Raw genomic sequence first — 72,089 nt, 5'->3', positions numbered from 1 at the left:
TCGGTTTAGACTTGGGTTTCCCTAAATCACATACTTTACTTTATTGCATTGATATTTGCATTGAGTTGATTGATATACTTGTTCTCTTGATTTTAGACAGCAGGTATTAGACGAGTAGTCTTATGACAGAAGTGCCGTTAGTGGTGGGATCACCACGGGCACATTGCACGATGTCATAAGATTGTGTATTGGCGGATGTGCCAAAGACTGTCACTGGATGTTTGGCTATCGATGTGGATAGGATGGTGGCTTTTTCTATTACTGTTAATCAGTATTGTATCGATGTGAATAGATTAGTAGCTCTTCTATTACTGTTAATCGATGTCATATCGATGTGGATAGAATTAGAGTTGCTTCTATTACTGTTAATCGGTACTATATTGATGTGGATAGAATAATAGCTTCCTCTATTACTGGTAATCGATACCGTATCGATGTGAATAGAACTGGAGTCTTTTCTATTACTGTTGATCGATACCATATCGGCGTGGATAGAACTGGAGTCTTTTCTATTACTGCTAGTCGATATACGCATGCCAACTTCTGGAATCGGGATCCCTAGACTAGGATTGAGTCTAGTCTGAATGATGTAGCTACGAGTATTGTCGACAGTTTGATATTGATTATGTTTCAGACTTTGTTACATATATCTGTTACCTGATTACATGCTTTATATTGTTTATATGATTGCATGTTTCGTTGATTTATACTGGGAGTATATTCTCACCGGTTTATCCGGCTGTTGTCTTGTCTGTATGTGTACTTGACAACAGGTGGGACAGGATCAGGGTCAGGAGATGAAGAGAGAGATCGTGATTAGAGTGGTGGCACCGGACTTGGACTAGAGATAGGGTTGAACACTTGATAGTAGTTGTCAAACCCTAGTTTGAATAAATGTTTATGATACAGGACTTGTATTTTATATACTGATATGTATATATGTCTTGATTTCACTACGTTCCGCAATTTAAAAAGAAAAATTTTTACACCCTGTTTTATAATTGATTAATAAGTCCCAATGATGATTAAGAACTTGATTAGCGTCCGGGTCCCCACAATCACTGACGACGATGCTAGTATTTGCTTTCATGATCTTCATTGGGCTATCTATGATGACAAACATCATGTCATCACATTGTGCAGCTAAATGAGCTTGTATTATGATCTTCTAATCATCAAAATCCTCTTTGGAAAATATTGATATTTTGCTAAATGAGGCCATTTGTTTGAATAATCTTCATATAACATAATTAACCCGCTTTGATATCACTTATTAGAATCAGATATTGATTTAGAGGTAATGATTAAATAATATCAACAAATTTTACAAATATACTCAGTAGTTCAGCAGTGGAAGCTGCGTAGAGTAAACTAACTGAAACGGTTTGAGCGCGAAATGGCTTAAAATAAAAATCAGTTGGGCTATCAAATGGAAAGTAAAAATAGGCTGACTGAAATGTAAATGACGCAATTTTTTTGGATATTTGTAGACTTCAATACTCTTACGTCACCCCTTCTTCCTTGCGGAAGGATTGCACTAAAATACTTTGGTAACTACAGTAGTTTGAAATCACTTAATTTAGTAAGATTTACCACTGTTTAACTTAAACTCTTAGTATACTTCACTATTTGAACAAATGCGTAGTAAGGCTTCTTACTCTCAATTATATGTATTTCACAAAAAATTCTAAGCATGACTTGATTCTTTAGGATCAGATTTTAAACTATTAGTGTGTTCTTGCTTCGATCAATTTGGCTTTTCAAAAAGAATGTTGAACTCACAAAGTTTTGATCACCTAGAAGGACTTTTCTAGATAGATTAAGAGTGGCTTTTAAAATTTTCCTAACTAATCTAATACATATGATTTTCTTGCTACAATAAGCGTTTTGAATCTTGTATCCTTTTCCAAATACAAAATTCATCGTTTCTGTTTCATCGTCATTTCTGACAGATCATATATTTCTGGGTAGTGTGCATGGTCTTTGACATGCTATTGAGAATCAGCGACTGTTAGTAAATAAAATTTTATCTGATAATTCAGCTGGGTCTGATTTTTAATCACTGAGTAAATTGATAAACTTCAGAGAATATTTGTAGATTTGGGCTGATTGATCGACTGAGATAAACTGTTATCATTTGTTCTCCATCAGTTGTCCTTTAATCGATTTGACTCTTAGAAACCTTTTTGTCTTTGAATAATGCAATATCAATTTGGCTAAGCAGTCGACCTGACTCTGATTAACTTAGAAAACATTTGCTCATGAATACTCAGTTTTCTTTTTTAATTTAGTTTAGTTAGGCTATGTAATTACTGATTAGTTCAACAGTCTTGTTAAATCAACAAAATGTAAATGTTCTAACATATGTACTCTACATAAAAATTAAGACTTGGTTGCTCAGAAATTTTTCTTTTTATTTTTAATAATATTAAAAAATTAAAGCCACATGTAGTAAATTTTCCTAAATTTCTAGGGATACTTTTGTTGTTATCATATTATTACTAATTGATACATGGATAGCTTATTAATTTCCATAATATGTAATACTTTTATTAGCAATAAGTAGTTACATTTAGGAAAAATAATATTTATTTTTTGCTGTTTTTAATATAAAATCTATTTCAATCGAAGACATAAAAATAATATATAACTTCTAATCAATGTTCAATTTTGGAATATGCGTGATCATGGTTTTTTTAATCTTGTATATTCAACATGCACATAAGATCATAATATATTTAAAAAATTATATGTATATGTGTGTGTATAGGTATGTATACTAAATTATTTAAATTTATAAGTTAATCATATATAATAGTGTTGTTAGAAGTATTGTTTTTAAAATCCGATCGGACTTTAAAATTGTTTTTATGCACAAAAAAGGTGACGATAAAAGTCATCGCTTATTTCATTAGCGTACAATTGTCGTTAACTAATAGCGAGAGATTTTCAACAACCTTCACAAATTTAACGACGATTTGGACAAACATCGCGATTTTTAGCGACGAAATTAATGATCATCGCAATTAGCGATAGTTTATTAGGCAAACCGTTGCTAAATATAGCAACGGTTTTGTGAAAAACCATCGGTAATGTTAGCGACAGAAATAAAAACAGTCGTTGAATTATTTATTTTAATTTTTTTAAATAAAATAATAATATTTAAAAAAATTAATTAATAAATTAAAATATATATTTAGAATTTTAATTATTATTATGTGCTCATTTTAAAAAAATTTATTAATGCATTCGAATATTTCTCAAACATAATAAATTAAGTTAAAATTTCTTCAAAAAATAAGATTAAACTAAAATAAATCAAAAAAAATCCGACTGATATTATACATATATAAATATTTCAAATCCGACTTATATAGACTAAAGTGTGTGATAAATATTATCGACAAAATATAATAAAATCCTACGGTGTCTCGTTCTCGTCTCGTCGTGGTCGTCACCATCACCATCTCGTGTCCATCATTATCATCATCGCAACCCAAGTCATGTGATGACCAATGTACTGTTGTAAGTAACCACGTTCATGTAAGGATCTACGCATGTGTGATGGTCTAGCGACGAAGCAACAGCTATGTAATCCTCCTGCCTGTGGGAGGAGCTGCATGGGTGGAATGCACTACTGTATGGCAGCAAAAGTGGCTGCATAAGTGTTCCTTGAGACATGCCATCAACCATAAGACGTACTTTCTCTTCCAAAGAGGACATCCGAAACCTCAACAACTCGTTCTCCTTCTTCAAATCCTAAAACTCCATCTCGAGTACATCAGGACATGCCTTTGCTGCAGCTAAATCCTTCCTCATTTTTTTGGTCTCCTTAGTCGTAGCTATCTTTGAACTCCCAGTGCTACTAGAACCACTACGTCGACATGGAGTCATCTCCTTAGGATAAATCGTGGAAGCCATTGATCCACAACAACACATCTGCCTTTTTTGGGTCCACTTATCACCAACTTGAACATGCATGGTGTTGACCTCATATGTACTAGGAGCTTACGGAATTGTCCCATCCTCTTAGGACGTAAATGACTCATCCATATATGTCTCCATTGCTTCTTGTAAGGAAGAATATAATTTTTTACTTGTTTGAACTATTAATATTTTTAAATTTATTTCATAAAATTACTTCAATAAATTTTTAACATAAAACTTACATTCACATGTTGTCATTGTTCATCAACAAACGTTCCATGCATCTCCTTGCCTATGTGTGTATACGTAGAGCTCCCATGATGTAGGGTCTTTCCCATGGCTTTGACGCTGCATTCAAAATTGAATAATAAGTATGATTATAAGAAATATGTACGATAGAAAATGTCGAATTAAAATAAACAAGTTATATACAAGAGTAGCTTCATGTTCATCATATGAATTCGATCGTGCAATTTGCTTGGTCGATCGTGTCAGTTCCTGGACGTACCAGCAGACTCGCTGTTTCTGTTGTCCTTGTTCTTTGAAGCCCTTCCCTACCTACCTTGACTTTGCCAAACAGCATTTCTACTAGCACATTGTTCCTCGCTTATTATTTGAGGATACAACCCAGAATCTCTCTAGCTACGAGTGTATGGTGTAGCAGTAAAGGTTACCACATTGCCTAAACCACATATTTCTGATCAACTCGTCATCTTCTTCGGTCCACTGATACTTTTTTGCAACTTTCGAAGTAAAATTTATAATTCATTTAAATTAAAATTAACAAAACTTAACATATAAAAAATCAATTAAAAAAACAAATTAGTAAAGTTTCAGTATTATAGTACTTAAGACGAATAAGTTTCTTCGTAGCATAAAAATCATCAGGAACGTTGTTATCAGCAAGACATAACTCTGACATTAATTGACACGTGTCATTGAAATTCTTTTCAGACATATTATGCTCATATTTCATATTTAATAACATCGCCAAAACTAACAACAAATAGTGACCGTGTGGATTTCCACCAAGATCTCCTTCTCGGCTGATTTGATAATCTCATACAATAATTTTACGTAGTTTTTAGGACTTCCTGACAACATGGTTTGATGGTGGGTGTTCTTAAGCTAATGTGTTATTTTCATTTTCAAAATTTTCTTCTAAATTAAAATTTTCTTGAAATTTATTATTGAGCACAACAGAATCATCAGTCTCAATCATGTGTAGTTCCCTAACTATGTTCGAAAGACGGAGCAACAAATTAATATGTTTATATGACGAACGAACGTACTCCTCCCCGTGATAATACCATCAATAATAATCAGGTACAAATCCATATCATCCTAAGTGTGTTTAAAATGTATCGCCACCTAAATAAGTTTTGTTCTAAATTTTTTTGCGGTTGCACGGAAAATGTACTTTGCCATTTAATAAGCACTCTAGACAACTTAAGGCAAATGCAACAAATGACTCTACACTAGTATAATACTCATGGGTTAAGAACTCATTCTCGAATCTACGATACATTCAACATCTATCGTCGTTATCCATTTTAACCTACAATATATTGACAATTGAATTGGTGATTTTGACTTAAATTTTATGGTTATTTTTCTTAAAAATATTTATAAAGTACACTAATTACCTGCAAAATAAATTTCTTTAATAATAATACACGTAAGATCGATATTAATTTATAATAAATATTGTAGTAATTAAATATTTTAAGAGATATAAATATATTTACATGACTTAAAAAAATAAAAAACTAAGAATAATGTTGCATTAATAATTAAAATTATAAGTTAAATTAAATATTACATATTAATAATAATTTAAATAATAAATACATTAAATATAATAATATTTTAAATGATATTTGAATAAATATAATATTCAAGTTCATGGATAATGTATTTGAAATTATACGCATAGTTATATATATCTTGCTATACATATAGCAAATGTAAAATTATATATTTATTATCAAATTAACATACATAAAAAAATACATTATAACACATGTATTTATCTATAGATACTAGCTAGTTAGATCTAATATACAATTAAATACTATATAAATTAAATAATCTAAAATAAAGTATTTTCATATGCATGTTAACAAGAATATATATATATATATATATATATATATATATATATATATATATATATATATATATATATATATATATATATATGAAATGAAAGTTTTATACTACATATACACATCTAACATAAGTATAAAAAAATTATACTATAGATATACATCTAGCACATACATCTATCTATATATTTTTAAAATGAAAGTTTTATACTACATATACACATCTAACATAAGTATAAAAAAATTATACTATAGATATACATCTAGCACATACATCTATCTATATATTTTTATAACCTATACATATATATATATATATATATATATATATATATATATATATATATATATATATATATATATGAAAAAACATGTTTGAAGCGTGGATTTATAAATTTGAAGCCGAGAATGAAATATGTAAAATTAAACAAAAACACAAGTTATATTAATTAAAAAACATGAAATTTGGAGAAAGAAGGCAAGAACTCGCCTATACCAGATAGAAAGGGCGATAATCGCTGAGAAAATGAAGGAAAAGAGAGATATATATACATAACCGATTAGCGAGGGATTTTTCAAAATCAACGTTATTTTGAATCTTATTTTCAAACAAAATGCATCGCAATTAGCGACCAAATTATTTGAACAACCGTCGCTATGTAATTAATGGGACGATTTTAATATTTCGACGCTAATATAGCGACAAAATATTATTGAAACTATTTCTAATTTTAGCGACACATTTATTGAATCGTCTCTAATTTTACTATGATTTTAAAACCGTGGTAATTTTCCAACAATTTTACGAAAACCGCTGGCAAATTCAATTTGGTGATGATTTTCGCCACGATGTTATGAAAATCATCGCTAAAACACGTTTTTTTTTGTAGTGATGGTCGAACCAATCAAAACAGTTCAAGAATCGGTCGAACTAGCAAAAATTGGTGAACCAGTTAAAAATCGATTCAACCGGTTCAGCAATTTTTTAATTTTTTTAGAATTTGATCATTTTCTTATATTTCTTTTTAAAAATATTATTTCTTATATTTAAAATTTTAATTTTAGTTATGTATATGATTATTTAGATTTTAAATTTTTTAAAATATTATTTTAATAGCATTAAAGCTTATTTTGATTATTTTTTTAAATAATATAGATGTAATTAAGTTTTTTTGAATGTATATTATTTATATTTTAAACTTTGATAAATATATTATTTTATTATTTATAATCATATTTATGATATTTATAATTTAAAAAATATATTTTATTATATTATATTTTTATTTTACATTAAATCCAACCGTTCAGTCGAACGATCTGATTGGTTAAATAAATCATTTTTATAAAATAGATTAGTTCGATTATCGATCCAATCATGAAAATATTGGTTAAAAGTATTGTAAAACGTTTGAGATGAAACTCAACATCAAGAGTAGGTCTTTTGTGAGAAGGTCTCACGAATCTTTATATGTGACGGGTCAACATCACCGATATTCACAATAAAAAGTAAAACTCTTAGCATAAAAAGTAATATTTTTTCATGGATGACCCAAATAAGAGATATGTCTCACAAAATACGACTCGTGAGACTGTCTCACATAAATTTTTGTCCAACAATCAATTACACAATTCTCGAAATAATAATTGTAATTAAGAAATCTTTGTTTTTGTTGTACATTCCCTTCGCTTATTAGGTACACCTGCCAATTATTTACCGTATATTAAATAAATATATCAGGTTTTAACATGAGATTTTTTAATATTATTATAAGATTATGATTATAAGTTCAAGGGGAAATCTTAAAAACTTTAATACCAAATCAATGAGAGGTTTATATAATAGTAATTATAATTAATAATAATCACCTACTAAATTTAATCTATATATGGAAATTTATTATAATTGTAATGCCCGAGATTTTAATTACCGTAATCTAATATTAATCTGAAATGATTTATTGGTTAATCAAGGTAATTATAGACGGAAAATAGTAGACCGGAAAGGACGAGAAATGACGCGAAACACATGTGCGAGGGTGTGCATTCGCGCACATGCACGACATGTATCGGCGCACATGCGCGAGGAAGACAGGACCATGCGCGCACATGCGCAACTTAAATGCGCGCACATGCGCGGAACGTCCAGTAGCTAAAGATGATGTCCAGAGGGGTTGGCGCATATGCGCCGAGTATGGCGCGCATATGCGCGAAGTGGTGATATGCCGAGACAGTAGGTCTCGCGCATAGGAGCGAGGAGATGACGCGCATATGCGCGCGCTGACAAATATTCGGATAACACTCTCGGCGCATATGCGCGACGCTTGGGCGCGCATATGCGCAAGTCATGCAGAACGGAATAATGCCACTTGCCTTGTTGCATGCACGATGTGTATATATATATATATATATATATATATATATATATATATATATATATATATATATATATATAAACGAAAATGCTTCAGAAAGGGAGGAAAGCTTCGGGGGAAAGGCTCCGTTCATGATTTTCTTAATTGTTTTCTGAGCGAACCGCCCGTCTAATTTTGAATCCGACTTCGGTATCGTGTTTCTAGCAACGACAGCTACAACTGGACGTAATTTTTGCTACGTTCTGACATGTTTTGAAATTATGATATGGTCAGAATTGAATATACTTCATATATGGTGTTTCTGATAAAGTAGGCATCGTATATCTAAAGTCAGATTGAAGAACGGACTGTGTATGTAATTGTTATGATTTTCGGAATCGATTTGACTGAGAGTTCATATCAGATTTGTATTGTTATTGAGATTATGAGTTGAACTGATACCGATTATGAGTTCTGGTATTATATCTGTGATGTTCAGATTGACGGGGTTATTCAGATTGTATTGTTATGCCGTCAAAATATTCGTGAATTGATATTGATCAGACTCAGTAGTGATTATGATTATATCTTGATATCGTCGATATGGATTTGATTGTGTCTTGATTCGATATTGATCAGATTAGGTTTGATTTGAGTATTGATCAGAACAGACTGTGAATTGAGCGATATATTGACACGGTCTATTCGATATTGTGGTTTCAGATTGATATGGACCGACTTGAATTCGGGACTTCTTCTTCGTCAGATCGTGAAGACAAAGGTATAAATTAATGTTGAGTTGGGATTGCACAACTCGAGTGAGGTTTGACTCGAGTCTCCCAAAATCACATACTTTATGTTATTGCATTGTTATTTGCAATTGCATGAGATTGATATATTTGATTGATTGATTGATTGATTATGAATGAATAATCTTGTGATAGTAGTGCCGGATAGTGATGGAATCCTCATTGGCACATTGCACATTGTCACAAGATAGGATAGTGGCGTTAGGACCACAGTCTATGAGGGATAGGTCAGGATACTGGATGTTTGGTTATATTGACTTGGATAGAAATGGAACATTTTCTATTACTGTTTGTCGATATAGGAATACTAACATCTAAATATTATATGTTTGGTTATATCGACGTGGATAGAACCGGAGCCTTTCTATTACTGTTTGTCGATATAGGAATACCACCATCTTAACACTAGATATTTGGTTATATCGATTTGGATAGAACTGAAGCCTTTTCTATTACTGTTTGTCGATATAGGAATACCAACATCCAAACACTGGATGTTTGGTTATATCGACTTGGATGGACTGGATTCTTTTCTATTACTGTTTGTCGATATAGGAATACCAATATCTGGAAATCGGGATCCCTAGGCTAGGATTGAGTCTAGTCTAAAATGTAGAGTCACGAGTCTAAGTGACAGTTGATATTGATTTGCTTTGATTTATGTTCCTGAATATGGTACATGTCGATTGATGTTCCTGATGATGGTACATGTTTAGAATAGGATTTATTCTTGATATGAATTTCTATTCTGATTTGGAAATATGTTATGAATGTCTGTTACATGCTTTATATTGTTTATATAATTGCATGTTTCGTTGATTTATACTGAGAATATAATTCTCACCGGAGTTATCCGGCTGTTGTCTTGTTTGTATGTGTGCATGGCAACAGGTGGGATAGGATTAGGGTCAAGAAGAGAACGAGGCTGGACTAGATAGCGTGGAGATCCGGGCTTCGATGCAACTTAGGATTCAGCACTGATATGTAGTTGAACATAGTTGAATTTTTGGAAATAACATAGGATTTGTATGTTTATGTTTAATATTTATTTGAAGTAAATTACATTACGTTTCCGCTTTGCATTTAAAAAAAAAATTAGACCATGTTTATACTAATTGATTAATTAGTCATAATTATGATTTAAGACATGATTAGCGTCCGGGTCCACACAATAATTAATGTGTATATAAATACCACACACAAGATCTCTCTTACATTTCATCGATCGACAATATACAAATATATTTCTTTTAAATAATTAATTTAAAAATTTTCTTAACGTCTTTTTTATAAAATAAAAGAAAGGTACAAGCATGTCAATAATTAATAAGCTACAGTGCATCATCAATCTTTCACATTTCCTCACCCATAATCGTCGAACAAAAAAATTTAAGAAAGTCACGCCTATTTAATTGACGTGACTTTCTTGTTTTAAAAATAAAATTTACCAAGTTACGCCTAATTATATGGCGTGACTTTCTTTTTTTAAAAAAAAATATATTATGCAAGTCACGCCATCTCTGGCGTGACTTGCTTTTAAAAAATATATATACTATGGCGTGACTTGCATTTAAAAAAAATTGCCAAGTCACTCCCACTCCCATTCAAGAGGCGTGAAATATTACTTTAAGATATTATTATTCTTACTTTATTTTATTCAATTGTTATATATTTTACCGTGAACAATTAAAAGGTCCCAATTATTTACCATATATTAAATAAATATTTCAGGTTTTAACATTAGATTTTTTAAGATTATTATAAGATTATGATTATAAGTAAAAGGGGAAATTTAAAAACTTTAATACCAAATCAATATGAGAGGTTTATATAATAGTAATTATAATTAATAATAATCACCTACTAAATTTAATCTATATATGGAAATTTATTATAATTAATGTGTATATAAATACCACACACAAGATCTCTCTTACATTTCATCGATCGACGAGATACAAATATATTTCTTTTAAATAATTAAATTAAAATTTTTGCTTAACGTCTTTTTTATAAAATAAAAGAAACGTAAAAGCATGTCAATAATTAATAAGCTGTCGTGCATCGTCAATCTTTCACATTTCCTCACCCACAATCGTCGAACAAAAAAATTTAAGAAAGTCACGCCTATTTAATTGGCGTGAATTTCTTGCTTTAAAAATAAAATTTACCAAGTCACGCCTAATTATATGACATGACTTTCTTTTAAAAAAATATATATATTATGGCGTGATTTGCTTTTAAAAAAAATATATTATGCAAGTCATGCCATCTCATTTGGCGTGACTCGCATTTAAAAAAAAATTTCCAAGTCACGCCTCTTCAAGAGGCGTGAAACATTATTTTTTAAGATATTATTATTTAATTGTTATATATTTTACCGTAAACAGTCAAAAGGTCTCAATTATTTAGCGTATATTAAGTAAATATTTCAGGTTTTAACATGAGATTTTTTAATATTATTATAAGATTATGATTATAAGTAAAAGGGGAAATTTTTAAAACTTCAATACCAAATCAATGAGAGGTTAATATAATAGTAATTATAATTAATAATCATCACCTAAATTTAGTCTATGTATGGAAATATATTTTTATTAATGTGTATATAAATACCACACACAAGGCATCAAATTATCAAATCAACATTACTGAATAAATTTACTTAATAATTATTTAATATTTATGGATTTAATTATTATTTTGACCATTATTATTTGCCTTCTTCCGATGAGTTCAAATGGAAGTTTTGATCAAAATTATGCTTATTTATGGGGCAATGATCATTTCTCGGTTAACCCTCAAGGAACTGAGGTGCAACTTAAGATGGATAAATCCTCAGGTTAACTAATATAATTTTTTTGTTAATATCTCATCATTTCATTAACTATTTTTGATTTTTTTTTTTTTTTTGTGCGTGTTTTACAGGTGCTGGATTTATATCCAAATCGAGTTTCGGATCTGGGTTGTTCCATATACGGATGAAGATCCCCGAAAAGAAAACCGGAGGAATTGTTACTAGCTTTTATGTAAAATATACCAAAATCTTTTCTCTCTTAAAAAATAATAAATATAACATTTTTTTAATTTTTTTACAAAAATTATATATATATATATATATATATATATATATTATAATTATATTAAAAAATAAAACGGATGATTAATTGTCCCCACTCCCCCAAAAAAAAAAAACAATTTTATGTTTTTTTAAAAGTATTGTTCTTATCAAACATTTAAAAACTGGTTAATATTTATGTTACTTGTATTATCTTATGAATATGTAGTTAACAGCAGTAGTGCCCGACGGCCGGGATCCTGGGAATCATTTCGAGGTCGATTACGAGTTCTTGGGCACGAACGGCACGGTGCAGACAAATGTTTACGACAACGATCGGGGGCACAGGGAACAAAGTTTTAAACTCTGGTTTAATCCCTCGCAGGATTTTCACAGCTACGACATCCTATGGAACACGCACCAAATCGTGTAAGGCTTGATTATTAATTTGGAGTCAAAATTACTACAAATTGCATGGATACCTTATAATAAAACCCATGATTTATATATATATATATATATATATAGATTCATTATAGACAAAATTCCCATAAGAGTGTTCAAGAATAACATGGCAAAAGGAGTGGCGTATCCAACCATGTCAATGCATGCAGAGGCAACCATATGGAATGCGGACTGGGCAGGAGTCGTCGACTGGAGCCAAGCCCCCTTCTTCGCTCACTACCAAGATTTCAACATCTACGCGTGTTCCGCTCCGGCTCAGTCCTCGGACATCGCCCATTGCGCATCTCCACAATATTTTTGGAACAAGCCAGCATACTGGGAACTAAATGCTCAACAGAAACAACTAATGGAACGCTACCGGAAATCTTATATGGTGTACGACTATTGTTCCAAACCAAGTACTAGGAAACCCGAATGCTCGCTCAATTAATCGAGTTCTATGTTTAGGGGGACAAAATTGTGATGATAAATTATTATTACGTAAAAACAAAGAGGTTTACAGTGTTAGCAGTTGCATTTATTCATTAATCATTAATAATACATTTGTTTAATTATTGAGATATTTTTGGAGAGAGTTTATTAAATTAATTAAACTTTGGATGAAATATATATATATAGCAAGAGATTAATTTGTTTTTTTAATTAGCGGTCTTCCAATAGACATGCATGTCAAAACAGGCTAGCGCGGAGCATGAAATTACCAACCCAACATGCTCATTTTAGGTGGCGGGGTGGGCTGGCACATTGAATCTAACTAATTTTGTGTGAATTTAACGTACGTGTTAGAAAGTTATCAACTCAATACACCTATTTTACGGGACGAGCTTAGATCTTTTTTACTTACCCATTGACTAGATTAACTGAACTATTGATCACAGTCGATCGAGTTCTAAATCAGCCTCGGGTTCATGTGATTAAAAGTACCATTTATGAAGTTAAAGAAATATTAAACATCCATTGAAAACTCTAGAATTGAATTTAGATCGCTTCAAACTTCCAATTTTAATTGATGAGCAGGTCTATTGTGAGACGGTCTCACGAATCTTTATCTGTGAGACGGGTCAACCCTACCGATATTCACAATAAAAAGTAATACTCTCTCAGCATAAAAGGTAATATTTTTTCATAGATGACCCAAATAAGATATTTGTATCACAAAATACGACCCGTGGGACCGTCCCACACAAGTTTTTGGCTTAATTGATAGTGTACAAAAACTTTCCATTAATATTATACAATAACAAGAGGTAGTTAGATTTATAATCCTAGTCAAACAATTTTTTTGATTAATAAAATTTAAATATTATATAGAGTATATAGGTCATATTTTACACATATAGACAATGTTTAAATATCGAGTAGTTCGTATAAATACATGGTAGTATTTGTTTAGTTTGTTTCCCTTATTTTTTCGAATAAAAAAAAGTATTTTGCATAATATATACTAAGATATATCTCCTTTAGCAAGTCGGAATTATTTAATAAAACGAAGTATATTTTTATAACCCTGATAATAAATAAAATTAATAAATCGAAATAGCTCTTGTGAACAAAATATAAATCCATTATATAATAAATTCCATTATAAAAATTTGATGAATTTGTCTTTTTTGTCTTTTAAATATTAATATATTTGATCAATATGTTGCAAATTACTGTAATTTAATATCTTCCATGATTTCTCAAGCAAATACATCTCTCATATGCTTTTTAGCGGATAAATAATAGTAAAAGTAGATTAAACTCTGCCTAGGGACATGAATTTTAACATTTCGAAATCCAAATTAAGCAGGAAAAAAAACTATAATCAGAAAAAAATAATAATAGTAATTATAAACTCAAAATATTGAATGGAAGAGCATTTAAAAAAAAAAAAATCATATTGACTTTACCACAAGGCTTTTTCTATAATTTTTTTTTTATAGATTTTATATATCTCTTTTGAAATAAAGGGAAATTAAAAAATTTAATATAAAACTGAATGGCAGATTTAAACAATACTAATTAATTAGCTATTAATTCAAGTCTCTTATTCACACTTAATTTTGTATAAATACCATATAAAATCTAGACAATATAACAAAATAGTTTTACATTATTATTCCTTAATAATATTTCTTTTTATGAATGGATTTCATAATTATTTTAACCATTATTCTTGGTGTTCTTCCAATGAAATCAAATGGAGCAAATAATAGTTTTAATCACTATTATACTTATTTATGGGGTAATGATCATTTCTGGGTTAATCCTCAGGGAACTGAAGTGCAACTTAAGCTTGATAAATCCTCAGGTTAGTTAACATATTTTTCACTGTTATTTCTTCGTTCCGATTAATCTTTTTTTAGAAAAAATTCTCCGAGTTTGTATTATATATATATTTTTCGAACAATAATATATATAGAGAGGGAAACAAATATTTTCCACATTGTAACATAATAACATGAAAATTATTCACAACTAATCAATTGTGTCCTTACGTATATGTATTTTTCATTGTATGTATATATATAGGTGCCGGATTTAGGTCGAAATCGGATTTTGGATCCGGTTCATTCCATATAAAGTTGAAGACACCAAATAAGAAAACAAGGGGGATTATTACATCCTTCTATGTAAGCTATTACATTCACGTGTTATCGTTTTTTTAATAATTAATATATATTACTATTAGAATGTATAATTAATATTGACATATGATCACATGTATATTGAGTTTATGTATATTTTGGTTGATTGGTGCAATATGTTTGGCAGTTGACTTCGGTTCCAGATGATGGTAAACTGCTGGGAACCATTTCGAGCTCGATTTCGAGTTCTGGGGTGTAGATGGCATGGTACAAACGAATGTTTTTGATAACGATGGAGGGAACCGAGAGCAACGCTTCCGTCTTTGGTTTGATCCATCCAAAGATTTTCACTCTTACCAAATTCTTTGGAACTCACACCAAATAGTGTAAGGGTTTTTCCCTCACTTTTTATGTTGTACAAGCTCAATTAAATCCAAGAATTTTGATATGCAACTTAGTCAACTTTAGAAGAAGAAAACAATTTATTTTATTTTTCAAAGATAAAACATTTATATTTATCAAAGAAATATTTATTTTGAATGTGATTTTAGATTCATGGTGGATAACATTCCCATTAGAGTGTTCAAGAACAATGCAGCAAAAAGAGTGGCATTTCCAAACAAGTCAATGCACGTAGAAGCGAGCATATGGAATGCGTCGTTCGCCGGACCAGTTACATGGAGCCAAGGCCCCTTCATAGCATACTATCGAGATTTCAGTTTGGATGCATGCTCGGCACCAGCTGGAAGCGAGAACATTTCGCATTGTTCGTCGCAGCAGTATTTTTGGAACAAGCCTAAGTATTGGGTGTTAAGTGCGTCACAAAGACAACAAATGGATAGATACAGAAAGTCTTATATGTATTATGACTATTGTTCTAGCAAGACTACTAGGAAACCAGAATGCTCACTTAATTAATGAGTATTTGAACTAGTCTAGGGAGGAAAATAACATGCGATAGAAGTCAACTTTTATTGCAATAAAACTTTTGAACTAATACAAATGTTTCATAATTTAGTTTTACATTAATACAGTTTTTTTTTTTTCATATTTTGTCTAAATGCATATTCCTTAAAAGTCTCATTCCTCAACCGCAAACATATTGACACGTGTCCTTATGTTTCACTGACGGCTGTACATTTTGAATATTAACCGCATCTTTCTTCTCATTTCATCTTTTACGATCTCAGACTATTGCATACTAGCTACTGCTTTCTCTCGCATTCATCTCTACTACAAAATCTACTTCAAACTCATTTTATTTGCAGAAATGACTGGAGCTTATGCACTAAATGCTTACCAAATTAACTTTGCATCAGTTCTGACAATCAAATATGACAATCTTGTTAAGATGTTCAAGTCCATTGAAAAATCTGGTCTTAGGAGGTTTTTAGAGGTTCCAACAATCACATACAAGAATACCCTCCTGGACTTCTATGCGAAAGAGCAACCATTGAGGATGGGAAAATCATTTACTCCCAGGGAGATGCATCCATCTCCATCGATGCTGCACTGCTGGGATCGACTTTCTTTCTTCCATTCTCAGGTACTTCTGATTTCTCAATTATTTCTAAGGAGGATATGTCCACTGCCCTTACTTCCTTCTCAACTTCTGGAGAGGAACTCTCTCCCTCTTGCTTCAAGAAGCTTCTAAAGATGGAATATCAAGTGCTTGCCGATATCGTGGCAAAGGCACTTTTTGTCAAAACTGGTACGTTTGATAAGCTGACCAAAGAAAAGGTTCAAGTGATGGTAGCTATCACTTCTGATATTAAAGTAGACTGGAGTCGATTTTTGTTCAGAATCATGAAGGATATGATTGTAAGGAAGGGTACTGGTTTTGTTGTTCAGATCAGCATGATGTTAAAGGATGCTGATTTTCCACTTACTTCTGAACATGATGCTTCTTATGTCACAATGGCGAATGCTGATAATGTACTTGCTCTAAGGCAACTGTGACTGAATTTGTTGCCCTGAAAAAGGATATCGGCGACACTCAGACTGAGGCTCAAGGACCTCAAAAGAAAATCAAGAGGAAAAGAGTGGTTGTTTCTACTGATTCAGATAAAACAGTATCTGAGGAATCTGCTGCTCCAACCAAAGCCTCACTCCCAGCCACCCCAAGCAAGAAAAAAGCCCGCACAACTCTCCGCCTCAAGAAAACAGCAGTTGTTGCTGATTTAAACAATGTCCTTCTGAGACAAGTGTTTCCAGAAGCTATAGCATCCAAACCAGAATCTCTCCCCGTCTCAAAACCAGCAGCCATCTCTACTGCAACCACCTCAACTTCTGTTCCGACTTTCAGACCCACGTCTGGAGTCGTTATTAGAGAATCTACTGCAAGGTCTTCTGCCTTTAGACCCGTGCTGCCTGCCTTTTTTTCTGATAAAGGCAATGGAAAACTTGTTACAGAACCGCAAACTCGTGGCGCCAAGTCATCTGTTATCACTGCTATTGATCTTCACATGGAAGAGATTGAAAAATACGCCAGTGAAGACATGACTTTCTTTGATGATTAGCTGAAAGTCAGAATTTTCCGTCCAATCACTCATTTGAAAATGTCACGCCCCGAGCCCGGGCCCGCGCATGCGTGACTGCACAATGGGCCCCTATAGCAACTACTTCGTATTCGTTCTCGCTTTACGAAAATGATTAACCCAAGTTGCTATAGAAGTCCATTGTAAGCCATTATAAACTCATTTTAAATCTTTGATTTTTTCGATGTGGGACAAGGGTATCACAGAAAACACCAGGTGCTTATGCAAAAATGGTGAAGAGTGAAAAGAAGGTCTTTGATTCTGCTAATACCATTAATGTGATTGAGGCAATGAATAGAAGAAGTTACATTCTCGAGCAGCTGAAGTGCCAGAAGCTGGAATATGTTTTAAAGACTCTTAAGTCTAATTTCGACTCTATGATTCCTACTGCTGCTCAGGATCAGAATTTCATTCAACTTTAGACTAATCGACTGAGATTGATGAATGAGAAACTTCTTGCTCAAGAACATGCCTTTGGAGAGCCTATGCAGTACCAAGTAGGCTTCATCCCAGACTTTCTTCAGAATAAGCCAGTTGAAGAAAGGACCACAGCTCCATCAGAAGCTAAGGTCTCCAGTACACCTGCATCCCTAACGATGCCTACTCAGTCATCATCTCTGATTTATGTTTATGAATTGGCTTCAGTTGATGAAGTCGTTCAATCTATGCTACTTCTACTACACCAGAAATAGCTCAGGCTGCTGATGTGGTCCAACCAGAAGCTCAACCAGCAGACCAACCAATGGCAGAATCAGATGTTGCTCCATCTCAATCACTGCCAAATCTAGAGATATTTCCTTCTGAACATCAAGCGGAAATGGAAGCTATTTTGAATATTCCATCTGAATCCACAACTGGAAACCACTGAAGCTACCCAACCAGAAGAGAGTGCAACTCCAAAACAAACTACTGCTGTTGGAAGAACTTCTGCAGAACAGACTACTGCTCTATCTATCGCTCCACCAGAAGATGCCCCTTCTACTGCTTTGATTATCCATCCTTCAAGATCACCTACTCATATTGCTCAAATTGAAGAGACCAGACAATGTATGATCGAAATATCTCCATCCCCAGAAGAAGCACCGTTTAATCTTAAATTTGAGATTGATATACTGAGACGAAATGTTGACAGGCTTTCAGAGATAGTAAAACAGTTGTCCTTTGAGCATGCTGGTGAAGTCAGTGCCACCACATTCTTCCGTGATCGCATATCGAAAGAAGTCACTCGCACGGCAGAATCATTGGCCAAACTGCATGCAGAAACTAGCATTTTCAGTCAAAATGTTTTCTCAAGTCAGGCTAACATCTTGCTTGGTCAAGCTGACAACATTAAAACTGTCTCTGATCATGATTAAGCTATTCACTCAGTCTCCACCAAGTAGAAGCTATGGACTCGAAACTTGAAACTATTGATGCCAAGATTGAGTCACAATCTCAATCTCTTCATGATCTAAATGAACGAGTTTCTAATCAAGCACCATTTCTGGAGATATTAAATAATGGCATTCTTACTCTTACTGGCCGAGTGGATGACTTACTCACTCGAGTTCAAGCCAATGATGCCAAAAAAGGGGAAGGAGAAGGCAGAACTGGAGGACATCATGCAGAATCTTCCTACAGGAATCAAGATCCTCAGGATGAGGAAACGATGTTCAGAGACATCGGGACTGATGATTAAACTCTTTTGAACTCGGATTTACTATTTATTCACTTATCGATTATTCTGTTATAATTGATATCTGTTTCAATTATTGTTCTTCTTCGCTACTAACATCCAGGTTTTGGCATCACCACAAAAGGAGAAATTGTTAGCTCTCATCACCACAATTAAATTATAATTGATATCTGTTTCAATTATTGTTCTTCTTCGCTACTAACATCCAGGTTTTGGCATCACCACAAAGGGAGAAATTGTTAGACTTAATTTAATTGTGGTGATGAGAGCTAAAACCAGTAGGTCGCGATAGCTATAATCAGAAGACAATATAAAATCAGAAGCTCTGGTATTGCATTAACAAAAGCAGTACTATTGAGTACTTAAACAGCTTAGAAAACCAGAAGCAAAACATAGCTTTAAAAGCAGAACTTAGCTTAAGCAGAAGTAACTTAACGTCTTTTACTTGATCGTTACAGTCTTAAATGTTACTGTTACTTTACCTAGTACTAGCATTAATTGCATCATTAATGTTATACAAGGACATTTAATGCTCCTTACTAGTTTGGTATGTAACAAGACTGATTACTCTGAAGTTTTCTGCAGGGCCTTTTTTAGGTATTAAAGCTGATTTTACGCAGGAGCCTCCGAAGCTGTTTTTGATTATAGACGTTGGAATCAAAGTTTTGTATATATATAGAGGTCAATCTTTTATAGAAAACAACGTTATTATCATTATCCACGCAACGATTATTCCCACGTGAGTTTTGAGTTATCATCAACTACTTATCTTCAAGTTCAACATACAGAAAAGCAGCATACGCTTTATTATCTATATCAGATCTTCTGAGATCATATTGTGCTGCTGTTTCATAAATCTCTTCAAGCTAAATACTTTACTATATCTTATTAAGAAGAGTTTATAATCAGTGAAATAGTCTTTTCCAGAACTTTGTTGTATTCGTTTTACTGAGTTGTGTAACTAAGAGTTTCAGTAGGCTAAGAGTAAGCCCTATTGAAGTGGGTGTGTACAAATGTTGTACTGTAACATCCAAAGTCTTTTATTGATACCTTCTGGAAACAAAAGAATGAGAGACATAGAAGATTTTATCTTAGAACTTCCAGAAACAACCACTTTTTTATTGCCTACTGTTTTATTGTTTATCACCGTACTCCATCGGATCGTTACCGCACTTATTATTGTAATCTGCTGGATTTACATTCGAAGAAGATTAGCTATAATCTCTAAATTGCAAAATCGTCCAACAAAAGAAATAGTTTATTCACCCTGACAGGTATATTACTAAATTTGGTGTTATAATCTCTAACTGTGACAAATTGCACAGATTAGCTATAATCTCTAACTGCAACAAATTGCACAGAATTTGGCGTTAATTTCAGAATTATAAATAACTAAATCATAATTATTATATAAAAATTACATACGAATTGTTAGTCGAGTCGGTGGGTCGAATTGCAAAAATAATTGCCTCTGAACCAGATGACTGACCAAAGAATAGAAAATAAATTGTAATAAGATATTTAGAGTTGGGAATCAAAGAATTCAATTTGGATATCTAATTAAATTAATGTAGTAATATATGTATATATGATGTTTTTGGTTATGATATTAATTTTAAATATTTTGTTGAATGATATTAGTGGGACAGAAAGAAGAAAATTATTAATACAGAGTTTATGTTATTTTGTTGAATAATGATATGATAATTTATTTCTGATATTTTGTTATTTTTTCTGTAATATTTAATTTATTAATTTTCATATTTTTTATTATTCTCAACAATTTAGTGAATATCTATGACTTACTCGAAATAATTTTAATCTGAGAAAATACAATTATAAATGATAATATGATATGTATATTCAATCATCCAACAAATATGAAGATGATGATGAATATAGAGATAAAAATGAATATGATAAATAAAAATAATAACAAAAAATATAAAATATTACTCAAAACCTACAATGTTAGTATACCATAACGATCAGTTTACACAGGTCGGAGAAAAGAAATCTAGGCCCCACCAGTTTGGGCCTGATTAAGGTAGACTACCAGCCCATTGTTAATTGAGGCCCATAAATTATTAGTTAAATCCCTTCATATAATGATTAATTGCATTATTTTTCATGACTTAACTTTTAATTGTATATCACATATTCCATATTTTTTTTAAAAAAGAAGATGCTAAAATATTTCTTCACCACATGCATACTAATAAAAAAAATTATACAAGGTCAAATTTAAAAAAGTTCGACGTTTTGTCAATTTTCTAAATAATTTTGTCCAATAACTTTGAAATTAAATTAATATTTTAGTTTGATGGTCATGATTAAAAAAAATATTATAATAATCATTGCACTATACTAATATCAAAATTTGATCAGTAAGATTGATTTTTTTTTTTTTATTAAAAAAAATTCAGTTGAAGAAGGAATTATACGTTTTAAAAAATAATCATTATTAATCGTCACGATCAATTTAATGACAATTTGAACAATCCAAAAGGTCGATAATTTTTAATGGGCTCAAATCAATTAAATGAGTTTATTTTCTAAACTCGGATGTTACAAACAAATTTAATCATATGCTAATTGAGTTAAGTATATAAAATATGAAATGAAATGGGAAATGTAGTGGTTAAAATGAACAAACAATGCTGTTTTAATATACTCGAATCAAAAAGAGAACGAGCAAAAACAATGTGAATATCTCGGATCTTCGGAATTGACTAAAATTTCTATTGTCTACACTTCCTAAGTAATCAAACTAAAAACATATTTAGGAAACAATAATGTATGCATCCGTTATCTTTTCTCCCAGATGACAAGATCTTCTAGGGGACAACGGAAACCTGTAGAACACAGGGAGACGAAGGGAAAATTATCAACAAGAGATGCCATCGCAATATACGCTTAGCTCGGCTACGATCTTGAAGGTCAAGAAAGATAATGGGCAAAAACCAGGATTAAATCTCAACCCGCAGTCGTGCTAAGGCAGTAAACGAGGGTCTTTCAGTTGAGTAACCAATTGTTTTTGAACTCAAGAAAATATTTTCAGGCGCAACAAAATATATATTTGAATAATTTGGACTTGTGAGGAAAATTCACGATGCTATGCGCGCGATTTTTCTTTTGTAGCTTTCACTATGACGTCCAAAACTAGAGCTTGCATTTTCAACCAACTAGCTCAATCAAATACAAACAGGTGATAACTGCGTGTTGAAATAACATTTACCTCAGCTGCTTCCTTTTTGCTTGAGAGTGATCTTGTCACCCAAGCTTAGAGCTATTCCTTGGGTTTTGCTCCTTATTCTAATATATCCGCTCAGCTTACCATCTCCTTGCTTTTCAATGCTCACATTCACCAGAGCATCCTCTCCAAAGACACTCTTCGCATACAAGTTAGCGGCCAGGAATCCACATCCACCTTCCAAAGCAGACCTAGAAGCATAAAATCCAACCAGATTACTTGTCAAAGCCACATAGATCCAACAAAGAATCGTTTAAAGAGAGAGAGATGTACACATTAAAAATTTTAATTGTGAAAATGCAAGTCAGTATTATGACACCCTTTTTTCATTTCAAAAAGAACGGAAAAGAATCCTTTCAACTCAGGAATAGAAAAATCACAACCTCATTCTCCCCACACAAAATAAACCCCTACCCACCCCAAAAGAAAAAAATACAAAAGCAGAATAAATCAAAACTGGAAAACATAAGTGACTTACGGAGCTGTCAGACATTTCATGTTGGTAGAGTTGATGATATGGTCTAGGAATTCTTTCTCGTCTTGAATTGAAGTGTTGACAGCAACCTGTGATGGTGTGTTACATATAGGGATAAAAGTTAACCAAGTGATAGCAATTGAAATGGTAGGGAATAACCAGGATCCGAAATATGCCAATAAAATTATATTCGAATAGACACTAAAGATCATGGAATGAACAGGTCTAATTGTCCTCAACTACATTTCATACCCAATATCACCTTGAAAAAGTTAAAAGATTGCTTGTGCAAACACCAGGTGAAACAAATTATTAGCTTAAAATTTTCAAAAAATTCAAGGAATCAACATATTTAATAAAGTAATTAAAAAGAGGATCGCATACTTCTATTAATAAAACAATTACTAGTTAGATTGATTTAACACAGGAAATAGCAAGGGCAGAAACTAGGGTATGAAAAGTGACTGCCTAGCTTGCTACCACCTACCAATATGACAAAACATGCTACTTGGGCCATAGTCCTGTTTCATCAGATAATTGTTTTCTGATTACCTTACCTAGCAATTTCTAACGAGTATCACACGCCATTTTTTATAACCTAAAATTACAAGATACTGCCTGCGAGATTCTCCAAACATGTCGTGAAAGCATTTTTAGCTTATTTTAAAAAGGTTTCTTATTTTTAGCTTATTTTAAAAAGGTTTATTATATGGTGCAAGTAACAACTATCCAAACACCTAGCATCAACAAGAATTATTAAAGAGCTTGGACAACTGCAAGATTGCGCTTTGTGCCCCTGCGATCATCATAGATTGCTTAAAATTACCTGAAAATTAAAATTAAGGCAAATTCCATTCATATGGAAATTAAGGATCTAGATTACTTAATAACGATAAAGCTGATTGCATTCTACCTTGTTTTCCCACTCAAATTCTGCCCACATGGTTCGAAAAGCAGCTTCACTGCAAACTGCTGGAGATATGTAGTCCATAATGTCAATGTGGATGTCATTGAGGACAATTACGTTTCGCTCAAGCACATTTGAAGTCTCATAAACTATGTTCCCAAAAATTACTCCAGTCTCAGTAGAAGAAACCTTAATGTTAGCTTTTATTTGTTTGCTAGATTCAGGAGCAAGTGTATAATTCTGAGGACGTTCAACCAGTTTAAGATCACCCATTGTTGCTAGCTCCAAACAAAGGTTCTGGAGGGTTTCCTTAGTTCTATTGATAATTGTAACATCCAAGACGATGTCATATTGATGAACAGTCACATATGCTTCAGCATATACAGGGTCACTAAATCCAGTAAGTTGAAGAATGCGATTCAGCTTGTTGGCATCATTTCCATCCTTCACGAATTCGCCAGTAGCACGCTTGAGGTCATCTTGGACCTCATCTTCCAGCTCCAGTAGGCTCATGCCCTGCAACACATATTAAAAGAATGTACTAGATAAACACCAGCCAAGAGAAGAGACAGAATGCAACACCTTTTTTGCTATACAATGCCATTACATTGAAGAAAAAATACTCCACAAAAGGATTTGTAAATAAACATTCAAATTATAAAGCTCGCAGGATTCAATGCCGTTCATCATGGACGATGTCAATGTTAAAAAATCCAAAGCTTCATAACTTCTTCCAATAAATTAAGAGTTCGATGTGGAAACAGACAATTGGCCTGTTCTGACAGGATTCTTACAAACAAAACTAATCAAGTAAAACTCATTCTCAAAGAGATCAAACAACAAAACAAACTATTAACAAACATAAGGAAATACAGTACCCAATGTTCAAAGTAAGAATCAATAAAACGTGACGTCGGTATTTATATGTTACCTTACGGCTTTTCAAGTAGTAGAAGTCAATAAGATCATCAGGTTGTGAACTAGAAATTTGAGCCTTTGCTTTAATTTCCTCGGTCTCACGCAGTTGTTTGTCGGAGAGCATTTTTACGAAGCTCTCACGGCATGATTTCAACCAAATCTCCTTCATCTCGTCACCAGTATCACAAAGCAATTTTATACAAACACAGATTCTGTCATATGAATCATTATCCATTGGGTGAGGAAGAACTGAATATTGCCCGAGCTGAAGTATTGAGACCATTATTAATAAGGCAGTGCTTGATGTTTTATTTACTTCGCTTTTTGACGATTGAACCTCTTCTAACCTCAAAACGAGCTTTGTTAATGTGCAACAAACAACTGCCCCAAGGAAAAAGTCACCTGTTAGAAGAAGAGATCTAAGGTTTTCAGCAGATGGCGACCCCTGCACCACAGTGGGTGGAGAGAACACAGTCTCAGAGGCGGCACTTTGAGTGGCATAAGTTCCATCAGCAAGAATAGCTGGCCTTTTGGATGAGGCAATAATCGAGTTAACCTGTGGAGACTTCTTGGAAGAATCACCTGCAGCTTCACTTTCTTCAGGAACCGAGAAAAAAGGAAGGTCTCCAAGGCATTGTTTTATTGATGTAATGCCACTCTCAACTTCAGATAGAGACAGACAATACTCTCCAATAATCCAAAGGGCACAAGAGAAGACTCTTGCAGCTCGTATCTGATAAAAGGTGTCGAGCAATCTCGTCACAATTGACACCCTTAACCTTGAATTGGTCTCAATTATTTCCCTCACAAACACAATAACATCCATGGCAGAGGCAACATTGCTATCTCCCAAGAAATCCATCAACAGGTGAACAACTGTGCTTGCCACTTCAGGAAACTTTATTGCACAAGAATGTATAGCTTGAATGAGCATTTGGCGGTACTCAACACCCTTTTCAAGTTCCCCTCCCTGAGTCTTCATGACTTCCTTTTTCAAAGTAAGGACGACCTCGTTCACATTTCTGGGTGTAATCAACTCAAGGACAATATCAAGCGTCTTTCTTTGAATATCAAGGTTTGGACTTGATAGTGCCCTGAGGATATCCATTATCATTTCAACCATAATGTCCATGTGGGAGGACTTCAACTCGTTCAATCGATCGAGCACAATCAGCTTTACATTGTTGTCACTCTGAGACATAAGAAGCTGACAGTATGTATTAGCTGCAGCCCTAATGGCTGATGGAGCTGATGATAAAGATACAAGAGTGCCAGCACATTCATACATAACCGCAGCTGAAGGCGCATTCAACAGCGATATTATGATTTTTATATACTTCCCTTTCTCTGCCTTATTTGTTCTGCAAACTTTCTTAATCAACTCCAAGACAACCATCTGAAGCAGCTCCCCCCACTCGGATACTCTATCAGCATTTGTCAAAAGATATTTAATTGCTTGATCCTGTGCACAATTGTAAAGCATTAAGAATGCATTCCGCTTAGCTGAAGGGTCTTGATCTGATGATAGAACCTTCTCTATCATCTCAGGTGCATCAACCAAAAGATGCTCACATTGAGGAAGTTTGTAAATTGACATGATTGCAAGGATTGCATTCCGCCTGACATAAGGGTGTCGATGCTCCAAATTGGAAAGAATGGAGGGAATCAAAGGCTCAAAAATCTCAACCTCGTTCAACCTACAGAGGAACCTCAATGTCACACCACGAATGTACTCATTCGGGTGCTGAAGATTATTCCTCAAATTCTGACAAATCAATATCATCTCCGGTAAAACTTGGCCCTTCGCATCAGTTTTCTCAATAATTTCCAAATAAAACAGTAAGAGTTTCTGAACAGTGTGGTCATCCGAAGGCAGAACATATCGAACAATTGTTATAAACAGCTGAGGCAGGGATTCACCATTAAGTAACAACATTATAGCTTTTTTCATCGCATCAATTTTCGCAGACACATCACTATTTTCCAGAGCTTCCTTGATCTCATTGGCAAGGGCAGATGCCCCCTTCTCAAAGTGGGCTAGCAAGGAGCACGATTTTTCCATTTCTTCGTGCCCTATTTCACCAGAAAATAAGTTCACAAACGACGATCACGTTGCACAAAATTCAACACGTGAAAATCAAAAATAAAAAAAAAATCAAAATATAATCACGAACCAATGCACCACGTAACAAATGTTTCCAACAGTCAATCATCACAGACAAAAGTAAATCAATATAAAAACAAATTAAATCACAACGCACAGTTAGATCCAAGATAAAATATGCAGATAGTAAAATTCCTACGACTTATCGTTACCACGACTTTCGATATATATTTCCAGTGATCATTAAAAAAAATCAAAGCAAATTAGTACAGCAAAAAAAAATTCCGATCCGAACACAATTCCGAGAATAATTAATGTCACCTGAAATAAGAGAATAATTGAATCGAACACCTCCGGGAAGTAATCGGAGGGAGAGATTCTGACGGTGAGACCAGATCTGTGGAAGTGTAGTTGTCTTTGTTAGTGATGATGTAGCGTAATTGCAAACGAGCGAGCAAGAACCGGAGTCGGCAAAAATTATAATTTTTGTTAAATAATTTGGTCATTTAATTTGTCGAAATATGAAATATTACACATCGTTTTGTTTTATTTTATTTTTTATTTTTTATGAAATAAATTTTAATTTAAATAATTTGAATTCAATTCTCATGTAGATTTAAATCAATATCCAATAAATTACATTCGATGAAATTAGTTGTTTCGAAAAAAACAAAACAAAAAAACTTTCAAACAATTGATACAAAACTAAAATTACAATCTATTTCGTATAAAACAATTATATCATTCAAAAATATTTTTTAAAAAATTATTTTAATTTTATAAATTTATTTCGATTGGTGACTTTTATTTATAATTATATCGCCATTATTAGTTTTAAGATTCACACGATGAATATATTAAAACTTAATAAAATATAATTTTTTTAAAAAAGAAACTCTTAAAACAATATAAGGCGACCCTGGCCCATTGAAAAGTTAAATGAAAGCCTGCCCCCTTCTTTTGAGAGTTAAAATTTCTTAAAACATAAGAGAATCGGGTCGTAAAACCCGATCCAACAAAAAGTAAATAAAAGGATAGGGTCTCAAAATACCATCCTTTCTTATAACTAGATATTTTGTATACGCGGTGCATATGTACAGTTTTTTTATAATTATCTAAAAATTAAAGTGAAATTTGATAAATTATCGAAGAACTAAAGTGCTATTTAAATGGTTATAATTTAAAAAAAACAAAATTTTTTTTCGAAATTTTAAAAAAAATAAAAACAAAAATGTAAAATTTGATATTAAATAAGAGCAAAATTGGTAAAACAAAAAACAAACCAAAATTTTATCTCTATTAGGAAAATTCTTAATAATAACTAGCTACTCTGCACACGCGGTGCGTGTGTGTACAATTTTTTTTTATAATTATTTATAGACTAAAATGAAATTTGACAAATTATCGAGGTACTAAAGTGCTATTTGAATAATTGTAATAAAAAAAATAAAAACAAAAATGTTTTTTGATTAAAAAAAAAACAAAAATGTAATTTTGATATCAAATAGGGGCAAAATAGGAAAACTAAAAAACAGACCAAAGACACCAAAAACAGTTATTGTAATATGCTTAAACTTAATAAATAGTAAAAGATAATTGATGTGTACCGTTTTTTTTTTATAATTATCTATTGACTAAAATGAAATTTGATAAATAATAATAATTGATGTGTACAATTTTTTTTTTATAATTATCTATGGATTAAAATAAAATTTAATAAATTATCGAAAGACTAAAATATTATTTTAATTGTTGTAATTTAAAAAAAAAACAAAATTTTTTTTTGAAATTTAAAAAAAAATAAAAACAAAAATATAAATTTGATATTCAATGAGAGTAAAATTAATATAACAAAAAAACAAACTATTAATTTCTTAGAATTTTTTATAAAAAAAAAATTCTTAAATTTAAATTTCCTCAGTTTGCTTGTATATGAATTGTTACATCATTTGAAATTTCTCCAAATTTAATTTACCTCATTTTTGCTTGTGTATATCAGAATTGGTACTATGAATTGTTACATTTTTTGCTTCAACAACTTCTGATATCATTTTTAAAGAGAATCTAAATAACCAAAAAATTATAAAAAAAAAAATATGATCACTTCTATATTAGATTTAGAGACAATCTCATACATCTCATCTTTTATATGTAATAAAGTGAATCTTATTGATATTATAGATAAAAAATAATATTTTTAACATAAATGACCCAACTAAAATATATTTCTACAAAGTATGATATTTGAAATCGTCTCAACTAAATTTTTGCCCAATCAAAACAGTAAATATACGTCCATTATCACACTAGCAAGAGAGTTGCGCACGATATTTTTTATTACATCAAATCTATAAATATTATACCTAAAATTTTAATATTCTCACCCATATTGACACAAAGAGCCTTGTATAATTTGAAAAGTAATTGCCAACTAAAGATTATACATCCTCGTCCATACATAATAAAACTTGAACAATTTAACAGAAATTACATTAATCTTCACGACCATATATATATTTGCAATCATCTCACTTGCGAGGCCGAGTCTGCTCCGGCTCCGCAACCCCTGCCGACACCTTGGCCACGTCCCGGGCACTGGCCTCCGGCTTCTTGTGCAAATATATAGTAAAGTACCAGATAGTGCCAACAACAGCAACGCCACCGGCAGCCATGACATAAGGGCTGTAGGGCAGGCCGCGCCGCTGGTGAAGGACGCCACCCGGGTTGTGGCCCGGCGGCCGTTTGGAGGCGTCGACCCCGGTTTTCTTCATCTCCTCCGTGCTCATCTTGTGCGTGTCTGCGTTCTTTCTCCAATCTTGGTCGTTTCCTGCCATTTCTTTAATATTGATTGATTCTGTGCAGTGTGTGCGAATCGGGAAAGTGCCACGTTTGTGTATTTTTAAATTGCATGGGAGTTACACTTGTCATTTGATATGGCCGGTTTCGGGACATGTGTTAAGTTTAGGCATGTGAGTATCAAATCGAATATATATTTTTCCGAGGATGAAGAAAAATCATTTTTTAATTATTTAAGAATATTTTGTTTATTCGTTAAAAAATGTTAACTGATGAACGAAGATGACGTTTTTTAACAAAATAATAGGAAATAATATATTTTAAAATTTAAAGATGTTAGATTTGTTTATTTTTCAAAGTTTAACAATCAAATAAGTTATAATATTATTAAAACAATATTTTTAACGAAATTTAAAATTCAAATAATTATATATGTAAACATAAATTAATTTAAAAAAATTGAATCCGTCCAATACCCAACCTATCAATTCATCGGTTTTAGACCCGTTTTGATTGACAAAATGATTTTGAGCATGTTTTTTATGAGATGGTTTCACGAATTTTTATCTGTGAGACGGATCAACTCCGTCGATATTCACAATAAAAAGTAATACTCTTAACATAAAAAATAATATTTTTTCATGAATAACCCAAATAAAAGATTCGGCTCACAAAATACGACTCGTGAAACTGTCTCATACAAATTTTTGTCAATCGATTTTTGGTAATGTTCAGATTTAACTCGTGATCGATTCGGTCGAACCATTCTAGAAACACCGGACGAAGGAGACCTTTTATGAGATTATTATTTATTTTGTTAATACTAGAGGCTCATTGCCAAATGCCAGTAGTGATTTCATGCTCTATTTTATGGACAGCACATCGGTTCTGTATAGATATCCTACACGAACCGGATTATTTCTAATTAAAGAACTATTTTTATCTGTTTCTTGAAAAATTAGGAGATTATCTAAAAGAACATGAGCTTCTGATGGTAAAGTATTTGGTCTTGTTTATGGGTTAAATTCAATGTTTTCATAATAGTAGGTCGTGATCGAACCGATTTATTTTAGAAAATAGGTCAAACCAATTTTAAAAACACGGGTTAATTTGATACGTTTCAATAAGAAATATTCGAGTATCGGTTTTTAGTTTTGTGTATATAAACTAGGCAAAAACTTGTTTGAGACGGTCTCACGTGTCGGATTTTGTGAGACGGATCTCTTATTTGGGTCATACATGAAAATGTATTATTTTTTATGCTAAGAGTATTACTTTTTATTGTTAATATTGATAGGATTGTCACATATAAAGATTATAAACTATGTGAAATTTTTGAAGTGTTGACCATTTGTTTTTCCTTGAATTTTACGATTTGAAGCAGATGAAGATTGAACTTTGCAATTCGATTAATTTATGTTTTCACTTAATTGTATTAAGCCATTTAGTATTTCTTGATATTATATATATATTATATATATAATATAATATAATATAATATAATATATAAACACATAATGAAACAATTTTTTATATTTTTCATCTTGATCGGTATTTTATTTCACTTGGACGTGGAACGTATTTTTACATAACATTCTTGTGTTTATTAAAAATTAATATTTTTATCTTAAAAATATTATTATTTTTATTATAAATATAAATATTTTTTGTCGTTTTTAACTGATGGAAGGAACCAACTGCTTCCGTATCAAACAAGGATGTGAAGTTGGATCTATCCTCCAAAGAAAATGCTTAAATTACGCCATATGAATGTGTGTTGTAATTATAAAATATTTCCAGTGGTCACCATCAGCTTTCAGCTCTCTTCTCTCCCGACCGACCAAAAGAGATTCGACTATGAATTTAACAAAATCCATAGCACCAGTTCCTCTGTTATCCATCAAGTCGACAAGATTTTCTCCTAACACCAGATGGGCCCTTTGTTTTCGCTCTTCTGATTCAAGATTTTCTTTGTTGCCCGCAAATTCTTTGCTGAATCACTCTCCATTGATTCGTTCCTCGATAACTGCTGTGGTATCAGATGTTGGTTCAAGTGTGTGCGGTGATTCGCAGAAAGAGAGATTGGACGGTGTTGAAGTTCAAATTGAAAAGGTTGTTTTGATTTAGTTTTTGTGATGGCTGATATTCGAAAGGTTATGAATGAGCTCTGATTGTTTATTGTTTTTTGTTTGTTACTTTGACGAGGCAGGTTATCTACGGGTGCCGGTTCTTGGCCATTCTTGCAGTTTGGGGATCATTGATTGGGTCTTTTCTTTGTTTTATTAAGGTATTGCCACGTCTAATTTTATTGGTTGTCTCACATCGGTGAGTTATATATATGATTTTGGACAATTCTTTTCTCGCTAAATTTTAGGGTTGATTTAGGTCTTAGTTTCAATTTTAACATGATATTAGAGCTCAGGTTCCACCGTTATGTGTTGGCTCACCCGTTGTGCGCATAGTTAGGTCATTTGTAAATTTCATGCTTCTGGGCGTGAGGGAATGTTTTAGTTCTCCCACATCGATTATATAAATTTTCTGAGAGTTGTATATCTATTGGCTTTTGAAGGTAGAGTTAGGTCCAAATTCTAATCTTAACAAATCTGTATGATTAGATAGATGGTCGACATACATTTATTTATGTTTGTGTTTGTGTTTATGTTAATGCTTAGCTACAGAAAGAGAGCAAGAGAATGGGATATAATTAGGATCAAGTGACTGTTTATGAATCCATCCAGCTATTTTTGACAACAAGAATAACAAGGACAGCAGGAATGGATATATATAGTTACCACATCTTGTTAACTCATCCTCAATAACAAGAAGTTAATAGAGATCTTGCGTATGAACTGGAAATGCAAATTTTGCCTTTTGGTTTTAAATTTTGTGATTCGAGATCGAATTTCTTTGGACCTTTGAGTTAGTTAGAAACACCTGTACCTTCATAACTGGGATTAGATGACAGGATCCTGAATTTCGATGATTGTATAGGCAAGAGTATACCTGATACCCATCCATCATTATTCATGATCAACACGAAGTTCATCAGGAAAACCAAATTTTTTATATCTGCTTCAAAAGTGCTGAATTTTTTGTTTTTTGAAAAATTAATGGCAATCGATGTTTTTTTTATTGAAGATATGTTTTTTTTTTTCAATACTCAGGGTTGTACTCATGTTGTCTCTTCATTCCAAGATTATTTTATAGACCGAGGAAGAGTGATTATCTCACTTGTTGAGGCTATTGGTAAGTCTAAATATTTAAGAAAATTATGGTTTGCAGCTTCTTCTCTTTATCCAAGTTTCTTTCATATTTCACCATAAGTATCGCCAACTGATTGGATCATTTTTTTTTTATTTGGCTTGTAGTTTTGTCAATTTCCAAATTTTTATTTGGATATTTATATCCAGTTTCAGACTTATCGGTCTAAAAGCTGAAAATTGTCGACATCTAATCTACCCAAGGAGCTATCTTAAGGACTCAAACTTCACGAAATTGTTTGACAAAGGAATGATAGGTATCCATCCACCAGCTTGATGGGGAAAATAGTAATTTAGATAAATGACTAAAATTGGATATCATCTATATCTATGTGAAGAAAATTAATTTTTTTCCCTATTATTGATCCCAATTTATTGTTTTATAGCTATGAATATATGACTTTGGTCCACAAAAAGCATCCATTTCCTCTTGGGTTCCTGTTGATATCATTTAGTTAAGAATCACATATAGAGCAGAGCTGGTAGCAAGAAACCAGGGGTAATCAACTCATTGATAAAAAAAATGATATTTAATTTTTATGTGAATTTTTTTTTAAAATGTTCGTTTTGTATCCAGAAATGCACAGAGTCACTTCCTGGTGACAAGTATAGTCCACCAATACAGTACGCGCGGTAGCAGGGAATCTAGGGGGCAATTAAAGAAAACAAAGAATTCATTTTCATATACATTTTTATTTGAATTTTCTAAATGTTATTTTTTTTCCAAAATTCACGAGTCAGTTCCTTGTAAAAAATTCCTAGTCCACCAATTATCACATTCGAGACCAGTGGACAGTTACTTCCAGTCGCTGTCGGTACAATTTAGCAAATTTGATGTTGCCGATTTGGTAAACACCATGAATGGTATTGAGAAGATACAAAGATTAGATTTAATAGAAAATAGGGGCTAAAATTAATTTCAAAAGAAAATTAAGCATGTTTCATGTTTGAGTAGTTTAGGATAACTGATAAATATTTAGCAGTTGTTTAATACAACAAATGGTGAAAGTACAGTTGTTCATAACTTGTTTGCAACCAATATCCCTTTATATTTTGGTGTAATGCTTCTTAACGCACAGCCTACTTTGTGTTTTGAATGCCATATGAATGAATACCTTCCATCTATCCCCTTGTCCCTGTGAAAAAGAAAAGCAGCTGTAAAATTTGTAGACTCTGGTAAAACACACACACACACACAATAAAGACAACTTTTCTCGTGTGCATTTTTTATTTTCACTTGCATTATATATAAGTTTTGAGCTAAAATATTTCAACTTGCTAGATGTCTACCTCTTGGGAACCGTGATGTTGGTATTTGGCATGGGCCTTTACGAGCTCTTCATTAGCAATCTTGATAAAGCTAAGTACTTGTCAGATGAAAGATCCACTTACAGATCAAATTTGTTTGGTTTGTTCACTCTCAAGGTTTGTCAGTTTTTGTATAATTTATAATTGTTCTTACTGGTGTTATTTTGTTCCACACGTACAAACTAAAAAAGATCAACTCAAGCTTAAGAACGGCATTGTGGCAAATTGAGTTGTTTCGTTCAAAGGGCCATAATACATTGGTTTTTGTTATCAAGTATGCTCATTGGTCTCAGGGTTGATGCATAATCGTAAAAGCACTTGAAATTCCATTTTTTCATCCTTTCTTCTGATCTTGTGTATTTTCTTGGTGTAAAATAATCAGGAACGACCACGATGGTTGGAAATAAAAACCGTCAATGGATTGAAAACTAAAGTTGGCCATGTTATTGTAATGCTTCTTCTTATTGGGTTGTTTGAAAAGAGCAAGAGAGCAGTCATTCTCTCACCTGTGGATTTACTTTGCTTCTCTGCATCAGTGTTTCTCTGCTCCAGCTGCCTCTATTTGCTCTCAAAGCTGAATGATTGAAGATGAAATCTAAAGTTCAAGGAGTTCTTCTGGAGAAACGTAGTACTCAGATTGAAGTGGATGAAAGCTTATACCTAGTTTTTTCTTCTTCGATCTTCAGGTATTCGAACAGTTCGGTACGAAGCTAAAAAATCAATTGTTCTTAGCTCTTGCTCATTATGTTTGAGCTTGTCAAGCAAAGCCCGTATTATTATCGGAGCTCAGAAGATCGCGTAGTTTTTATATAACATGTAATATATCCATGAAAGGGTCCATTTGTGTGCACTCCTAGTTATACCTTATTGTGGTAACCTTTGTTCTCGTGTCATTTTATGAATTTACTTTACCGTGATATGCTTGCATTGTTAACTCTTTGAAGATTTTGAACAGTGGAGAATAAATGCAGGTACCTTTTATTTTCAAAATCTCATCTCAGGGTAGAAATAATATTCATCTTTTAAAGAGAAATTTGAGGAAATCTTAGTTTTTGGGATTCCCTAAACAAAAGAGTCAGCCGCGCCTGCCCTCCTGTTACGACAGTTAATCTATTAAAACAATTACCTATCATTTCGATTGTTGCGGAGGATGAGATATTAGTTATTAAACAAATTTGTTTCATCCGATGTTTGATTCAAGTTATAAATAGTTAGAGTTGTAAATTAATATGTTATTCATATATTGATATAAAATTTTTATATCATACATCAATTATTATATCATCTCACGATTCAAACGTGACATATCGTGATTAGATACTTTTATGTTATTCGACATCATTTTGTTGGTCTCATGTGCGATAATTTGAAATAATAAATATAAAAAAAAAATAAACTGAATACCGAGATTTACATGGAAAACCCCTAAAAATTATTAGGGTAAAAACCACGAGCAAGATGAAAATATCTCTACTATAATATTTTATGGTGTACAACTCACCTATTGCGTTTCCAAAGATAACACACTCTCTTAATAAAAAAGAACAAAACACTTCACAAATATTATAGAACTAAGCACTCAAATGCTTATAAGATGAGAGAAAACTCGAAGAAGTAATGATTTTAGAATGAAAGGAGGATGCTCTATTTATAGAGCACTCCATAAGTGTGAAATCGCGTGTAGAAAATTTCTTTCCATCTACTGAGAATGCAAAATACGACCGTTTTTAATTAATCAACATCAGACATGCATTAAATGATATATGTTGACTATTCTTTGCCGAAACATTCATTTCATGATCATCGTACGTTTTACTCAATTTTTATAATAATTAAACTTAAAAAACAATTATGTTTTCTCGATATTTCAATTTATTATATCATCTCACGAGTGAAACAATATGTTAAATAAGACAGTAGACGGGTATTTTTGGCATTCTATCTCTGGTATACAGAAATAGTTTTTTCCTTGCTTAGGACACCCACAATAGGGTGTTAAATAGGTGTTGTGCTATAACGCTCACTCACAATGGAGAAGGGTGTTAAAGGGGTGTATAACATCCATTTAACACCACTCTTCATTGTGACTGGGCGTTATAACACCCATTTAACACCCCTCTCCATTGTGAGTGGGTGTTATAGAGAGGGTATGGGACGTTCAATTCTTTGAACGCCCATGTGTCAGTTTATTTTTTAAAACAAATTGGACAATTAACGACGGTTTCTAAAAAGCCGTCGCTATTAGCGACGGATTTTTAGAAACCGTCGCTAATTTGCTGACACGCGGGCTCCACGTGTTTTGAATTATTTTAATTATATTTTATGAACACCCCTCTGTCCGGTTATTTTTTTTAATAAAATTGGACATTTAGCGACGGTTTTGAAACAACCATCGCTATTTGCGACGGCTTTCCACAAACCGTCGCTAAACGTTGTTTCTTTATTTAATGTATTGGTTTAAAGTAGTCGTTGAAATATAGTCGTTGCAAAGTAGCCGTTGGAATATAGCCGTTGCAAATTTCAATATATATAGACACCTTGTACTATACAATTCTTCATTCTACAAACATACCATTTGGCAAACACATACACTTGAATTTAGTTTACTCCAAAATGTCTCAATATTCCAGTAGTTCAACCTCTAGCTCGACAAGTGAAAACGAAGTCCAAGTTGAAGTTGATGACGAAGATTATGATCTGGGGAAAGAGCTAATGTCATTGATACTTCAACAAAGTCGACAAAGAGTTGAAGCATATCAAAGTAATAACGTGATGCGGCAAAGAAGAAGGTTCATCCAAAGAAATCGTGAAGCCGGGCATGCGAGGCTCTTCATTGATTATTTCTCCACAAACCCAGTGTATCCAGATCAAATATTTCGAATACGATTTCGCATGCGAAGAGAGTTATTCTTTCGAATAGTGAATGCACTTGAGGATCGTTCACCGTATTTTCAGCAAAGGGACGATGCTGCGAGAAGAAAAGGCTTGTCACCCCACTACAAAAATGCACGGCTGCAATTCGTCAATTGGCGTATGGAGTCCGACCGACCATCTTGACGAGTACATACGCATGGGTGAATCAACTGCCATCAAGTGTCTTTTCAAGTTCTGCGGATATGTAGTTGAACTATTTAGTTATCGATATTTGAGAAGGCCAAATGTTGATGATGTTCAACATCTTCTTCAAAAACATGATGAAAGGCATGGGTTCCCTGGAATGTTGGGCAGTCTTGATTGCATGCACTGGGAATGGAAAAATTGCCCAATTGCTTGGAAATGCCAGTTTACAAGAGGCCATGGGTCACCGACAATCGTGCTTGAAGCGGTCGCGTCTCAAGACTTGTGGATATGGCATGCATTCTTTGGTGTCGCGGGTTCACGTAATGATCTTAACGTGTTGTAGGAATCTCCCATATTCAATAACGTCTTATAAGAAAATGCACCAGAGATTAATTTCATGGTCAACGAGACTCAATATACGAAGGGGTATTATTTAACAGATGGAATATATCCGAAATGGGCCACTTTCGTTAAGGCTTTTCCTTGCCCGGATGATCCAAAGAGGAGGCTTTTTAAGAAAAGACAAGAGTCTGCAAGAAAAGATGTTGAACGAGCATTTGGGGTGCTCCAAGCTCGATGGGCAATTGTCAGAGGTCCAGCTCGTTATTGGTACAGAAAAAAGTTAAAATATATTATGTTAGCATGCATTATTTTACATAACATGATTATCGAAGATGAGAGGATTCACGTGAAAAACTGGTACAACGATGAAGGTGACGAATCCGCACAACCCGTCCAGGGCTCAAACCGAGGATTTCATGAATATAACCGAACAAATTCCGAAATACGTGACACTCATGTGCATCACCAACTTCGTGCCGACTTAGTTGAACATATTTGGTCACAATACAACAACAATCCTTGAATTAGTATTTTGCATCTTCTCTTAAGTTTAATTTAATTTCTTTTATTTTTATGCAAGTGTTATTTATTATTATATGTTGTACCGTTTTATTTTAGGTTTATAATAAATTTTTAATTTTAAATAAGTGACACTCATAAATTTAAATTATTTTACGTACTAAATATATAAAAATATATTATTATTAATATAAACTAATAATAATTTAAATTTCTTAAAAAATTTGAAATTTAATTTATTTAATTTAAAGTAAAAATAAGATGAATGGGTGGACAGCGGGACCTAATGTTAAAATGAATGTGGGAGAATAGATGTGTTAATGTAATGTGTATGTAGCATATGAACCCTACGATTTTTAACGAGGTGGTGGGTGTTGCGGGTGCTCTTATAAGATGGGGAATTTTCATTTCTTATAACAATTATATTAATACCATTTAATGACTAATTCAGGTGCAACTTCCAATATTCTTTTAACACTTGCAAATATCATATATTTTATGTGACACGAAATATCTCCCATCTCCACTTCAAATAGGTCCATCTCCAAAGTAAATGTAGATTGTTGTCGAACTTCTGAAATGATCAAAAATATTCTTCGAGGTTATTTTATTGAAATATTAACATTTATTCTCATGCCCGACATATAATATAATATAATATATAATATATTTTCAAAGATATGATACAAATTCTCGAGCACGTCTCATAGATGTGACTACTCGAGTTGCAATTTTATTATTGTTTTTATTACAGAATCACATGATCGGTCATACACAGAATCTCAGGTATTTGCCTTCATACTTTGGTTTAGAGATTAAGATTTCCTTAAATAAAAAACATTATGTGGACTGAAAATATATTCTAGTATTGACAAGCTTTTTAATTGTTGAATGGCATAAAAGTAATCGAGGAATATTTATGGACTTTCTACGCTCGTTTCCTCCCTAGATAACCCCCCACAATCGATACAATTTTTTTTGAATTCTTTAAATATTTTTTTTTAAAAAAAATATATCTTAATCTTAAAAATATATCCATCTATATTAGGTAAAACCTTGTGTGAGATGTCTCACGGGTCGTATTTTGTGATACTGATATCTTATTTAGGTAATCCATAAAAAATATTATTTTTTATGCTAAGAGTATTACTTTTTATTGTGAATATCGTAGAGTACATGTCACACAGATAAAGATTCGTGAGACCGTCTCACAAGAGACCTACTCCTATATTTGATATCACTTTAGTTGGATATATATGTGTGTTGTGTGTGTGTATTTGTGGTGTCTAATCATGATGTCCTGGAAGCCCTTTATTAATATTAAGTTATGATATCTTGTGAACTTTGTAATGAATGGTGGTGGAAGAAAACCCTTTTGAGATTGAACGAGTCAAGATGTTATTGTGTACTAAATACGGAAATATTCCTATGATTTATGGCATTACCATATTCGATCTTTCCGGAAAAACCTCCAACTCCCATGTGCCTCATCGATGTTTTTTATTGTTGTTGCCCACATTCCAAATCTCATGATTTATCAATTGTCATTATACCATAATAAAACTCGATTGATCCATTTCAAGCTCGAGCTCGACTCATGTATATATCGAGTTGCCCAAATTCGAGCTTGAAAATTTAAATTCTAGCACATTGATCCTGATCTCGGTTTCGAGCTCAAATTTGGGTATGTATTGACAATATATCTCTTATATTTCATACTTCTATATATATATATAAGTGTGTGTGTGATTAATACTCGAGCAGCTCGTGAGCTACTCGAGTGCAAATAATTGAAACTCGATCTCTCGAGCTACTTGAACTCGACTTTCGAATCGAGTTTGATTGAACTGCTCATGAAATACTCACAATTAGTTTGACTCACTTGCATCCCTCTATATAAGATCCTTAAATTTATTTCAAATACACCTATAATTGATCACTCATTCATATAATTACCATTAATATTTTTCTCAAATTTTAATAAATTTTATCTTCATCATATATAAAATTAACTAATGTAAGTTAATCAAGACTTTTTGTTTGATATTTTATTTTCTCATTAATTAAGCATCTAAATTTTATTTGAAACAAAACAAGGTTTCAATATCAAAATATACGTACGTACGTCTCCAAATCAATACATACGATATATTGTGTATAATATACAGGCATCACGTACATAAACTCATTAAGGGAGAACTTTGCACAAAAATTATGCCATTTGTGGGGACATTGCCATTGCCTTAATTAAATAGCAGCTCAAGTCATGCAGCACCCTCGTACTACTTCCCCACAATTGGAATACAACTTGTGCATTCTTAATCTCCAAGTACAGTACTTCATGGCCTCACCTAAGGGAAAATGTGCAATGGCTCTCTGTATTACCCTAATGTTTTTGCAGCATTTCGGAATGAATTCGGCCTCCCGTCGTCTGGACGTTCGACCTCCCATACCGATCCATGATTCAAACTGGCACAATCCTCCAGCCTTGTATGATATTCGATTGAATCGGTATAAGAAGATGCAGAAAGAAGCTTTCAGGCCAACGACTCCCGGAAATAGCCCGGGAATGGGTCACGACACGCCCCCTGGCAACTAACAGCATGCTGCGATAACAGCCGAACCCGCGTATCAGTTGAAAACTTACCATTCTTTTTTCCACGGATTTATATATGTATGTTATTTGTGGGATCATGATAAACCCTTTTTATCATCTATCCAAATGGAAATCTTGATGTTTCCTTTTGAAGTATATTATTCGAAGTCCTGTAAAAATCTTCTCCAGATAATTTACATTCGGAGATGGTTTTTTGCATGCATGCAAGATATGTAATATTTTTGTTTCTTTCTTATAATATGATTTGTCTCTTTGATTCTTTAGATTTGTTTATTTTTCCAAAAATTTAATTTTCGTGATAATTTTGAAATTGGGAATGGAGATTTCTTGATTCTACATAATTTGTGATTTTATTTGGCTTAAGATATTAAATTTGTCACCCTAACTGCCTACTTTCCTACCGTATATTCTTGTTATTGAAACATAATACATAGAGAGACTAAATGTAAGAGTTTTTCCAATTTTCAATATTTTTGTATATATACAACAACAAAAATAATATAGTGGTTTTTATGTTATATATATATATATATATATATATATATATATATATATATATATATATATATATATATATATATATGTATGTATATATATGTATGTATATATATAGTCCTTAATTATGTATTTTTGGTTTTCTTTTCGTTTCTTTTTTATATTTTCCCCTTAAGTTTTTCCATGGGTTTTTAGCCTTTTAGAAGTGCACCACTTTTTCTTTAAGTTGGACAAGAATATGTGCTCATTTTGTCGAGAATCTTTGATGGCGACAGTCTAAATCTCTTTTAAAAGTAAGATCTAATTATTTATGTAATAAAATTATAGTAGTGGCTCTTAATCCAACCATTAATTTGGAAAAGTGATGTGGATTGTAAATTACATTAAATTGGTCAATATTAGTGGCCCTAAAGTTCAAAAGAGCAATCAGAATCATTCCATGTTCTTAGCTAGCAACAATGTTAATTCTTAGTGCTTGTGTTTAGTGCTCAATACGGATAATTATCGATTCATTATTAATATCAGTTCGGGCACACACGATGGGCGTATATTTATAAAGTAACAATGATAAAAATGTGATCGTACGTGGGACAAATTAAACCTTAATTTGTAGCAAGATTTTAGCAGTGATCTGTCTTTCTTTTCCTAGCTATGTCATTCATCTTCGTTAGTCGAATGTTGGAATTTTTAGTGTTTCTTGATGTAAACAAAAATCTAACATGCTTTCTCAAATTTTGTGCGGCAATATATCATATGAACCAATCCACCAATAAAAACAAACTACTCGAATAATATGAGTATTTCATGTCAAGAATTTTTCTCAAAAATCATGTTTCATATATTTATAAACATGATAAATAATTTGCGGAAACGAATCGAGTGTTACCTCCGACCATTGAATAATTTGAAAGTTTTTCTATTTCCCTTCGATTGATGCCTTTTAAGCACTCCAACATTATCTGTAGATTGTGTATTTTGTTTTTATGAAGTCTGTGCTTAGAGACCTCAATCACTGTTATTTATAGGCAATTCTCATGTCATCAATGAGTGATTGCAGGAGCTTTATTGTCAAAAGAAGAGGCGCATGCGCGTTTCAATTTTCTAAAATTGAGACGGTGTGTACCGTTTGTAAAAAAATGTAGGCTATGGCTGTCGCCATTTGCTACACGCTTATTCTTCTTCTGATATGAATTAATATGTCACTTTTTCTTACATTCTTCCACTTGCCTCATACTCATTTTCCATAGAAGAAAACAAAATACATGAATCATGACGATATGTCATCTTAAAACGAGTATACTTCCATGTATCACAATGCATTGTGTATCTCAAATATGTATAACTGAATGAATAAACATTATGTTTATTCGAGATCCAACTTTATTGATATCTCTCGAATCAATAAATATGTGCACAATACATATGAGAAAATATCACATCATAATACCATTAATTTGTTTTTACAACAAAATTACATAAAGGAAGCAAGTCTTATTCTTTCTATATGATCCTTAAATTTCAATGGTGGCATGCCTTTAGTCAAAGGATCTGCAATCATCAATTCAGTGATAATGTGCTCGATAATTAAGTTCTTATTTTTAACATGTTCTCAGTATGGCTAAATACTTAATGTCGATGTACTTGTTTCGACTAGCACTTTTGTTGTTTTTAACCATAAAAACAGCAGTTGAATTGTCACAATATATTCTTAGTGGCCCAGATATAAAATCCATAGTTCTAAACCTCGAAATGAAACTATCAACCATACACCATGTGAGGTTGTCTCAAAACAAGCTACGAACTCATCTTCCATAGTGATATAGATTGTAAATTACATTAAATTGGTCAATATTAGTGGCCATAAAGTTCAAAAGAGCAATCAGAATCATTCCATGTTCTTAGCGAGCAACAATGTTAATTCTTAGTGCTTGTGTTCAGTGCTCAATATGGATAATTATCGATTCATTATTAATATCAGTTCGGGCACACACTGATGGGCGTATATTTATAAAGTAATTACAATGATAAAAATGTGATCGTACGTGGGACAAATTAAACCTTAATTTGTAGCAAGATTTTAGCAGTGATCTGTCTTTCCTTTCCTAGCTATGTCATTCATCTTCGTTAGTCGAATGTTGGAATTTTTAGTGTTTCTTGATGTAAACAAAAATCTAACATGCTTTCTCAAATTTTGTGCGGCAATATATCATATGAACCAATCCACCAATAAAAACAAACTACTCGAATAATATGAGTATTTCATGTCAAGAATTTTTTCTCAAAAATCATGTTTCAATACATTTATAAACATGATAAATAATTTGCGGAAACGAATCGAGTGTTACCTTCGGCCATTGAATAATTTGAAAGTTTTTATGTTTTCCTCCTATTGATGTCTTCTAAACATTTCAGCACTCTCTGTAAATTGTGTATTTTGTTCTTATGAGGATTGAACTTAGGACCTCAATCACTGTTATTTATAGGCATTTCTCATATCATCGATGAGTGATTGCAGGAGCTTTATTGTCAAAAGAAGAGGCGCATGTGCGTCTCAATTTTCTAAAGTTGAGGCGGATTGTATCATTTGTCAAAAATGTAGGTTATGGTCGTCGTCAATTCCTACACGTTTATTCTTCTTTTGATATGAATTGATATGTGCCACTTTTTCTTACATTCTCCCACTTGGCTCATATCTCATTTTCGATAGGAGAAAACAAAATACATGAATCATGGCGAAATGTCATCTTAAAACGAGTATTATCTTCTATGTATTACAATGCATTATATATCTCAAATATGTATAACTGAATGAATAAAACCTTATGTTTATTCGAGGTCCAAATTTATTGATATATCTCGAATCAGTGAATGTATGCACAATAAATATGAGAAAATATCACATGATAGTTTCATTAGTTTGTTTTTACAACAAAATTACATAAAAGAACCAAGTCTCATTCTTTCTGTATAATCCCTAAATTTCAATGGTGACATGTCTTTAGTCAAAGGATCTGCAATCATCAATTCATGTGCTAATGTGCTCGATAATTAATTTCTTATCTTTAACACGTTCTAGTATCGCTAAATACTTAATGTCGATGTGCTTGTTTCGACTGCTACTTTTGTTATTTTTAGCCATAAATACATCAGCTGAATTGTCATAATATATTCTTAATGACTCAGATATATAATCCATAATTCTAAGCCTCGAAATGAAACTCTTCAACCATACATTATGTGAGATTGCCTCAAAACAAGTTACGAACTCAGCTTCCATGGTAGAAGTAGCAGTCAATGTCTGCTTTGCACTTCTTCAAGATACAGCTCCACCAGCTAGCATAAAAATATATCCTGAAGTGGATTTTTCGTGAATCAATGCATCCAGCGTAGTCTGAATCAGAATAGCCAAGTACTTCTAAATTCTCAGTTCGTCTGAACATAAGCATATAATATTTGGTCCCTTGAAGGTACCTCATCACTTTCTTTACAGCTTTCCAATAGTCTAAACTTGGATTACTCTGATATCTTCCCAACATCCTAACAACAAATTCAATGTCAGATGTAGTGTAAACCTGAGCATACATCAAGCTTCCAACAGCAGAAGTATAATGAATGTTTTTCATTGTTCCCGCTCTAGATAGTTCTTTGGGCATTGGCTTAAATTGAACTTATCTCCTTTCACAACGAGAGTTATAATTGGTGAACAATTTTTCATCTGATATCTCTCTAAAACTATGTTGATATAGTTTTCTTGAGACAAACCTAGAATACCTTTAATTCGGTCTCTATGTATCTTAATGTCAATGATATAAGATACACTGCACATATCCTTCATATCAAATTTTTTAGATACAAATTGTTTCACATCATATAACAATTAAACATTTATCATTGGTTACAAGTAATATATCATCCACATATAGAATAAGGAAATAAATCTTACTTCCACTACCTTATGATATATACATTGATCCATGATGTTCTCTACGAATCCGAATGAAGAGATAACATCATGAAATTTCAAATACCATTGACGGGAAGCTTGTTTCAATCCGTATATAGATTTCTTAAGCTTACATACCAAATGCTCACTATTACTAGAGAAAAATCCTTCAAGTTGTTTCATATAAGCATCTTCCTCTAATTCTCCGTTGAGAAAAACTGTTTTCACATCCATTTGTTGTAAATCTAAGTCAAAATATGCAACTAATGCTAAAATGATACGGAGAGAATCTTTTTTAGATACAGGAGAAAAAGTCTCCTTATAGTCGATTAATTCCTGTTGAGTGAATCATTTAGCTACGAGTCTTGTTTATATCTTTCAATATTGCATAATAAGTCTTTCTTTGTTTTGAAGACCCATCTACATCCAATGACTTTTACACTATCAGGAAACTGAACAAGATCTCATACTCCATTAGATGCCATAGAATTCATCTCTTCGTTCATAGCATTTAAACACTCATGTGATGCTCGAACAACTTCATTGTACTTTGGAGATGATTTCACATGCCAATCATTTGAAATCCATCCTAACATACGCGGAAGTATCATGTTATATCTATCTCTTCGCTTAGCGAACTTCTTTGCAATGCTAGGAATACATTCATATGCAGGAATCTGCAATAAAAAAAATTATAGCCAACTTAATATTAAATAAATTAACTAAATAAATACAAAACAAATAAATATCTTACTTGCAATGAATGAACAAATCCGTTCAAAGTAAACGCTCTATATTCGACAATCTTTTCGTTCTTCTTCTTTTTCTTCAATTTGATTGAAGTTAAATCTCGTTTTATACTTTTAAGAATTTCGTTATAAGCTATCGTACCCCAATGATATTTGTTAAACAAATCCAAATCCTCCACTAAACTCAAAAGCATGTTGTCAACTTGAGGAACCGTTTTTTGTCGAACTGGCCAAAGAACAGCAGCACCAAAGTATAAACATGCAAAAAAAATTTATAAATGATTTACTAAAAAGAAATATATTAACCTCAAATACGAATAATTTATTAATAATAAATCGTTTAGTTGAAAATAATTTTTTACTAAATTATGGATCTTTGAGGACAATGAGGGTATCTGAATGAAGAGTACATATACATAAACAGAAAAGAAAAATAAAGAAGTGATACTCACATCGCAGATACTAGTGTCGAACTCGAGCGGCCTATATCCTTCTTAGCGGCGGCTGAATCGACTAGGAACTGTTTAGAATATACAGTATTCCAAATATGAGTTTCATGATACTCATCATATGAGCATCTCATATTCTTTCTACTATTTGTATATTCAAGGACATTATCTATGCAACTAGCATGGGTATACAGATAAAGAAGTGCCAAAACAATAATTTCAAATATTATTAAAATAAAGACTGTTTATACATAGAGTTTCTTTGTGAACACTCGGCCAACACTTGGCTCGACATGCAACTACTCTAACATAAGATTGATTTCTATTAGAATGTAACTTAATTGTAAGATCGTGACACAAGTCAATAATACCATATAACATAATCGTGAATTTACGATTCACTATTTTTTAAAATGTAACATAGTTGTGAGATCGTGACACATGACAATTATAAAATATAACATAATCGTGAAATTATGATTCATATTTTTAAAATATAAAAAAATAGTGAAATTGTGATTATGTGATTAATATGTAAATTATAACATATAACATAATCGTGCAATTTAGATTTATTTCTGTTAGAATGTAACTTAATTGAGAGATCGTGACACATGTCAATTATAACATATAACATAATCGTGAAATTACGATTCACTATTTTTCTAAATGTAACATAATTGTGAGATCGTGACACATGACAATTATAAAATATAACATAATCGTGAAATTACGATTCATATTTTTAAAATATAGAAAATAGTGAAATTGTGATTATGTGATTCATATGTAAATTATAACATATAACATAATCGTGAAATTAAAATTTATTTCTGTTAGAATATAACTTAATTGTGAGATCGGACACAAGTCAATTATAATATAATCGTCAAATTATGATTCACTATTTTTTAAAATGTAACATAGTTGTGAGATCGTGACACATGACAATTGTAACATATAATATAATCGTGAAATTACGATTCATATTTTTTAAAATATATAGAAAATAGTGAAATTGTGATTATGTGATTCATATGTAAATTATAACATTTAACATAATCGTGAAATTACGATTCATATTTTTTAAACCTGAAACCCTTAAACCCTGAAGCACTGTGGTCGACCACCTTGAAGCACAATGGTCGACCACGAACCACAAGCAAAGTGTTCTTTGGTCGACCAGAAAGGAGAGTGATCGACCACAAATCTAAATTAGTTAACAAACAATGTCCGATCCAATATTACTTAAGAAACAATGTGCGATCCAATATTACTTAACAATGACCAATTGTACGATACATCACAACAATGACCAATCATTAAGGAACATATTACAAGCTAAGAAATATCTAAACTCAGATACTAATCTATCATCTAATGTTAGTACTAAATGCGCACTCGTCCTAGACAAAGAGTGTCCAGCAATAGCTGATACAAATGCTCCGGAATCTTCACTGCAAAAAAAGAAAAGAAAATGCGAAGTTATTATTTACTGTACAATTAAGAAAAGGAAAAATGATGTTATTATATTTAAAATAGAAGGTTTACAACGTACTGTATAATCTTTGCTCTGAATTCATCATGTAGTTTTATATTCCACGGTCTCTCGGGGTGTGGGTTGTTCTCAACAATGGATAGCAGAGGAGCAGCGTTTATAAGTATATGCTCTATTTTCTCATTCAGCTCTTTGAAGTTGGGATCGTGCCTTCGCTGCAAGTCATATATAATGCAATTATTCACCTCTGTAACGAGTTTTAGCAAAAACCAGCGCCTATCTCCGTAGACAGGGATGAGAATTCTTCGTGCCTTTTCCCACGAGAGACATGGCCATTCTGGATCACTACCTTTCCCTACGCTCACCATCCCCAACAGATTTATGTTGAAATCTATATCTTTATCTTCGGCCACAACTGACCGAAGTGCAGAAATGTATGTCCATCAATGACACATCTGGCGACGTCACTTCATGATGTCGGATCTGCATCTCAAGCAATCCACGGAGAGCTTCACCGATGTGTTGAATTCAACAAAACATAAGGTTTTCAATGTTTTAAGTTAAGTACTATACAAATTTAAACGCTCTCTAAAATCTTACAGAGACAGTGACACGCGAGTTTGCGATCGCCATGGGCCCGTAGAACGACTTCTCATATTCGACACAAAAACCTCGAATCCTACTAGGCGAACGGTCGAGCATCAATGCCCTAACTCGCGCCAGCAAGTTGTTGACCTTCAGTGTCACGGTCTCCGCAAATGGCCTCACACCGTCATCTATAATTGCCCCAAATTGATGGTTAGCTGCGTAAATATGAAAAAAAACAAGGTGTTGTGTAATAACCTCTCGACGTGGTCTGCTCGCCACCTGACATACGGGCATCCCGAGTCACTTGAATATCTAAAAACAAAAAGTATATTGTTTAATATACTAAACATAAATATAAATTCAAAAAATTGCATTACCTCACCTTTTGCGGACTCCTCTGTAATGACTGAAAGGTTAGGCTTAAATATCTGTTGGGTTTGGCAACTACTCCCAATTTCTCTACCTAGATTGTTATCCACACCTAACAGTGTACATTAAACAAATTAAAATAATAACAACTTTAATGCAAATATGAATAGAAAAAACGTAATGTAATAACCTCTCGACGTGGTTGTCTCGCCACTTGACTTACGTGTATCCGGAGTCACTTGAATATCTAAAAACAAAAAGTATAATGTTTAATGTACTATACAGAAATATAAAATAAAAAAGTGCATTAACTCACCTTCTGAGGACTCCTCTGTAATGATTGGAAGGTTAGGCTCAAATATATGTTGTGTTTGGCTACTACTGCCAATTTTCCTAGTTAGATTATCATCCACACCTAATAGAGTACATTAAACAAATTAAATTAATAATGACAATTCTACTAAATCATTCTATTACATAAACATAAATATAATTAATAAAATTAACTCACCAAAATCTGCCTCGGATGATTTCCTCTTCCGTCCTCTGCTATAGGTTATGCTATAATCTTTGTCCTGATGCACTAGCATGTTAGACCTCATCTCAGCAAAACCAGCTTTAATTTGTTCAGTCAAACTCGATCTCAACTCATCGAAAGCAAGATTAAAACTCGATTTCATGTCATGTAAGGCCAGATTTATACCCCTGATACACGCCCTGGTCTCAATAAATCCTGCTGAAATCTTAACATGCATAGACGTCACGGAATCCTCCAAGGTAGTCAATCGCCTCTCAAAACGATGCTCCAAGGTTGATGGGTGGCGGGTAGGATTGAGTCCAAAGTGGACTCTAGGACCCGTACACATAGGAGAACTGGTGCTAGAGTTGGATCTATTGGGATCATCAGAACGGGTGCCGGAAACTTCCGGAGATGCGTGTGCATTAGGCGTGTGCTGAACTGATATACTAATATCACCATAAACAGTGCCGGAAACATCCGGAGAAAAATGTGCATAAGGCATGTGCTGGACTGAGGGAGACTCCAGAGGGTGCTCGCTACATATGACTGTTTGACCTTGCCTACAGAACTCGAGTACCCGAGTGATCACCGCATCAGGCGCAGAATCAACAAAAGTCCGGTCGTATAATACGGTGAAACTAGCTCCTTAGGAGTAGTAGTCAAAAATTCAAGACAATTCTGCATATAATTAATAAAAGATCAGATTAATTAAAATTAATGTCCACAGTTATTTTATCAAATCAATTCATATTATTTACATTACTTACATCTATAGCACAATCACCAAAGGCTGCAGCGATATCAACACCAGTTGGGGCACGGTTTGACAGCCACGTATTAGTCACCCACTGAAACATCCCGGGCAACATCAAACCGTCCACATCTCTTCTCCTTGCAAACTTTTGTGTCACGCTCAGTTAACATTCATCAGCGAGGATCTATAACACAAATTTCGAACAATGTTACTGGTACAAATAAAGATAACAAATCCACTTTAACATTCAAAAAATAATATATCTGCAGAGGCAGAACAAAACCACCGACAAGGAAGCTGCCCTCAACCTCTTTCCGGCCATGTGCCTTGGTGAGGTAATTATATCGCCCTAAAAGGTCCTTCTTCAAATATCGGACCGCATCCCGATAGGCTACTCTACTCCATGGATAATGGTTGAACCTATCCAGATCATCTACAAGCCTCAAGTATTTAGGGTCGATCTTCGTCGTCTTTTTCCTAGCCGTCTCACCGAATACGGCACAACAAAAGTATAGAATAGCCATTTTTATCTTCTCCATGTCTATACCAGTCTCATTCTGCTCTTGAACAATAAAAATTCCCTCCAAATCACTCAAAATAATCTCAGCATTACCGGGAAAGTGTGTGGTGCCAAATACACCTCTATCTGGTAAATCTTCGGGCTCTATAGCGCAATCGAGACCCGTTATTAAAAAATACTCTAACAAAGAAAATCTAACAGGCTTTTTGCGCACCATCATCCACAAATCATCACTAGTACTATCAAGTATATGGTTACTTATTAAATACCATAGATATTGGCTGGAAATGTTAAAATCTCTATAATACCTAACTAATTTACCAAAAGGCGACTGCTCGAAAAAATGGGTTCCCTCATCGTTGTTCAAATAATGATGAATCTTCTCAGCAATCTCTTTATATCTCGATTGAATTGTCAATTTACACCGAAAAATTGCATCCCTGCCTAGTCTTCTTGGCAAGTAGACATGTGACAAAAAAAATTAACTTAGTAAAGTTAGGAAAAAAAAATTGGTCGACCAATTGTGGTTGACCATAAAACCACATGTGGTCGACCAAACAAACAAAGATGGTCGACCAATATTTTGGTTGGTCGAACAACTTTTATGGTCGACCACAACCAATTTTTATGGTCGACCACATAAAACGTTGTCGACCATAAAAATTGGTCGAACTACTTTTGTGGCCGACCACGTTTATGGTCGACCACAAAAGTAGTTCGACCAATTTTTATGGTCGACCATGGTGGAAAACCACATTCGATAACGCAAACACACGCAGCAAACATAAGTCACAAAAAACGACTAAAATTCAGAAGAAACAAATCGAAATAAACACGAAAATTACCACATTTTCATTTGTCATTCCTTCGGTTGAGATTGTGTCGCCTCGACGAAAGGGTTTTTTCGGGAACTGAAGGTTTATGGTGGAATAGGGTTCTCTGCTCGTTTTTTGGCAAAGAGTATGTTTAATGGTGTGTTTTACAGATTTTAAACTTAAAACATAGTGACATAGAGGTAAATTTTATTATAGATTTTTTTTAAAAAAAACACACAGAAATAAAAGTAAATTTTGTTATGATCTTAAAAAAAAAGAGTCGGTCTTATGTGAGACCGTCTCACGGATCTTAATCTGTGAGACGGGTCAACCCTACCAATATTCACAATAAAAAGTAATACTCTTAGCATAAAAAGTAATATTTTTTCTCACATAAGTTTTTGTCAAAAAAAAAAATTACAAAGTAGAGTCCATTTTCCCTAATTTTCCCAAGTTTTTCAAGTGAAGAGAGCGGACTGGGGAAGCGAAGAAGGGGAGAAGCTTAGGGCATCTCCAACCCAAGCAGCAAAATAGCGTTCACGCTATTTTGCTGCTTGGGCTTCTCCAATGGTGCTGCGCTATTTGCAAAATAGCGCAGCGCCATTCTTCTCTGCGCCACATTTGGCGCAGAGAAAAGCTCTGCGCCAAATGTGGCGCAGCTGTTTTCTTTTTATTTTTTTATTTTTTTTTTGTTTTTTTTAATTATAAATATTTATATTAATATTATAAATATGTTTTATATAATAATATGATATATTATATTAATTTAATAATTAGATTTATTTAAATAATAGTATAATATTTATTATATTATTTTAATAATTAGATAATATTTATTATATAATTTTAATAATTAAATATAAAATCATACAAATTAAAATATTTAATTATATAAATTTACAAAGTATTTTATAATTAAACGTCAAACACGAAAATTTATTGAATAATATTTAAACATTCAAGTACACAATTAAAATAAAAACACGAATTTAGATAATTTAAATGCAAATATAATAAAAGATAAACAAACTAAATCATCAATAATTTGGAAAATCGGATCCGGATCCAGATCCAGATCCTCCAAAATCACCTAAATATTTTCCAAATGTGTTGCCCTCATGTTGATGACGTTCTGCATCTCTTTTTTGCATAATTCTTGCTCGTTCATTTTGAACAATTTGACGCATTTCTGGATCGCCAATTGTGCTTAGATCCATGTACAACACTTTATTCTCCTCCTGAATTTTAGCCAATTCTATTTGTTGTTGTCGAATTTCTAGTTTTTTTTGCTCATTTTGCAATGCTAACAGCTTAATATCATAATTTTGTTGCATATCGGTATATCCTTTTTGCAATACATTGATAAGCTCGCGATGTCCTTCTTTCATCGTAGAAATTAATTCCAAAACATTTTCTTCTCTTTTTTTCTTTAATTTGGATTTTTTCACTCCAAGAGGTCGTTGAGATGGAGTTCCACCTGCATTTTCATCACTGCTTAAATTAATTGAAAATGAATTCACTACAGGGGAACCTGATATTGGAGATTCTGGTTCTTGAGTATCCGATTGTGATGAATCCAAATTTGTGACATGTTGTTTGGATACTGGTATCGGTGCACTGACGTTGGCCGAAAATTTCTCCATATCTTTCATTATAGGCCAAACATGATCAAACTTGAATCCTTTAGTGAAATTTTTATCTTGCACCATTAAATCCTTTGTCATGTTCAACTGCACAGAAATATCTTACTCGTATAAAAAATAGACTTAGAGTATTCATGTAAATATAATAATAAATACTTACAATATCTTCTTCAGATGCGCCACTCGGCTTCAGCTTTTCAATTATACTAACACATCCACATAACTTTCTAATAGCACGGATTATAACTTGCATGCGACATTGCAATGATCTGATATTGCGTACTTGCATGTTATTCGATTTGCCAGCATTGAAAGCTTCTTCAATCCGACTCCAAAATCGTTCTTTGGATTGGTTTATACCGATGATAGGATTTTGCGAAACGTCAAGATAAACATGACACAAGAGTTTATCTTCTTCAATAGCGTAATTAGTTGATCGAAAAATGGAGTCCATGAAATTCTTTGAGCAATGAGATTTTATTTTTGTAGATTGTAATGTTTATGATTTAATCAACCAACAAGAAGTTTATTTATAGTAGGAATGTCACCTACCAGTCAAAAACGCATCTACCAGTCAAAACATATCTACCAGTCAAAATTCACTTACCAGTCAAAACTCATCTACCAGTCCAAACTCATCTACCGGTCCAAACCCATCCACCAGTCAAAACATATCTACCAGTCCAAATTCACCTACCAGTCAAAACTCATCTACCAGTCCAAACTCATCTACCGGTCCAAACCCATCTACCCGTCCAAATTCACCTACCAGTCAAAACTCATCTACCAGAAAAAACGTATCTACCAGTCCAAATTCACCTACCGGTCCAAACTCAGCTACCAATCCAAACCCATCCACCAGTCAAAAGTCATCTACCAGTCCAAATTCACCTACCAGTCCAAACTCATTTACCGGTCCAAACTCAGCTACCGGTCAAGACTCATCTACCAATCCACAATGCATCTACAAAACATCTATATAATGTAACTATAGTTTCATACTTTCATACAGATTTTACCTTCATTCTCAATTAAAAATGAATCCGTATTCTCTATTTGATGCAAACTCATCTAGCTCATCTTCATTGTCAGATAATGAAGATGATATTCAATTTGTTGAAAACTTTGAAAATAGAAGAAGAGCAATATTGTCAACTATAGCTCGAGAACAAGATTTGGTTGCTGCCTACATCATCCAACAAGAACAATAAGTCGCACACGGAGGGTCAATTCCAGGTCACATAGTCATCCGACGCGAACATGAAATTGCTGATCAAAAGTTGTTTAACGACTATTTTGCTGAGAATCCAGTCTATAATGAAGCAATGTTCCGACGAAGATTTCGAATGTCTCGAAATCTTTTCCTACGGATAGTAGATGTCGTAAAGAATCACGATGCTTATTTCATACAAAGAAGTGATAGTTTGGGACGGCTCGGGCTATCGACTAATAAAAAAACAACTGCTTCATTGAGAATGCTAGCATATGGTTTACCTGCGGATGCTACTGATGAATACATTCAAATAGGAGAATCTACAGCAATTTAGTGTATGGAACGCTTTTGTCGAGCTATAGTGGAAGTTTTTGCGGAGCAGTACTTGAGATCGCCTATTGCCAACGATGTTGCCAGACTTCTCTATATTGGCAAACAACGAGGTTTTTCTGGAATGTTGGGAAGTCTTGACTGTATGCATTGGAGGTGGAAAAATTGCCCCACGGCTTGGGCATGACAATATGCAGGTCGTAGTGGTTCTCCAACAATAATTTAGAAGCGGTAGCTGATTATGATCTTTGGATATGGCATGCATATTTCGGTATGCCTGGAACCAATAATGATATGAATGTTTTAGAGTCTTCCAGTCTATTTTCCAATCTTGCACAAGGAATTGCTCCTCCAGCTCATTATACTATTGGATCAAAAGAATATGACACTGAATATTATTTAGCTGATAGTATTTATCCGAAATGGTCAACTATTGTGCAAATTATCCATGACCCGCGTGGTCCGAAGAAGCAGTATTTTGCGATGAAACAAGAGTCATGCAGGAAAGATGTGGAGCGTGCATTTGGCGTTCTTCAATCACGATTTGCGATTGTGGCATCTCCAGCACGTGGTTGGAAGAAAAATCATTTGAATGATATAATGAAAGCATGTATTATAATGCACAATATGATAATCGAAGATGAACGTGATCTTAATGCACCGATTGAAGCTGCTAGGGAAGCATCGACTCCAATGGTAGAAATGGCTGTCAATGAGCATATCAGGTTTCGAGAATTTCTCGCTCGATATAAAAAAAATAAAAAACAAAGACGCTCATTATGCATTACGAAATGCTTTAATTGATCATTTATGGGATGAATATGGTCATTCAAACATTTGAAGTTGTATTTGTAATATGTTATTTAATTTAATGTCATGTATTAAGTTTATTTCACCAATTGAAATTATTTCTATTTCAATTCGTATGATATAGATTTCAATAATTTATTTAAATAATTAAATTAATCATTTTTGTAATATTATCACATTTATTAAAAATATAGTATTAAATATATTGAATATAAAATGTAATTATAATTATATCACTAAATTTAAAAAATATATATTAATAACTTAGAAAAAATGAAATAAATAAAATAAAAAAGAATTTTTCGAAAATATATATTTAATAATTTATAAAAAATGAAATAAATAAAATAAAAAAGAATATTTCGAGAATATTCTTTTTAGAGTAAGATTTGAAGTAGATGGGTTGGAGATGAATATTGTATTTGGTGCAGAAACTACTCTATTTTAGAGTAAAATTGTTTTAAAATAGAATTCTGGGTTGGAGATGGCCTTACTGGTTGAGGGGAGCAATTTTCCTTTCTCTTTTTTTTTTTTTTTTAAATAAAGGTGCTTTAGGGTTTAGGTTAAATTTGTATTAGTTTTGAAAGTTAGTTACCAGAAAAATTTTACTAGGGTTCTGACTGTAAAAGTTTTTTTTATTTGGAGCTTAGATTCTAGCGTTTCCGTTTGGTTCGATAAATTTAACTGGGTTTTTATAACTTTGGCGAGAAAATAATTTAATTTTAGAACAATTCGATCACTTGGATATGGAATATGGAAGTGAAGCTCTCCAATTCATGATCCCAAGCGCTGCTGTCACTTTCTAATTGGTATGTTAACGGGGACCGGCATTGGGTTGGCGGGATGTGCAAAAATTACTGGATGTATTCACGTTCCAACTTCAAATTTGATTCAAAGACCCTTCTTTGACCTTATTTTGCTTCTAAATTTACTCTGTGCCTGTTTCAATTTTGAATGATAGTGTAACTGCTCGATTCATTGCATTCCTGGAACAGAAAGGGGATGGTTGATGAAGAATGCATGGGAATTGCTTGATGAAATGACCGTCTGCTATTTGCCTCATGCGGGCATTTTTCTTTTTCGAGTAAAAAGGTTGTCCTTTTCTTTTTTATGTTTGCAGTTGCTGAAGATGACTGTGGACTGGAGTTTTGTGCACAAAATTTGGGAAAAATGGGCAGCAAATAATGTGGGTTCTTTAGGTAATCTTTGACCATTTGAAGCATTTTTAAATCCTTGGTGCTCCTGGCTTTCAAATGAAAAACTTCTAATTTACAAGTTTTTGCCACACATTTGTCTCCTCTCAACTGGATTCTTGGTACTATGTCTATGTTTGCCCAATGCCGCAGAAAGACTTTTTCATTGCCATCTTCTGATTATAATAAAATCATATTACATTTAGGTCCACCGCTGAAGGCTGCATTGTTGCTAAACTATGATCCGACTGGACCTTCTCGTCTAGTATCTATCATGTGAGTATTTCCACAATCGTTTAATTTGGCGTATGAAAGTTCTGTTTCCACAGTGTATGTGTAAGTCGAGAGTGAGTGTTGTGTGTTTCAGAATATAGGTGTTGTACGTAGGTGTTGTAACACTCACGACAACATGCAGCGGAAGTTATAATTTTAACACACCTAAACGTAGTTGGAATAACGATAGTAATAAGAGAGACGAGATATAAATTATGCACAAGTATCAAATACTTGTGCGGTGCCTCAGGGCAAAATAATTCACTAGAAAATTTGTAAGTTTACAAAAACCCAATACTAGTGAAAGAATCAAACAACTCCCTTATAAAGGCGAGTAACAAATTGCATCCTACACCTCTAACAAACCGTATAATAAAAACTATATCGGATGCATCAACCGAGAAAGAAAAAGCCTTCAAAAATCAACACCCTAATCAACACAATGATTAGGTGTTGGTGTCATAGGATGTAAGCACTTCTCGGCAACAACAGTATGAGCTAGCTTCGATCTCCAAAACTTGTCTTCGAATACCTTTGGCTCTCTAATAATCCTCACTCTCATCACAGTCACATTTTTTCCTTAGCGTCATATTTAACCTAGACAAAAAAGCAATTTCATTAGGAAAAAACTCTTTTAAAAATAAGGATAATATCTTAAAGATATTGTGAGCTCATATTATAATATCATATCAAACTCTAGAAAGGCAAAATATCAAAGATAATCATGGAAAGTATTTCAAGGAATAAAAATTCCTTTCAATCTCCCCCTTTTTGCCTTTCTGGACAAAACAACCCACAAGTGAGCAATTAGGCTGAACTCCCCCTGAATGGATAGCTCAGTGACTCCCCCTGAACGATTTGCCAGTGTTGTATGTTAGATGTTGCAACAGCCAAGTCATAACACCGAAATAGTTCATTAATCAGGAGGAACAAAACAGAACCATAAAAAGACAGCTTAAAAGGTAAGAAATACAAGAACCATCCAGAGAGAGAAAACATAAAAACTCAAACCATAAAAGCTCAAAATCTCATTCATCATGACTGCCATCATCATCTTCATCATCCATATGGGCTCCACTGGTTCCAGCTATGGCTGTATCATCTACTCCCCCTTTTTGTCCAGAATGCAGGCTAGCAGCAAGAAGAAGCTCATAGTCTGCAATTTGATTTTCATAATAGTCAATCGTCTTCTTGGCATGAGCAATCTGTTGACGACCATAGTCAATTTGAGCTCGAAGGTAGGAGACAGCTAATGTAACATAACCAGGAGGAGGTGCAGGAGGTAGACCAGCAGCGAGAGACTCATAGGTATCAGCAGGGTCAGGCTGGGGCTTCGATGTTGTGTTTTCAGTGTGGCCAACATCTGGAGCAACACTGGAATTTATCCAAGGCAGATCAATCTGTCTATTGCCTTTAAAATACACAGGAGAAATCTTCAAGAAATCTTTAACCGGGCAGAGATCTTCATCAATATCCCGAATGAACCCTTGAGACTCCAGGATTCCATAGATCAGTGAGGGATATGGCAGTTTTGTCTTCTTGAAATCCCCTTCAGCATACTGTAATGCTGTCCTGAACACCAACTTACCAAAATTGAAGGGCCTTCCAGTGCCAATATTAAATAGTACGATGGCTTGAGATCTGGTCACTGTGGTGGAATTAGTTGAAGGGGTCCAATTCCAAATTGCCGTCTTATGAAGGACAGAGTAGAAAGAAGTGAGATTAGCAGCACTCAGCTTCTTGGGATAGTCAGGGAAAACAGCGATCACTCCTCCTGTAAGTACAGAGGTGACATAATGTATGTCAAGCTCCTCGTCAGCTTCCTCAACATCGGAGGTGTCATAGAAAGCATTGATCACTGACGGAGAGAAATTGTAAATGCTATCCCGCACAAACACTCTTCCAAACTTCACTGAGTCCTCAACTCCAACACTCTTCAAGAGATTACAATAAAATTCCAGTACCACACGGCGGCAGTATGGTACCGCAGTAGTAACCGTGGATAGCAACCGTCTGTGCTTGAGAAATTCAATCAGGTTGTATCGCCCATAAGCATTCACATCAATATTTTTCTCTTCTATCAGTTCTCTCTGAATAAATAGTGGCCACAACACCAAGGCATCCTCGGAATAAAATTTGGGGGAAAAGGACTTACTTAAGTCATAGTCAGTAGAGTCGATGTTGTGCTCGATGTTGTCAACATCCTCCTCAACACCGACACCAGTAGCAGCATTCTCATCAGCAGACTCGCCAGCTTCAGAACCAGAGTTCACAGAGTCATCATCACCTTGCTCTTCCGATTCAAAGTCAGACACGGACGAGGAAGAGGAACTAGCAGAGGCTCCAGGTTGATTTTCCTCAAATTCCCTCATCATTTCTGAATCAGGTTCATCTTCTTTAAGGATTTGTTTCTTGGCAGCTTTTTCTTCCTTGAGGTGGGCAAGAAATTCCGCCAAAGATTGTTCATCTTCATCAGCTTTCCCTGAGGTTCCTTCACCAGCAGGACTTTGGGGATTTTGAGTGGGGGTTTGTTTTCCAGTGTCAGAGGTAGAACTCGATACCTTTGCTGCAGCAGTGGGTCTGGGACGAGCCACCAACTCAAAATCAGCATCATCGGAGTCGTCCCCCGATGAGAAATCGGTGTCCAGAAGATTAGAAGTAGTAGAAGCCCGTGGTTTCTTGGTTGGAACAAAGTCCGGGTCGAACCCTGCTTGTCTCTTTGACATTCTGCGCATGGGGGCAGGGGGAAATGCTCTGTTCAGGGCTTCGAAATCTGGTGGATTCTCAGCATAAATTTCGTTTCCGGGTTCACCAGGGGCGATAATTTCCAATGGGATTGGTTCATCTGCCACACCCACGATTTCCATCCCCGCAACATCGGTTTCGGCTGTGGGTGTTGTGTTAGGTGATTTGTCACCCATACTTGCAGCCATTTCACTCCTTATATCTTGAGGATCAAACCCAGCCATCAGCAGAATCACGAAACAAAGTGGTAGAAAGATTTCGAACTGCACAGAAATTTTCACAAATGATTTGCGCGAAAAACAAATGAACAACAAGGGTATGCGAAATATTGAGAATGTGAGGGAAAGAGTGCACAGTAAAGCTAATCTCTATACCCCCGTAAGAATTTAAGCATTACCCTCCAACGGTAATATTTGTTAAGCCGCGACTACAGCCCTTTCCGAATCAGATTTTCGCTCACCCAACGGTAACTTTTTCTGAACCGGTGTAATTATTATTTCAAGAACCCAATCAGAACAAAACGCCACATCAAATTAACCCCACAATCAGTTAGAAATCAAGAATATTCAAGAGTAAGTTTGTTGGGTTATCTTTCGAATTTCATGAATTAAAAACTGGCACCTCACTGGATATGATGAATTCACAAAACAGCAGTATGAATGACCTAAGTTTATGCCTATGATATGATCAGAAAGGAGCTAAACACACATGTGGTAAAACTGTGATCAGTCTGTACTTAGGTGTTGGCAACACCTCTTGGCAACACTCACAGGTTGGACTCAAACTTTCTTAAATATGTTTAATTCAGGCATGGTAGCTCCCACTCTAGAAGAACGGTCTTCAAAGGACTCCTCTAGGTAGCTTTTTCCATCTGTATTCTGACTTAGAAGTGGTAGCTCCCACACTAGAAGAACGGTCTTCATTGGACTCTTCTAGGTAGCTTTTTCCATTTTCTTCTAAACAAAAATTAGTTCTATTTCATCCTCTTTTCTATTTTTCACCTTATTGCTCAAGGATATTTCGAAGTCATTAGTGGATAAGATCATGTAGTACATGAACATCGACTTAGTTTGAGCACACTTCATACTTCAGAGAATTTTGATAGAAAGTTCGATTCACACCTGAGAGCACGCCATTCAGTATCCTACACTTGTACGGACTATACACAAAACATGATGTATGCAATATGTCTAGCATCCTAAAAATAAAATGTACATGCATGCCAAGTGTTGTCCACGGGTGTTGTAACACCGCAGACAACATCCGTGAGTGATCATTGCGCACACAAGCTGAGAGACTTCCTAAGATTGGAAAATCTCTCAAAGTCCAAAGGTTTTGTAAAGATATCAGCCAGTTGGTTCTCAGTTCTAATAAATTCTATTCGAATTATACCCTTTTCAACTAAATCTCGAATAAAATGATGTCTAATGTCTATGTGTTTCGTTCGAGAGTGTTGCACTGGGTTTTTTGAAATATCAATTGCACTTGAGTTGTCACAGTATATAATTAAAGTGTCACTGTTAAATCCATAATCTTTAACCATTTGATTCATCCACAACAGTTGTGAACAGCAACTAGCAGCTGCGACATACTCAGATTCAGCAGTGGACAAGGACACACAATTTTGCTTTCTACTATACCATGACACCAAATTGTTACCAAGATAAAAACATCCCCCAGTGGTACTTTTTCTATCATCTAAATTTCCTGCCCAATCAGCATCACTAAAACCTACTAAATTGGTGTTTGTTTCTTTGGTGTACCACAAGCCTAAGTCAACTGTTCCAGATATATATCGCAAAATTCGTTTAACGGCTTTTAAATGAGTGACTTTAGGATCAGCCTGGTACCTGGCACACAAACATACACTAAACATAATGTCGGGACGACTTGCACTCAAGTAAAGGAGACTGCCTATGATGCTGCGATACTGGGTGTTGTCAACACCGGCAGCAACATCGTCTTTGGACAATTTTTCAGTCGACCCCATTGGAGTTTTCAAGTGTTTAGTGTTTTCGGCAGCAAATTTCTTTACCACATTCTTGGCATACTTAGATTGACATAGAAAGATACCATCATGCATTTGTTTAATTTGTAAGCCAAGAAAGAAACTCAATTCTCCTACCATGCTCATCTCAAACGTGGTAGACATGCATTTAACAAAATCATCAACATGCTTTTGAGAAGAAGCACCAAAGATGATGTCATCCACATAAATTTGACACACAAGAATATCATGCTTTGACTTTTGAATGAAAAGGGTTTTATCAACCTCACCTCGTTTGAAACCTAAGTCAAGCAGAAATTCTGTAAGCTTACCATACCATGCTCGAGGAGCTTGTTTAAGCCCGTACAGCGCCTTCTTCAACTTGTAGACATGGTTCGGATGGTGTGGATCTTCAAAGCCTTTAGGTTGGCTTACATAAGCTTCTTCTTTCAAGATGCCATTCAAAAATGCACTTTTCACATCCATTTGATATAGTTTTATGTTCATGTGACATGCAATGGCAAGCAAGAGTCTAACCGATTCAATCCGAGCAACAGGGGCAAATGTTTCATCAAAGTCAATTCCTTCAATTTGAGTATACCCTTGAGCCACTAGCCTAGCTTTATTTCTTACAACAATTCCAGATTCATCAGTTTTGTTTTTGAAAATCCATTTTGTTCCAATGACATTCACATTATCGGGTCTGGGAACCAAATCCCACACATCATTCCTAACAAACTGTTCAAGTTCCTCATGCATTGCATCAACCCAAAATTCATCTTTTAAGGCTTCACTTATATTTTTGGGTTCAACGAGTGAAACAAAACAAGAGTGACTTACTTGAGAGTACACGGAAGTCATGCATACTAGTCCCATCATTTTCCGATAGTCTATCTTCTCCTTTCTTCTAGTTTGCATCCCTCCAAATGTTTCTCCAATGATCTGAGATGACGGATGATTTTTCTGAATCTTGCTGGGAATGTCAATCCCCTCATCGGTTACACCATCATCATTTTCAGTATTCTCTTTTGGTTCATCAAATGATTCTGCCAATGCAGGTGTTGTCTCAGGTGTTACAACACCGGGTCCAACATCTGAGTTAGGCAGTGTCTCACTTGTATTCAGGAGCCCATCAACTTCATCCTCGATTGTTTTTCCTGTTAGATCTGCAAGATCGTCAAACACAACGTTAATAGATTCCATAGTCGTTCTTGTTCTCAGATTATACATGCGATATGCACGACTATTGGATGAATAACCAAGAAATAAACATTTGTCACTTTTAGAGTCAAATTTTGCAAGATGTTCTCGATCATTCAAAACATAACATACACACCCAAAGACATGAAAATACTTGAGGTTCGGCCTCTTTCCCATGATGATTTCATAGGATGTCATAGTAGAACCACTCCTTAAGTACACACGATTTGAAATATGACATGCTGTGTTCAAGGCCTCGGCCCAAAATCTCTTTGAAATATTCTTAGAACTTAACATGACCCTAGCCATTTCTTGTAGTGTTCTATTCTTCCTTTCGGCTATTCCATTCTGTTGAGGAGTCTTAGGGGCTGAAAATTCATGAGTTATCCCCTTCTTTTCACAGAATGATATAAAATGTGAGTTTTCAAATTCTTTACCATGATCGGTCCTTATCTTACCAACCCTCAGATTGTGTAGATTAGTAATCTTAGCATGTAATTTCTTAAAAGCATCAAATGTGTCGGATTTTTCTCTAAGAAATTTTACCCAAGTAAATCTAGAGAAATCATCGACACAAACACATGAATACTTCTTACCTCCAAGACTTTCCACTTCCATTGGACCCATAAGATCCATGTGCAAGAGTTCAAGACACCGTGTTGTCCCAAAGTGTTGCAACACTTGGTGAGGAACACGCGTTTGCTTACCTTTTTGACATGCACCACAAACATACGGAATTCCAGAAGATAAATTAGGCATACCTCTCACAGCATCATACTTACCAAGATTCTTTAATGTCTTGAAGTTTGCATGTCCCAATTTTTGATGCCACAAGTTTAATTCGCTCACCTTTGAATGATTGCATACTAAGTCTTCTCCAAGTTGGTAGCAATTATCAGCAGACCTTATACCTGTCAAAATACGAGTATTAGTATTATCAAATACTTCACAATTGTCTTTATCAAACTTGACATGCAAACCGTCATCACAAAGTTGGCTTATGCTTATTAAGTTTGAGTTAAGCCCTTCTACATAAAGCACATTGTGCAGATTAGGCAGTCCATCAACATTCAAGGTTCCTTTGCCAACAATTCTCCCTTTAGCACCTCCACCATACGTCACATGACCACTCCTTAGTTCAACATAGTCAATCAAATGGTCTTTAGAACCTGTCATGTGGCGTGAACAGCCACTGTCAAAGTACCATATTCCTGCAATGTTAGTCTTTAATGAAGTATAAATAACAGAGCATTGAATCTTAGTCTTTGGTACCCAAACCTTTTTTACCGATGCCTTCCTGTTGACAGTGTTGCGCCGAGTGTTGTACAACACCTGTGGCAACACCTGTTTAGATTCCCATCTTTTGTAGTCATCTCTAAGTGTAAAACAGTAGGGTTTGATGTGACCAGGTCTAAAACAGTAGTGACAGATGAAGTGACGCTTTCTGGATTTAGACTTCTTGATAGACATTCGCCCTTGTGATGGAGCACCCTTTTCAGTTTGTGTAGTATTTGAAGTTTCAACACTTCCTTTGACAAAAACAGTTTGTTTTCCCTTAGTATTGGAAGATTCTCCAGTTTCAAACAGACTATTCGGATAACCAAGTCCAGCCTTATCATTCTGTCCAATCATCAAAAGTGAGTCAAGTTTGGATGTACTTGAATTCATCTTGGCAAGAATCTGAGTTGCTTCTCCAAGTTCCTCTTTGACTTTGCATAGCTCCAAATCTTTCTTGCTTAAGATTACTTCAAGTCGCGAAATTTGTGACTTTAGCTCAACATTTTCTTTGGAGAGGATTGTATTTACTTTGGTTCTTTTGATCCAGTCTTCATATAATTCTTCGTACATCGTCTGCACACTTTCTAGAGTGATCTCATCATCATCTTCTTCCTGATTTTCAGACTGACTTGATTCATTAAGGGTTGTAGAATTGAGACATACAGGATTCGAAGAGGTGTTGCGACCAGGTATTGCAACACCTGTGGCAACACCCAAAGGATTGATTTGCATTGAGCGTTTCTCCTTGATCACAGTAGATAATGATGTGTGATTTTCAGATTCATTTGATCCTTGATCATCTTCAGATTCTTCATCACTCAGGGTGACAGTCATGCCTTTGTTTTTCCTAAGACGATTTGCACACTCATTGGCATAGTGTCCATATCCCGAGCATTCTCTACATTGCACCGAGTCCAGGTTTCTGACATTAGATTGAATTTGCACTTCGGTCTTTGGTCGAAACTGTCCTTTCATAGGAGTAAACTTTTGTGATTTTGCAAATGTGGAGTTATTGGGCAGCTCAGACTTTTGTCCAATTTTCTTTTTTTCTCTCATAGTCTTCAAATAGTCACCAAATTTCTTAGTAAAAAGAGAGATCGATTCTTCACCTAGATCAGACTTATCCACCTCTTTAGATAGTTGAAGAATTTCATCATATGATTCGGTTGAGGCTTCAAAGGCTATAGTCTTCCCTTTATCCTTTTTCTGCAGATCAAGATTCATTTCAAAAGTTCTTAGGGAACTCATGAGTTCATCCAGGTTGATGTTCGAAGTGTCTTTAGATTCCTCAATGGCGCAAACTTTGACATTGAATCTCTCAGGAAGTGATCTCAGAACCTTGTTTACCAATCTTTCGTTTGGTATGGGATCTCCTAGGCCATGTGATTCATTTGAGAGTTGTCTCAACCGGCAGTCATACTCAAGAATGGACTCCTTGTCCTCCATTCTCAAACTTTCGAACTTTGCTGTCACCATCCTTAGCCTAGTTTTACGCACACTTGCAGATCCTTCACAGTGCTTTTGGAGTATCTCCCAGGCATCTCTGGCGCATACACAAGTGGTGATTAGATTAAACATCCTTGTGTCAACAGATGAAAATATAGCATTGAGAGCCTTGGAATTGAAGTTTGAAGTTTGCACTTCATCGACAGTCCATGTACTTTCAGGTTTGAGTCGTGTGTCTCCATCAGCATCCGCGAGTTTTGGTGGACTCCAACCGTCAAGTACACGTTGCCAAGCTCTTTCATCAATGGATTTTATGAAAACCCTCATCTTTACTTTCCACAATGCATAGTTTGATCCGTCCAACACGGGAGGCCTGAAAACAGTATTTGTTCCTTCCATAATCCCTTTTCACTCTGAAAACAAAACAAAACAGGATCTCACTTAGTAGCGTCAAGTGGAAGCTCTGATACCAATTGAAAGTTCTGTTTCCACAGTGTATGTGTAAGTCGAGAGTGAGTGTTGTGTGTTTCAGAATATAGGTGTTGTACGTAGGTGTTGTAACACTCACGACAACATGCAGCGGAAGTTATAATTTTAACACACCTAAACGTAGTTGGAATAACGATAGTAATAAGAGAGACGAGATATAAATTATGCACAAGTATCAAATACTTGTGCGGTGCCTCAGGGCAAAATAATTCACTAGAAAATTTGTAAGTTTACAAAAACCCAATACTAGTGAAAGAATCAAACAACTCCCTTATAAAGGCGAGTAACAAATTGCATCCTACACCTCTAACAAACCGTATAACAAAAACTATATCGGATGCATCAACCGAGAAAGAAAAAGCCTTCAAAAATCAACACCCTAATCAACACAATGATTAGGTGTTGGTGTCATAGGATGTAAGCACTTCTCGGCAACAACAGTATGAGCTAGCTTCGATCTCCAAAACTTGTCTTCGAATACCTTTGGCTCTCTAATAATCCTCACTCTCATCACAGTCACATTTTTTCCTTAGCGTCATATTTAACCTAGACAAAAAAGCAATTTCATTAGGAAAAAACTCTTTTAAAAATAAGGATAATATCTTAAAGATATTGTGAGCTCATATTATAATATCATATCAAACTCTAGAAAGGCAAAATATCAAAGATAATCATGGAAAGTATTTCAAGGAATAAAAATTCCTTTCAGCGTACACCTATAGTGTTTTTTAATAAAGAAATTGTCCTGTTTTTCGGAAAATGAAAAAAGGTGAGTACTGAGACCTCCGAAAATACATATTAAAGAACATGAGCAAATATAATCTAATCCTAATTAATAAAGTTTAACAAGAGCATGTGTGTGTATATATATATATATATATATATATATATATATATATATATTTATTTACGTGAAATGCCAATTATAGAGATTTGAAAACCATGAAAATGGTGAGTATCAATAGCAAATGTATTTGCATTTGCACTTTCTTCTCGAAGAATGTGCGATGTAGATTCGATGAGAGGTGAATAACAAGAAAATTCTCAGGATAATGTAATACTCCTCTTGTGAGGCTTTAGAATGTTGATAGCTAATCAAGAATCTGTTTAAATCCGGAGAAGAAACGGGTCAAAGTCGATGCGAACATGAATATCATTTGGAATGACCAAGGGCCCTGCACATATGTTTAAACCAACACCAATGAATTCATAGAAAATCACCAGTGGGATGTAAAGAGAGTCTCAAACAAAGCCATCCACTATAGAGTATAGAATCGTCAGGATCGTCTTTAATGCTGATTTACAAAATTAAATGGACTAGCCAGCACTCTAGGTTAATCAGTAATATATTTGGATCGAGTCCAAAATTGTTTACACAAGATTATTTTTTAATGATTAGAGAATTATTGTTTAATGATTAGAAAGTTAATTACTCAAACCTAAGTTAAACAAAATAATAAAATGGACAGTTGATTTATTACTAAGCCAAGCTAATTGAATAAATAAAAATGCAATTTTATTAAATAAAGGACTAGGGACTTTGAAATTTACTCCTGATACCATATTCAATATTTTGAAATTTCTCAAACTTTTGCACTCCAAAATCTGATCCTAATGCCCATAATTGAAATTTCTGCCTCCTTTTGTATTCCCATCCGAAACTTGGATTTTTGGGCTTTTAAGATCAGAAAATTTTGAATCTTTAAAATCCAAATTCCTCAAATCCTTGTATTCTTCTTTTACCCAAATCAATTTGATTAGATGTTTGGTGCACAGATTTTAAGGACTTAACTTCAGTGATGCACCGATTTCCCCTTGTATGTGATAAAAAATTGATTAAGTGCTTGGTCCTTTGAGTCATGCTCTCTCAGATCTTCTATGTCAAACTTTAAAACATGCTGATTTTTCTATGTGCATCTTCGATTTCAATATTTGTTGATAACATAGTATGTTGGCTCAAAAGGTTTCTTGAAATTGTAGTCATTTGCTTATTCTCGAGATGAACTCCAATAATGAATTTCCATGGTGCATTCTGTCTTCACAAAAAGGATCCTCCCCAGTCCCTACCTTTAATTAAGTTTAAATCCAGTGATAGATAGTGTGGCGACTGTCGGTGGGGGTGAGCAAGTGAAGATTTTTTGTTGGCTTGAATAAATACAAATTCACATTATTCTTCCGTCGTTATTTACTTAAGTTCTGACTATGGTATGTAACATTTCATAAAATATTCTACAGTTATTATTTGCTTCGTTAGAGTCGCTAGGCTGCAAACACGTGTTTTGAAGCTTGATTTGATTTCTATTAGTGCAGAGCAAGAGGGCATTAAAGCAGATCCTATTGAACTTAGTCAGCTTGTTGGTTTTGTTAAGAAAAACAAACTCCAGACCGAGTTCTTCTTTGTTGGGACAAACCAATGTGAGTTTGCCAAATCATATGTTATCTTTATTTCATCAATTCGTTAGAGGTCCATTACACTGAAATCATATGCGGTTAAACTGGGATATTTATTTCGAGTACTTTATATTTTCTTTATAACATTACTTTCTAGCTTTGTTATTCTTCAAGTACATTGGAAACTGTGTTTTTTGTCAGAACTTGATGAAATCAATATATCCATATTTTGAACGAGCTATGTATAGTTTATAGAAATGCTAATTGCGACACCAGAAACTGTTATTTTCAGATTGTTGAGAATGTTGGGTTGAATTTCTTGCAGACCTAGTCACGTCGATTCATGAGAACTGGTTCTGTGCAAGGTGCTTGAATAGCTCAAACCAGGCTGGTGAAGGTGCTATTTTGATGCAGACATCAGCGTTTCTCGTGGTTGGACTGTAAGAATTCTTCGTATTTGCCTTGTTTGGATTCATTTTCTGTGATATATGTCTGGTGTTTTGGGAAAAGAGAAATTTCATCAAATATAAAATCGTGTCATGTATTAAATTGGTAATGGTCGTGCATCACATATACAGTTATATTTCAAAAAGAATAACACAATATTATATTATTTTTATGAATTGATGAAAAATGGTTATGTAATAGATGTGAACATGTGTGAAAATATATTTGGAAGATAAGAAAAAAAATTATGTTGGTAATATCTGGTTTAATTTAGAGCAAGAAAAATGATTTCCCCAAATTGAATACAAACAAGGGGCATGTTTTTTCAAACAAAAATTCCTGAGACTTATTTCCATCAGTTCTTTAGTATGCATGCTATTGAATTCCTTCTTTTGTCTGGTCAGTTACCCTCCTCAGTTGAAAATAAAGTTTTGCCCCATGTTTAGGAGGGGTATAAACACAATAATCCAGTCTGATATTCGTGGAACTCGAACCAACTAGAACTGACCCGAATAACCTGCTTCTTAACCTAGCTGTATTTTTGTTCAACGGTTTTCATCAACTGGTCTTGCTTGATTACCTTGTTTGAATTAAATATGTATACTTAGTTTACTGGGCTACAGGGAGAAAGTCTTCTCTCAGATTAAAAAAGGCTATGGATACCCGGTTCGGATTGGGATTTCCATGGCGAGGGTCGGGGCTAGAATAGGGCCTGATCGATTGTGTTCACTCCTGATGTCTAGCTAATAACACCCGACCCCATCCAAATGTCTAAGTCCCGATATTTTGTTTCCCCACTCTATGTTAAGGAACAAATGATTCTCTATTTGACATCTATATGATTGAATTTTGCAGATACGAGGGCTCGACTGGATCAGCTTCTCGAGCCGTGGTGGCTGTTGATCAATTCACATGGCTGATAAGTCGAAGAAACCTTTGAGTACATTAAAAGTGTCAACTGAGACCGGTTCTTTTTTCTTGATTTCTTTCTTGCAGCCACGATGTGTGGATCACCTTCGAATCAATTGTACCACTTTTCAGGTAGTAGCCACATAAAATGTATTAAAAATAAATAAAAATTTACCCTCGATTACATTATTAAAAATGAATCTATCATCAAAACGATCATCGCCCTTCAGCCAGCAGAGTCAGAATCCATTTTCTGATGCAACTTTTCATGATAATTTGATAACCATTTTGCTTAAAAGATTGAGGTTGAAAAAATTTGTGCAATGTTTATTTTGAAAATTTCAAATGTGATATATCTGATTAAATTTATCATTGTATCTCTGCTAGCTTATAAAAGGGTTTATTTCATCTTACTCAAGTGGTCATTGTCCTCATGATATGATGGATGGTCAAGGTTTGCTCATGTATTAATGTATATATAAGACCTATTTGTTTTTTGAAACTGTATATGTGACAAGATTTTACTCGTTGAAATATTGGTAAAGAAAACAAAAATAAAAACATCATTTCTTCTTGTACTTCAAAAACCTTGGAAATGCAAACACATGTTCACAAAAAACAATTATTATATTTTATGGGACACGCTCAAAATATATATATTTATTAATCAGCACAATGAGATCGGACCCATTTGCTTAAATCTTTGAGTTGTCCGATTTGTTGGTAATTGGGACCAACTCAAATGCAGTCCACAACTGGCAATGAATTTTCAAACTGTGGGCAATAGTAGATATTATATGTTCGCATATTGTCGAACAATACCGACCGTTTCTTTTCAATTAAATCTTATTTATTTTATTGTTTAAATTACATGTCTATTATGTAAACAATTCAATGAGAATCATTAGAGTTTGATAAATTGATTATCCGCCAAACTTTGAACTAAATTGTCCAAGACGAAACGGAGTTCGGGATAAATTTATTTCGGGGCAAATATTCAGATTCAAATGTTACAAAAACCAACATTTAACATGCCAAATAGACGATTATTTTACTGTTTAGAGCACTGTATATCCAACAATTCACATTTATTTTTTTACTCGTAATTTTCGTGTGAAACCCACGTGTGAAAATGAATAAAAAAATACTATGAAAAATACTCTAAAGCTAGCATCTCATTAACCTAAACCTGAAATAAGTCAAAATATCCTTCAATACAAAAGACAAATTTAAGAGAACTACACATATCAAAGGTAAGTGTACTAGATTAACTAACTAACTCACGTTTGGGCAATCATTTTGGGTGGTTGAGTGAGCTTGACACACATACTAGAGTGTGTTAGTGATCTATAGATGTAAGTAATTCCATAAAATTTGTGGTATAAGATGTAATATCATTGAGATCATGTAAATCTTACGAAGTCGTAGTCATTGATGTTCGTCGCCATTAGTCGAGATGATCAGAAGGATTACACCACATTCGAGTCTATGTTTAATGTCATTCCATAAAAAAAAAAAACTTCATCTTTGTTTACATAAGTATTTTACATTTTTAATGTTGCTTATTTTATTATATTTCCTCACAATTATATACTATTAGACGTTCTTGAGAAAATGATCAAATTATTGATTGCCCTTGAATTAATTATATCCTCGCACAGATTGATACATCTAGATAGGGGTATACCGTACCATATCATATTGAAAATTATATACCGTATCCAACAATTTGTTTAATCGATACAAATTGTCAAATTGTGACACAGGTCTTTTACTTGAGATTCTCGATTAAATAAACCTTGCCTTTTTAAAATTTTGTAATTTTTTTTAAAAATATTATATATTTTTTTCGATATTTCGGTGTATACTGAAATTTTCAAATTTAATATCATTACCGCACCGAAAAGTTCGGTATTTTTTCGGTACGACAATCTCAATATTCTGAAATTTCGATATTTTTTCCCACCAAATAT

The 72,089-nt window shown here is 33.8% G+C and overlaps 5 protein-coding genes and 1 pseudogene across 13 annotated transcripts; 4 read left to right on the top strand and 2 right to left on the bottom strand.

The window, feature by feature from the left end:
- Positions 1–11,947: 11,947 nt before the first annotated feature.
- LOC140806551 (xyloglucan endotransglucosylase/hydrolase protein 3-like) lies at positions 11,948–13,225 on the top strand. Its single transcript, XM_073163100.1, has 4 exons — positions 11,948–12,040; positions 12,127–12,227; positions 12,486–12,685; positions 12,785–13,225. Exons 1-4 carry the CDS (start codon positions 12,025–12,027, stop codon positions 13,149–13,151), a joined length of 684 nt encoding a protein of 227 aa, XP_073019201.1. The 5' UTR covers positions 11,948–12,024; the 3' UTR covers positions 13,152–13,225.
- Positions 13,226–14,831: 1,606 nt separating this feature from the next.
- LOC140808466 (xyloglucan endotransglucosylase/hydrolase protein 3-like) lies at positions 14,832–16,294 on the top strand (annotated as a pseudogene).
- A 5,847-nt stretch (positions 16,295–22,141) lies between these two features.
- On the bottom strand, positions 22,142–27,641 carry LOC140806571 (coatomer subunit beta-1-like). The gene is made up of 6 exons (XM_073163124.1): positions 27,482–27,641; positions 25,070–27,129; positions 24,145–24,654; positions 23,235–23,320; positions 22,742–22,947; positions 22,142–22,358 (listed from the first exon to the last, which is right to left on the bottom strand). The coding sequence occupies exons 2-5, from the start codon at positions 27,116–27,118 to the stop codon at positions 22,743–22,745; spliced, it is 2,850 nt and encodes a 949-aa protein (XP_073019225.1). The 5' UTR covers positions 27,119–27,129; positions 27,482–27,641; the 3' UTR covers positions 22,142–22,358; position 22,742.
- A 1,908-nt stretch (positions 27,642–29,549) lies between these two features.
- Positions 29,550–30,033, bottom strand: LOC140807770 (uncharacterized). Its single transcript, XM_073164736.1, has one exon. The coding sequence runs from the start codon at positions 29,992–29,994 to the stop codon at positions 29,689–29,691; it is 306 nt and encodes a 101-aa protein (XP_073020837.1). The 5' UTR covers positions 29,995–30,033; the 3' UTR covers positions 29,550–29,688.
- Positions 30,034–31,687: 1,654 nt separating this feature from the next.
- LOC140808133 (uncharacterized) lies at positions 31,688–35,441 on the top strand. Its single transcript, XM_073165161.1, has 5 exons — positions 31,688–32,068; positions 32,166–32,243; positions 33,121–33,202; positions 34,499–34,641; positions 34,907–35,441. Exons 1-5 carry the CDS (start codon positions 31,727–31,729, stop codon positions 35,108–35,110), a joined length of 849 nt encoding a protein of 282 aa, XP_073021262.1. The 5' UTR covers positions 31,688–31,726; the 3' UTR covers positions 35,111–35,441.
- A 20,817-nt stretch (positions 35,442–56,258) lies between these two features.
- On the top strand, positions 56,259–70,349 carry LOC140808282 (uncharacterized). 9 transcript variants are annotated; one of them, XM_073165360.1, is made up of 6 exons: positions 56,267–56,621; positions 56,879–56,957; positions 57,158–57,227; positions 68,675–68,784; positions 69,086–69,200; positions 70,063–70,349. In XM_073165360.1, the coding sequence occupies exons 2-6, from the start codon at positions 56,888–56,890 to the stop codon at positions 70,145–70,147; spliced, it is 450 nt and encodes a 149-aa protein (XP_073021461.1). In that variant the 5' UTR covers positions 56,267–56,621; positions 56,879–56,887; the 3' UTR covers positions 70,148–70,349. The 9 variants fall into 9 exon arrangements, 8 of the variants coding, with proteins under 8 accessions (XP_073021462.1, XP_073021463.1, XP_073021459.1 ...); XM_073165359.1 differs by having other exon boundaries at positions 56,268–56,567; XM_073165357.1 differs by having other exon boundaries at positions 56,271–56,567; positions 56,720–56,957.
- The last annotated feature ends 1,740 nt before the right edge of the window (positions 70,350–72,089 follow it).

This window comes from Primulina eburnea, chromosome 12 (genome assembly GCF_022965805.1).
Source record: "Primulina eburnea isolate SZY01 chromosome 12, ASM2296580v1, whole genome shotgun sequence".
Taxonomy (NCBI): Eukaryota; Viridiplantae; Streptophyta; class Magnoliopsida; order Lamiales; family Gesneriaceae; genus Primulina; species Primulina eburnea.
Note: the sequence above shows the minus strand (reverse complement) of the source record. Positions and strands in the feature narration are given on the sequence as shown.

What these genes read in the sequence shown, in the direction of transcription:
- LOC140807770 (XM_073164736.1), bottom strand. Translation starts at nt 29,994, where the DNA reads ATGGCAGGAAACGACCAAGATTGGAGAAAGAACGCAGACACGCACAAG.
- LOC140808133 (XM_073165161.1), top strand. Translation starts at nt 31,727, where the DNA reads ATGTGTGTTGTAATTATAAAATATTTCCAGTGGTCACCATCAGCTTTC. An exon ending in CTTTTCTTTGTTTTATTAAG is followed by an intron (nt 32,244 to 33,120) that starts GTATTGCCACGT and finishes TTCAATACTCAG; the next exon opens with GGTTGTACTCATGTTGTCTC. An exon ending in TTGGTTTGTTCACTCTCAAG is followed by an intron (nt 34,642 to 34,906) that starts GTTTGTCAGTTT and finishes TAAAATAATCAG; the next exon opens with GAACGACCACGATGGTTGGA.
- LOC140806551 (XM_073163100.1), top strand. An exon ending in GAATTGTTACTAGCTTTTAT is followed by an intron (nt 12,228 to 12,485) that starts GTAAAATATACC and finishes ATGAATATGTAG; the next exon opens with TTAACAGCAGTAGTGCCCGA. An exon ending in TGGAACACGCACCAAATCGT is followed by an intron (nt 12,686 to 12,784) that starts GTAAGGCTTGAT and finishes ATATATATATAG; the next exon opens with ATTCATTATAGACAAAATTC.
- LOC140808282 (XM_073165357.1), top strand. Translation starts at nt 56,768, where the DNA reads ATGAAGAATGCATGGGAATTGCTTGATGAAATGACCGTCTGCTATTTG. An exon ending in TCTCGTCTAGTATCTATCAT is followed by an intron (nt 57,228 to 68,674) that starts GTGAGTATTTCC and finishes GATTTCTATTAG; the next exon opens with TGCAGAGCAAGAGGGCATTA. An exon ending in CTTTGTTGGGACAAACCAAT is followed by an intron (nt 68,785 to 69,085) that starts GTGAGTTTGCCA and finishes AATTTCTTGCAG; the next exon opens with ACCTAGTCACGTCGATTCAT.
- LOC140806571 (XM_073163124.1), bottom strand. Translation starts at nt 27,118, where the DNA reads ATGGAAAAATCGTGCTCCTTGCTAGCCCACTTTGAGAAGGGGGCATCT. An exon ending in ACTACTTGAAAAGCCGTAAG is followed by an intron (nt 24,655 to 25,069) that starts GTAACATATAAA and finishes TATGTGTTGCAG; the next exon opens with GGCATGAGCCTACTGGAGCT. An exon ending in AATTTGAGTGGGAAAACAAG is followed by an intron (nt 23,321 to 24,144) that starts GTAGAATGCAAT and finishes ACACCATCACAG; the next exon opens with GTTGCTGTCAACACTTCAAT.